General features: G+C 45.0%; 3 protein-coding genes and 1 long non-coding RNA gene across 10 annotated transcripts; 2 read left to right on the forward strand and 2 right to left on the reverse strand.

Moving 5' to 3' along the window:
• Positions 1-271: 271 nt before the first annotated feature.
• LOC137454245 (uncharacterized) lies at positions 272-3,612 on the reverse strand. Of its 2 annotated transcripts, none has more exons than XR_010990563.1 (4): positions 3,570-3,612; positions 2,467-2,963; positions 1,144-1,209; positions 272-576 (listed from the first exon to the last, which is right to left on the reverse strand). It is a non-coding gene; the product is annotated as an uncharacterized lncRNA (long non-coding RNA). The 2 variants fall into 2 exon arrangements; XR_010990564.1 differs by lacking the exon at positions 3,570-3,612 and adding an exon at positions 3,210-3,554.
• A 12,636-nt stretch (positions 3,613-16,248) lies between these two features.
• NDUFA5 (NADH:ubiquinone oxidoreductase subunit A5) lies at positions 16,249-20,425 on the reverse strand. The gene is made up of 5 exons (XM_068165437.1): positions 20,298-20,425; positions 19,754-19,798; positions 17,703-17,819; positions 16,963-17,028; positions 16,249-16,395 (listed from the first exon to the last, which is right to left on the reverse strand). Exons 1-5 carry the CDS (start codon positions 20,316-20,318, stop codon positions 16,294-16,296), a joined length of 351 nt encoding a protein of 116 aa, XP_068021538.1. The 5' UTR covers positions 20,319-20,425; the 3' UTR covers positions 16,249-16,293.
• Positions 20,426-27,176: 6,751 nt separating this feature from the next.
• ASB15 (ankyrin repeat and SOCS box containing 15) lies at positions 27,177-51,129 on the forward strand. 6 transcript variants are annotated; one of them, XR_010990730.1, is made up of 14 exons: positions 27,177-27,303; positions 30,781-30,851; positions 31,701-31,831; positions 33,606-33,658; positions 33,753-33,884; positions 34,275-34,433; positions 34,872-35,117; positions 35,696-35,867; positions 36,120-36,690; positions 37,420-37,573; positions 39,543-39,669; positions 41,567-43,057; positions 44,438-44,557; positions 51,069-51,129. XR_010990730.1 is itself a non-coding variant. In XM_068165475.1 (12 exons), the coding sequence occupies exons 3-12, from the start codon at positions 31,719-31,721 to the stop codon at positions 41,583-41,585; spliced, it is 1,746 nt and encodes a 581-aa protein (XP_068021576.1). In that variant the 5' UTR covers positions 27,177-27,303; positions 30,781-30,851; positions 31,701-31,718; the 3' UTR covers positions 41,586-43,315. The 6 variants fall into 6 exon arrangements, 4 of the variants coding, with proteins under 4 accessions (XP_068021576.1, XP_068021550.1, XP_068021584.1 ...); XR_010990729.1 differs by lacking the exon at positions 51,069-51,129 and adding an exon at positions 50,638-50,744; XM_068165475.1 differs by lacking the exons at positions 44,438-44,557; positions 51,069-51,129 and having other exon boundaries at positions 41,567-43,315.
• A 927-nt stretch (positions 51,130-52,056) lies between these two features.
• LMOD2 (leiomodin 2) lies at positions 52,057-58,551 on the forward strand. The gene is made up of 3 exons (XM_068165493.1): positions 52,057-52,626; positions 56,402-57,751; positions 58,115-58,551. Exons 1-3 carry the CDS (start codon positions 52,354-52,356, stop codon positions 58,139-58,141), a joined length of 1,650 nt encoding a protein of 549 aa, XP_068021594.1. The 5' UTR covers positions 52,057-52,353; the 3' UTR covers positions 58,142-58,551.
• Positions 58,552-70,233: the final 11,682 nt, after the last annotated feature.

Genomic DNA, 70,233 nt, shown 5'->3' on the forward strand with positions numbered 1-70,233 from the left:
CCAAGAACTTTATTAATGGTACTGAAATAAATGAGTTAAGGCAAACTTGCACAGTATCCTTAGATCTTGTTTGGTTATTTTACTTGGGACTTATGAATTCCTATATAATTAAGTAATATTCAAGCTCTGAATCAGTAACATACAGATAGATTTATAGAGTATAAAAGTTCATATGCAAAGCCTTTGTGATGGCCCAATACCAAAGTTTGTGCCATGTGTATGATGCTAAGTACAGCAACCTACCTGCTAACCAAGGAAACAAACCAAAGGCTGTACAACAGCTGAATCTTCTTAAACTCTTTCTGCAAGAAATTGGAAGCAGTCCCTAGATTGCTAAATGTAAGTGGAGATCACAACAAAACATGTTTTTATGAAGCTGCTATCTTTAATTTAAGACAACTCTCAGTGACAACAGATCAATAATGAACTTTTCTTTTTTTTTTTAACTTTCAAGAGGTTGTACCATTTTGAAAATTATATTGGCCATTTCCACTGGTCAGGAGGAGGTTCTTCAACTAGAGGTTCCCATGGTTTCCACTGCATCATCTTTCTTGCCAAGGAAAGCTCATTTTCAGCCTGTTAATACACAACATACATGAATCCTTAAATTCTATACTACTGCCAAAGTATTACGTCACCTGTATTCAAGTTCATCATCTTAATCACTACCTGTCATGGTCACAGATTACCAGAAATTTAATCTATAAATATCAAAAAGCACTTTGGGGGTTTGGGATTGTTTTTCAAAAGCATTGAATCATCCCCAAATGCTCAGTTTGCTGAAATAGGCATTCCCAATGACTGCTTCGCGATGTGTTATGGTCTACCTGGATTATCAACCACTATTATTAAATCATCTTATGTCCTTTCCACCAGTTTACCCTCTGTAAGAATCAATATGGATCTGCATGCTGTATATGTAAGCATAATGCAGTAAATAGGTGTGGTGGAAGGTTTCAGCATGATCATACCAATCACTCCATGACAATTTGTTTTCAGATTCTGGTTGTTTTCTTCTGCTTGTTCATTTTGCAGCAAAGGAAGCTCGGGAAAACCGCCAATCTTCCAAACAGAAGCTCAGCCAAAGAAACAAGGGAAAACACTATTCCCTTTTGTACCTAACTTGAAGTTTCTTCACTTTACCTGGACAATGACTTATTCTATGTGACCACTGTTCAGTTTGTCCTCTAGTTTTTGCACATCGGTCTCCTGTGTTATTGAAATACATAACAATAATTAGTTGCCCAGATGAACCACAAAATCAATCACTTAACCAGACCACACTCTAGTCGTCCTCAAAGTTACCAAATTAGCTGGCTTCTGTCACTTTACATTATCAAAGAAATCTCACACTTTTCTTACTGTAAAGCAAGCATCAAACTCTCAATAATAAATACACAAGCCAACTTCTAGTTGATGATACACAAAGAAACATTAGCAGCTGAGGGCTTTAGGATGTATCTTCAAATTACATTTTGACCTCAGCTTTTTATAAAATGATATGCAACCTTCCTGTTATTACCTTAAACACACAACAGCAATATTGCACAGTTTTAATACACCAAAAAGTTTTAAAATGTTGAAGGCCAGAAGTGTGGTGAGAGCATATGCATTTTTTGGTGAAAACTGTTGAGATTGCCACTCCTCTATGAATCTTTAAAAAAACCTCTTTTCTTCTAATTTTCACAGATAACCTCAGGAAGAAATGAATCATTCTTTTCAATTTTCCATCCAAACAGTCCAGTCAATAACAAAAACACACCTCAAGACTTTCAACAACTACTGAACTGCTATCTGAAATGTACTTATAGTCCGAAAAGCAGACCGTCATTTTGAAAAGCATTCTTCTCATCCTAAAAATCTTTCCATGTGTACCATGTATGAAGCAGCACTGTACCTACCTTTTGCACCCAACTGAATCGCTCATTACTTATTTACTCAATAAGTAAACTTTTTATTTGCAATGCATAATTTTAAATAAAAGCTACCCACTGATACAAGGAACTGTTACTGAAAAATCTTACTCAAACTTGCTCCAGTCTTGATGACTGAAAAGGCATGGGTAACAGAAGGCTGGCAGGTAAATTACAGTGGAATCTGAAACGCCTGCTGTTGAGGTGATCGATACGGGCTAGTTTAAGCTGTTAGAAGCCCATGTATGCATGTGAATCACACACTGCTGCTATTCCAATGTGAGTACAAAATACATATACATACACCTGTTTCTGGAAAGGAAGATTACTATAAAGTGCCACATTAGTCTATAAACCGATACTGTAACTTTAAAGAATGTCTTTTCAAGCATGTTTTTATAAGAGTTTTTAAAAGTCACTGCAACACCAACATCCAGTAAATATGCACAGAATGAGGGTGAGGGCTGTGCAAGAAGCCATCGTCAAGTTGCAGGGGAAAAACCAAACCATCTTTTTAAAGCTTTAATGTCCAACTCCTTTGTAACTTCTTTACCTGTTCCTCTTCCATTTGCCATATCCTCTGACAGTACTGAGTGTTGAGATGTTTGTCCCTCTCTTGCTGAATCTCTTGTTTCAAGTAAAGTAGGATCATTGTCATTGGTAACAAGAGACATGCTCTCAGACGATGCACTGAATGAGGCATCCGGTTCAAGTGCATCGTGCCCGTTATTTCTGGTCACTTCATTGCCTAGCCCTTCGCAAGGTGATTCACACTGTGCTGAACTTGGCAGCTTCTGTTCCATCCTTGAGTGCTCCAGAGAAGACTGTTCCTTCCAGTCCTCCTCTCTACACCCTGTGTACTGCACAGTACCTGTAGCTTCTGAAAGCAGAGGTTTCTCTTCTGGGTGCCCATTCTTGGCCTCTCTAACTAGTCTTTCCGAGGATGCTGGTGTCTGCTCTGTACCTGACTTTTCCGCTGTAGCAACTTCAAGACAACTATCTGATGTATCATCCATCTCCTAAAGCATCACTTGCACATTTTTAACCTGTCTGCAAGAATAATCACAATTATCTATTTAAAAATGCATACTGGCACCTTTCTGCTTACAAGAATATGGCTAGGGGTCGTTACTTCCACCAAACACAGAACACTTAACATCTCATTGGTCTTTGACAGTAGCAATGCTGCAGAGCATTGCCAGCAGGGCATCCGGAGAAGGCTGACATAATGAATACATAAATTCTTTATAGAGCTATAAACGCTTTACAGACCAGTATTACCCAGGGGCAGCTCACCTTTACGGTTTTGCGCGCTGCCACTGAGAACACATGGGCCGGGAGAATGCAAATCCCATATTCACGGGGAAAAAAATGCCACGAGTCAAAGGGTAGAACCCCCCGGCCAGAGCCAGGCCACCGCCGCGGCGCGCACAGCCAGCCCGCAGCCGTCGGGTCGCTTCTGCCGCCACGCACCCCCTGGCGCCCGCCCGGCCCCCCGCGCGTGGCAGGGGACAGCGCGCAGGCGCCACCCGCCGGGCCGCCGCGGCGAGCCACGCACAGGAGCCCCTGGCACGGGACGCGCCGGGCGCCGGAGGGCTGCGGCCGCGGTTGGGGCTACGAGTGGGGCTCCCCTTCACCCTTCTCCTGGCCCCGCACCCGTTGCTTTCTCTCCCCACGCTTCCCGATGGGCCTTCCTCGCCCGGCGACTCCCTGCAGCGTCCGCTCCTCGCAGCAGCGGCGTGTGGCAGTAGCCATAGTAACCGGGGCTGGGCGGCGTGGAGGCCGGGGCTGAGGGGCGGGAGCCGCGAGCATGTCCCGCCCCCGGCCTCCTTTAGGTTCATCACTGCCTTGCCGTTACACAACCAGTTACAATTGCCGTGGTCCTATGTTGTGATCCTCAGCTGCGTGAAGATCAGCTCTTACAGTGGCATTAACGTAAGAAAACAGCCATTCTTCTTTCAGTCTATACTTCAGATAGTAGCAGAAGTCGTGCTAATACCCAGGACTGTTTCCTGGATAATACAAAAGTTGCTCTTTGGCTGCTGACAGCCCTTGCTGGGCGATAGCCCTCCCTGGCTGTGTGAGCACTTAACCTGTGTGATGTGTTCGGCCCATTATGGATGCTCTCCCCTGGAAGGTTCTGTTGGGAGCACTGACACTTCTGAGTGGAAATTAAGACACAGCAGACTTAAAGCCACATGAATTTCCTAGTGTTTGATGGGTGGTTTCTGAGACAATTCATGAGAGTATTTCTGCACATTACAAAAAAAAAAAAAACAGATCACTTTCACTTCCCACAACCGTTTCAGAGATTACTCAGTTCTGCATCACAACTCTGGGAGATTCCCAAAAGTGTTTTTTTAGCAGACATTGAAACTCTATTTTTTGCTTTTTTTAATATAGGAATTGCATACACCCCGTAAGTTAGTTTTCACTCGTCCCCTCCCTTTGGACACAATCAAAACATAGATCCAAGATGGAGATGGTGCCCTGCTCAAAGCACAGCCACTCACAATAGGTTTAACAGTACAGGCAGCATGCTAGGAACTCAGTACTGCGATCCAAAAGTTGTTTTTCTGGTTTCCCAGGCTGTCTCTACCCCTCCTTGCAGACGGGGTGATTTTTCACTTGTATAACAGCTTCAATCAGAAGATCTCAAAGGATGTGGATTCTGGCTTATACAAATACACATATCACATACAGTGGCTTACACATTAGGCACAGTGACCTACAATACCAAAAAGCACTATATGAACAGTGTATACAAACCACACAAACCATGTAGCCATGAACAGAGTGTTAACACAACCACTGTAGCGCAGCATACGCTCTGAGCTGGCCAGCACTTTGGCGCTTTTTCAGTTAACCACCCCCTGACTGTTGATGGGTGTGTCTCCAGTGTGACACTGAATTAATCAAAGTGTCCATGGGGCTTTTCAATTTCCCACCCCCAGATGTAAACGGGTCTCTGTGGCTGAGAGACAGTGTTCCTCAATATGGAGGTGAGGGAGAATGTTCTCCCTCGCCAGGCAAAGCTGGCAAAGCTGAAGCAGCTGTCTTTGAAGGCTGGAGCAGGAAAGCAGACTTGGCTCTGGCTTCCAGGGACCTTTCTACCATAGAGCTGCTTTTCCTGGCTGCCGCTTTCATTCAAAGCTTGAAGCACTATCCTTTTCGCTCGAGATTCCTTCAAACATCTTGTGAGGGGCTCTGGCACTCCCAGGGAAATAGAATCATACAATCAATAAGGTTGGAAAGGACCTCAGAGATCATGAAGTCCAACCTGTCACCCAACACCTCCTGACTACTAAACCATGGCTTCAAGTGCCTCATCCAATCCCTTTTTGAACACCTCCAGGGATGGTGACCCCACCACATCTGTAGGCAGCCCATTCCAATGGCTGACAACACTTTCTGTGAAGAACTTTCTCCTCACCTCAAGCCTAAACTTTGCCTGATGCAGCTTGAGACTGTTCTCTTGTTCTGGTGCTGGTTGCCTGGGAGAAGAGACCAACCCCCACCTGTCTACAACAGGAGCCTCCGCTTCTGCAGACTAAACAATCCCAGCTCCCTCAGCCTCTCCTCACAGAGCTTGTGCTCGAGGCCTCTCCCCAGCCTCGTTGCCCTTCTCTGGACATGTTCACGAGTCTCAGTCTCCTTCTTAAATTGAGGGGCCCAGAACTGGACACAGTAATCAAGGTCTGGCCTGTGGATTTTTGGTTTGTTGGGTTTTATTGTTATTATTATTTTTATTATTATCATTATTATTATTGTTGTTGTTGTTGTTTTGGTTTTTGGAATCAATCCTAGCTTTATTTTCACAGACTTGGTTGCAGACTCAGGACCACAGCCACAAGGACAGTGGGAGGAGTTTTCAGACATTCAGCACAGAGTGTAGCGGTCCAAGCCACGAGCTGACAGCTTAGCCAGCAGTTTGCTGTGGGGGACGGTGTCAAAGGCCTTGCTGAAGTCCAGGTAGACCACATCCACAGGCCTCCCCACATCCACCAGACGGGTCACCTGATCATAGAAGGAGATCAGGTTGGAGAGGCAGGACCTGCCCTTCGTAAATCCATGCTGGCTAGACCTGAGCCCTTGGCCATCCTTCAGGTGCGCAGTTACTGCCGCCAGGATAATCTGCTCCATCACTTTCCCTGGCACTGAGGTCAGGCTGACTGGCCTGTAGTTTCCAGGTTCCTCCATCCGACCTTTCTTATGGATGGGGACCACATTGGCCAGTTTCCAGTCAGTATCCAGTCAGGCCGCCCTTGCCTATGATCTCCCCGATGTAGAACCAAATCAGCACCTCCGTGGCCACCAGAACATTCCTCAGCACGTCCTGGATGGTGAGCTGTGCCAGCTGGCCACTCTGGAAGCTCCTGACCAGCGCCTTCGTGCTGTCGATGGACCGCGGGATTGATGGCGATGGTTTCGGTGCCTTTTTTACTTTCAGTCTCAGGCGGCACAGTCCTGGGTGGAGGCGAGCGGCGATCGCTCTCAGGCTTCGGCGACTCCGTGCTGGGAGCGGGCGGCGAAAGCAGTTTGCAATGTATTCCTCACAGCGATTGCTGGGCAGGCGGGATCGGTGCGCTTTCAAACGATGCGGCCAGTTGCCTTTTCCGCAGGTCAGGAACAGAATTGCTTTCTGCCACTGCGACTCCTCTTAAGCCTCGAGGCAGTCGACTTGAGTTGCAGCACCCATAAATTATAAAGCCTCTGATTCTGCCTCCATCATTTCTCTTCAGAGGAGAAATCGCTGGTTGTAATTTTGACATTCCTCTAGCACAGTCCAATGCAAGTGCCCATGATCAGAGCATGTAGGCTGCTGGGCTGGCCAGCGGTCTCGGCCAGCTTTTGGGGAATACGTTCCGCAGTTTTGCAGTTTTGTAGTTTTGTTTTGCCCAGTCTAAATCCAAGGCTGTTGGTACACCCCCCAGTTCTTGCAAAATACATTTCATTGTCCGTCCTGCTGGATTCTGTGCCACTCTGGAACTGCCTCCACTTCCTCATGTGGGTGGGGCTCCCTGCAGAAGGACCTGGGGAGAAGAGGAAAGCCATCATGAGTGAGGAGAGGTGTCAGGGCCTTCCGTGGTGCGGGAGGAAAGGGGAGAGGAGTTGCCTGCACTAGGGAAAGTACTGGCTTAGGATGAGGGTTAATGTTAGGCTGAGGGTCATGGCCACGCTTATGGATCTGACTCTAGGGTTAGGGTTAAGCAAGGAAGGGTGTGGATGTCTTAAGCAGCCTCAGAGATCTTCTTTGGGTAGTGGGAAGTCTCAGAATGAATTGCTTTCTTCTTTGCCTGAAGCTGGCAGGCACAGGAATGAAGGTAGGAAGGCACCTGTGCGAGGGCCAGCTGCCCTTGCCTGTAGAGTCCAATGTACTGGGTGACACACCCACCCCGTGTGGCACAGGGGAGATGGAAGCTGACATCACAGCCTGTCTCACTGCAGGTGAGGGTGGCCTCACTCTGGCAGCAGATGCAGTACCGTTTGGCAGAGCAACTTCCATCAGCGCAGGGCCTGCATAGCCAGCCCCACGCCTCTGAGCAGAGAATAGGATGTGGCCACAGCTGAGTCACAGTGTCACAGTATCACAAAGGTTGGAAGAGACCCCAAAGATCATTGCAATAGTCCAACCTGTCACCACAGACCTCCTGACTAGACCATGGCACCAAGTGCCACGTCCAATCCCCTCTCAAACACCTTCAGGCATGGTGACTCCACCACCTCCCCGGGCAGACCATTCCAATGACGAATGACTCTCTTGGTGAAGAACTTTCTCCTCACCTTGAGCCTAAACTTCCCCTGGCGCAGCTTCAGACTGTGTCCACAGATCCACCTGGCAGACAACAGTCGTGTGCAGGACCCTCTCTGGAGCTGGTGGGAGCAAGACATTTGTCCCAGAGCTGTCTGGAAGTGCTGGGCTTCTTTTGTGGCTTCTGAGCTAAGCCCATACAATGTTCCCTCACACAAGGTCTGCATTGATGGGAGAGGCACAGCAGCAATGGCTGGGCCATGCTGGATAACTCTCAAGGTGGGAAAAAGCAGCAGGGACGCCCGATGCTGGAGAAGGCTGTGGGGCCAGCCAGGACCGAAGCGCACAGTCCATGTCCATGGTGCTGGGCAGCTGGGCAAGGGCAGCCAGCAAGGAGGAGGTGTGGGCCAGGCGCTCCCAGTCCCTGGGCCCAGCTCCTATTGCTGCTCCCGAGAAAGGGAGAGGAGAATGAGGGAGAGGCAAAGGAGTGTGGAATCTGCCAGTGTAGAACTTAAAAACCACCTCTACCTTGGAGGCGGTGCAGGGGGATCAGGGCCAAAACTTGGAGATGCTGCACGATTGTTCCTCCTGCGGTGTCTTCTGGGTCGAGTTGGGCTGTAGGAAGCAGCTTCCTCTCGACGCTGCCCGGGGGGACCTAGCAGGCGCCTGCACAAGCCCTGGGGTGCTGGACTGGCTGGCAGGATCAAGCACAGGGGAGCTGCCCCGGTCTCCTGATGGTGTCTCTCTGGTGGTCCTTGGGCTGCGGGTCTGCAAGCCCAGCGAGCTGCAGAATGGCTCCTCCAGCAGCCCCAGTCTGAAGGCATTGCTCTCGGAGTTTGCTCTTGCCCTGCAGGATCTGCCACGACGTGTTCTGGGCTGCCTGCAGGGAGGAGCTTCATCCTGATACTACAGATGGGAGGCATGTCATTTCCTCCTGCGCCGACGGGTGCTGGAACGCCTGCCAGTCTCATGCCCTGGGGAGCTGTCCCGATCTCCTGATGATGTCTCTGTGGAGCTACTGGGGCTGCTGGTCTGCGGGTCCAGCGAGCTGCAGGATGGCTCCTCCAGCAGCTCCTCCGTGGAGCTACTGCTACCGGTGTTTACTCTTGACCTGCAGAGTCTCTCAGAGCATCTTCTGGGTCGTCTGCAAGGAGGAGCCTCATCCTGACACTGCGGGCGGGAGGCACGTCGTTTCCTCCTGTGCTGAGAGGTGCTGGACCGGCTGCCAGTCTCATGCCCTGGGGAGCTGCCCCGGTCTCCTGATGATGTCTCTGTGGAGCTACTGGGGCTGCTGGTCTGCGGGTCCAGCGAGCTGCAGGATGGCTCCTCCAGCAGCTCCTCCGTGGAGCTACTGCTACCGGTGTTTACTCTTGACCTGCAAAGTCTCTCAGAGCATCTTCTGGGTCGTCTGCAAGGAGGAGCTTCATCCTGACACTGCGGGCGGGAGGCACGTCGTTTCCTCCTGCGCCGACGGGTGCTGGACCGGCTGCCAGTCTCATGCGCTGGGGAGCTGCCCCGGTCTCCTGATGATGTCTCTGTGGAGCTACTGGGGCTGTTGGTCTGCGGGTCCAGCGAGCTGCAGGATGGCTCCTCCAGCAGCTCCTCTGTGGAGCTACTGCTACCGGTGTTTACTCTTGCCCTGCAAAGTCTCTCAGAGCATCTTCTGGGTCGTCTGCAAGGAGGAGCTTCATCCTGACACTGCGGGCGGGAGGCACGTCGTTTCCTCCTGTGCTGAGAGGTGCTGGACCGGCTGCCAGTCTCATGCCCTGGGGAGCTGGCCTGGTTTCCTGATGGTGTCTCTGTGTGGCTGCTGGTCTCAGGGCCTATTACATTGTCAGATGGCACAAGCTGCGCCTGGCTGGAGGATGCCACAGCTGCCGCCTGGCTAGGGGCATCTGGGTCAGGAAGCTCCAAGCTGCCCCTGGATTCTGTGAAGGAAAGCAGAAGGGTCAAGGGCACATCCGCCAGCTCTGTGGCAGCACAGGCCTGTGCAGTGCTGCCAGCCCTCCCGCAGCAGAGAGGCTCGGCCAAGCTCAGCCTGGTCACTGCTGCCAGCACACCATCGTGGGGTGGGGAGCAGCTGAGTGCTTTGCCTCTTACCTCTGCTGGGGCCAGCACAGCTGCTGCACTCCCAGCTGTTGGTGCTGGGCCTCAGATGGGAGCATCGCCTGTGGGTGCCCTCAGCAGCACAGGAGCTGCACAACAGCAGTTGCCAGGGCCTGGGGAAGGAAATGGGTTCATGGCTGTGAGCACAGACTGAGTGTAGCACTGGACCATCTGGCAGAGCTCTTGTTCCTGGTGCTTCTGCTTTGAGGCCTTAGTCAGAGAGGGATTCTGCACAAAGTAGAGCCCCACGTTGCAGCTTTGACAACTTACCCTTCTTGCTCTGCCTGCTCCCTGCCTCCTGGGCATAGGCACTCGCTGGCATCACAGCGGCTGTGCCTCTGAAGTAGTTCTTCTAAATCCTCCTGGACTTCCCAGAATGGCTCTCTGGTAGAGAAAGGAATATTGATGAGTCCCTGCTGCCATCCTGGCATAAGGCAGATGCAGGCCATCCTTGTTTGCCCAGTGCTGCCCTGTTTCCAGCTCCTCCGTGAAGCTGAAGCAAGGACTCACGAGAGAGCAGAGAGCCAGGACTGTAGGGGCAGGCCCTGGGGTAGCACAGTGCTTGCACCTTTCTGCCTTGTGAGGTGGATGGAAGGACACCAACCTGAAAGGGATTCGGATGCCCATGTTGAGCATTTCTGGCACAAATGCACTGCAATCCCTACACGCTGGGCACTGGAAATTCATCAGGCCAACATTCAGAGCTTGTTCCTGCCGGAGAAATGTGAAGAGCATGAGTTAGGTCCTGGTGCTGCTGAGCACCTGTGGTCTCCTGGGAGCGAGGGATGGGCTCCTACCTGGATGCATTCCCGATGGAACCATGCCTGTTGACACGCCGGGCACACCATGGTCCTGTAGGACGTTTGGTTGTCTACAGGATCCGTGCAGATGAGGCAGGTGGTGTCCTCCTCTGGAACCGCCTCTACTTCCTGACGTGGGGGGTGTTCCCTGCAGAAGGACCTGGGGAGAAGAAGAAAGAGCCATAATGGGCGAGGAGACAAGTGTCAGGCCCTTTCGTAGTGCTGGATGAAAGGGGAGAGGACTTAACCACACTAGGAAAAGTACTGGGTTAGGGTGAGGGTTAGGGTTAGCATTAGGGTTAGTGTTAGAGTTAGAGTTAGGGTTATGGCTATGCATAGTACTTTTAGGGTTTGTGAAAAGCAAGGAAGGGTGAAGATGTCTGAAGCAGCCTCAGAGCTCTTCTTTGGGTAGTGGGAAGTGTCACCATGAGTTGCTTTCTTCTTTGCCTGAAGCTGGCAGGCAGAGGAATGAAGGTGGGAAGCCTCCCCTGTGAGGGCCAGCTGCCCTTACCTGTGGAGTCCAAAGTACTGGGTGGCACACCCACCCCGTCTGGCACAGGGGAGATGGAAGCTGACATCGCATCCTGTCTCGCTGCAGGTAATGGTGGCCCCACTCTGATGGCAGACACAGCACTCCTGTAAATGGCAGAGCAACTTCTGTCAGCCTCGGGGCCTTTGCAGGAGGCTCCCCGTGCCTCTGGGTCAGGGCGCTGCTGGGTCACAGCCCACATATGCCATTGGCAGGCACAGTTCCTGTGCGGGAGGGAGCCTCTCTGGAGATGCTGGGAGCAAGACTCAAAAGTCTGGAAGGTCAAAAGAGCTGTCTGGAAGGGCCAGGAATTCTAGCTCAAGCTGTGGGCTAAGCTGCCACAGCACTCTCCTAGCACAAATCTCACTCATTTTGTCATGTCCTCACCTTCTGTGCTGCCTGCTCAACTGCATGTTCAATCTCCTCCACATGAAATATCACCTGTCCTTGTTCACGGTCCAGTGTTGAAGAAATCCCGTTGGCAAAAAACTGCAGAAGAGAACAGACAGGGAGCCATTGAGGAGAGTGTGGCAGGGAGTGCCTGCAGGAAAACGGGAGGCAGCCCCCAGGGAACTCACCAGGCAAAACAAATGGGTGCAGACCCCTCGCTGATTCAGGATTTCTCCACAGATATCCCGGTCAGCCTCTGCCTGACGGCACAGCATGCATACTGGAGAGGAGAGATCAAAACACCAACAGGAATGAGCACTTTTGTAGGGCTGGGGAAAGTGTCCCCGAGGGACTGTGCCCCAGGGCCTGCTCTGTTCCTGCCGGTCTGGCTGATGGGCAGAGCTGCAGGCCTTGGAGATCAGTATGGAGGCACAGGGTGTCCCAGCAGGTGCCCACTGGTCAGGCCTGAGCCCTGCTTGCTGAGGAAAGGAGGGGCTGTGCCCTGGTGCACTCTGGGCAGCTCTTTGCCTCCCTCTGTCATTCCTCTCTCAGCCCTATGCTCTGCTGACCACCCTAACCATTATTCCCTGTGACAGGCTGCAAAGGGGATAACTTTGCTCACCATGCTCCATCTCGTCGAGCGTCTCCTCCTTCCTTGCAGACAAGGCACACGTCAACGCTGAGCTCCTGGAGAGTTCCTGTCCCAGCAGTGCTGAGCTGTCTCCTCCAAATGCTCCTCTGCTGACTCTGAGAGAGAAGCAAGACATGCCAGTGAGCTTGGAGCACAGCCCCAGAGCCCTGAGGTGCAGGGGCTCCCCTCCTGCCTTGGCAGCCCCTTCCCTCTCCCACCCTCTCCTTACCTCACCAAGTCGCAAGGATGCAGGAACTGCGCCCTGCGCTCCTTTTTGTAGGCTTTCCCCCTCACCTGCACCAGGGACTGTTGTGACGTCATCGCCATGAAATCACCACGACCATTGTGACGTCATCACTGCTGGCCCACATGTGCCACGCCCTCGGCCACCTGCCACCCCCTCTGACACAGGCAACACCTCACAGTGGCAGATGTGAAGCGCTGAGGCAGGGGCCCGTGCCCTTGGCACCTGTGTAAGAGGGTAGCAAGGGCAGAGTCAAATGCCAGATGGGACAGTTCTCAAGGGTGGGTACCGGTGGCCACACGGTGCTGTTCAGGCAGTGCCACTCCAGCGCCCCGGCTCTGGCCAAGGCAACTCTCTGCTCCCGGCCCTGGCATGTGGAGCACTGCCAGCAGCTCACAAAAGGCTCCCCTTCCTCTGCACCATGCCAGCAAGGCTGCACCCACAGCACTGGCTCTGGGTCTGGGCTGCCCTCCACAGGGGACAGAAGGGACCCCTGAGCCTGGCCGAGGCTCTGGCATCCCATCCTCTCAGATGCACTTGGTGTCTGGCTCAGAGCACAGCACCTCAGCATGGTACCTTAATGTGGCAGGTGGCCACACTTTTGTCCTGACCTCCGTAGTGCTTTGGTGATGTGCTGCCTCCACCACAAAATGCAGCAGGAGAACATGCTGAGGAGTCACAATGGAAATGGCCTTTCTGCATGGCAATGAACTGCCTTTCAGAGGCCAATGGGAGCCTCCCCTTCATGGGATAGGAAGCCGCAAGGGACTGTAGGGCAGTTTTGGAGGCAGTTGAAGAGAGAGTTGATCTGTTTGAGGGTAGAAAGGCTCCTGAGGGGGATCTGCACAGGCTGGATCGATGAGGCTGAAAACCATGAGCGTGGAATCCAAAGGCCTAATCACGTCTCCATTGGTACTCTCACACAGCCTTCCTCAATGTAATAAAAAGAGTAGAGAGCAGAAAGGAGCTACCCCGTGCCCAGGCAAAAGGGAAATAGCAAGTCCCTGCCCAGCAATTTCCATGCCTTCTCCAGCTGTCTATTGCAGTGGCACTACAAAAAGCGGAAGGCTGGAGCTCCATTAGATGGAGGTTGGCAGAGGTGAACGGTGCCAAGGGAACAAGCAGCTCAGTTCAGAGCAAGCCTGTGCATGACTGCAGCTCTTTGGGCCACTCTGTCATGCCACCACCAGGCATATGGTGGGTGGGCAGTCACAGCCTGCATTGCTGAGGGAGGGACAGCAGCACTGACAGGGCCAAGTAGGTTCAAGCAAGGCAAGGCTTGTGCAAGGCAAGGCATCTGGAAATCAGCCTGCATACAAATCTCTTGTGAGATTCGATTGGGCCAATAGGGCAACTGAAGCCAGCACACAGTTACCCAAGGAGAAGGGGTTCTGCCAGGTTGTGGCCATAAAAGACAGAAACATAGGCCTGGTCAGGCAGAGGCAGTGGCCAGTACATGTGCCTTTAGCCTAGATACAGGGTTGTTTACCAGACACGCATGGTCCTGTCCCCTTTGTTCCCTTCCCTGCGTTACCCCAACTTTCTGCAGGAGGAGGAGGAGAGGGGGACCATATCTAGACACATGAGGGTCTGTCTGAGTTTGTGCTGGGGCCGTTTGGCCCTACCATGACATTCCACCCCCTGGCCCTACGGGGCAAATTGATCTGGGGCCATAAATGCCCTTTTCCAGAGGGGTACATTGTGGATTCTGGCTTATACAAATACGTCTCAAATACAGTGGCTTACGCATTAAGCATAGTGACCTACAATACCAAAAAGCATTATATGAACAGTGTATACTGTGATTGGGAACAGTCAGCATGGCTTCACCAAGGGCAAATCCTGCCTGACAAACCTGGTGGCCTTCTATGAACAGGTGACAACATTAATAGATGAGGGGCGAGCAACTGACATTGTTTACCTGGACCTGAGCAGAATCCTTTGACACTGTCCTGCACCACATCCTGGTCTCCAAACTGATGACACATGGGTTTGATGGGTGGGCCACTAGATGGATAAAGAACTGGCTTGATGGCTGCACCCAAAGAGTGGCTGTCAATGGCTTCATGTCCCAGTGGAGGCCAGTGACAAGTGGAGTCCCTCAGGGATCAGTCCTGCGACCAGGCTTGTTCAACATCTTTGTCGGTGCTATAGACAGAGGCACTGAGTGCACCCTCAGCAAGTTTGCTGATGACACCAAGCTGTGTGGTGCAGCAGACATGCTGGAGGGAAGGGAGGCCAACCAGAGGGACCTGGACAGGCTGGAGAGGTGGGCACAAGCCAACCTCATGAGGTTCAACAAGACCAAGTGCAGGGTCCTGCATGTGGGTCGAGGCAATCCCAGGCACAAATCCAGGCTGGGCAGTGACTGGCTGGAAAGCAGCCCGGAGGACAGAGACTTGGGGGTGCTGGTGGATGAGAAGCTCAACATGAGCTCTCAGTGTGCACTTGCAGCCCGCAAAGCCAATCAAATCCCGGGCTGCATCAAGAGAAGTGTAGCCAGCAGGTCAAGGGAGGTGATTCTCCCCCTCTACTCAGCTCTGGTGAGACCCCACCTGGAGTGCTGTGTCCAGTTCTGGAGCCCCTATTACAAAAGGGATATGGAGGTGCTGGAAGGTGTCCAGAGAAGGGCCACAAGGATGATCAGAAGGATGGAGCCCCTCTCCTATGAGGCCAGACTGAAAGAGTTGGGGCTGTTCAGTCTGGAGAAGAGAAGGCTCCAAGGAGACCTAATTGTGGCCTTCCATTATCTGAAGGGGGCCTACAAGAAGGCTGGGGAGGGACTTCTCAGGATCTCAGGTAGTGATAGGACTAGGGGGAATGGAATGAAGCTGGAGGTGGGGAGATTGAGGCTAGATGTGAGGAGGAAGTTCTTCACCATGAGAGCGGTGAAGCCCTGGAATGGGTAGTTGGGGCGCCTTCCCTGGAGGTGTTTAAGACCAGGCTGGATGTGGCTCTGGCCAGCCTTATCTAGTGTGAGGTGTCCCTGCCCATGGCAGGGGAGTTGGAACTAGATGATCTTTGTGGTCTCTTCCAGCCCTGACTGATACTATGATTAATGGTACTGAAAAAAAATGAGTTAGGGCAAACTTGCACAGTATCCTTAGGTCTTGTTTGGTTATTTTAGTTGGGACTTATAATGTTAAATTCCTATATTATTAAGTAATATTCAAGCTCTGAATCAATAACATACAGATAGATTTATAGAGTATAAAAGTTCATATGCAAAGCCTTTGTGAGGGCCCAATACCAAAGTCTGTGCCATGTGTATGATGCTAAGTACAGCAACCTACCTGCTAACCAAGAAAACTGTTCCTGCTGTCACTGTCACCTTGTAGTCCTCATTCTCCCCCCTATCCCTCCAATCTTGGCTCTTCCTGGAGTGCATCCCTTGAGCCAGAATTAGTTTATGTGGCCAGCAATGTCAGCCACTTCAAGACAGTGAGTCAGTCAAAATCTAAAAAAAGCCTGCTGGATTTTTGGAAGCCCAGTTTCCCTTACATCAGATTCCTGATCTCAGTATGTCCTAAGGACACCAGTGGCTAGCAAAAAGTACACAACCAAAGCTGCGAGAGAAGGGTGGGATCATACTTTCTACAACTTTGATGTTGAATTCTAATGGCCTACCAGATGTGTATTTCTTAAGATACAGATTAGAAAACCAACTTGTAATGAGGAGCAAGTGTCCTGCTAACAATAAATTACAAAAGGAAACAAACCAAAGGTTGTACAACAGCTGAATCTTCTTAAACTCTTTCTGCAAGAAATTGGAAGCAGTCCCTAGATTGCTAAATGTAAGTGGAGATCACAACAAAACATGTTTTTATGAAGCTGCTATCTTTAATTTAAGACAACTCTCAGTGACAATAGATTAATAATGAACTTTTCTTTTTTTTTTAACTTTCAAGAGGTTGCACCATTTTGAAAATTATATTGGCCATTTCCACTGGTCAGGAGGAGGTTCTTCAACTAGAGGTTCCCATGGTTTCCACTGCATCATCTTTCTTGCCAAGGAGAGCTCATTTTCAGCCTGTTAATACACAACATACATGAATCCTTAAATTCTATACTAGTGCCAAAGTATTACATCACCTGTATTCAAGTTCATCATCTTAATCACTACCTGTCATGGTCACAGATTACCAGAAATTTAATCTATAAATATCAAAAAGCACTTTGGGGGTTTGGGATTGTTTTTCAAAAGCATTGAATCATCCCCAAAGGCTCAGTTTGCTGAAATAGGCATTCCCAATGACTCCTTCGCGATGTGTTATGGTCTACCTGGATTATCAACCACTATTATTAAATCATCTTATGTCCTTTCCACCAGTTTACCCTCTGTAAGAATCAATATGGATCTGCATGCTGTATATGTAAGCATAATGCAGTAAATAGGTGTGGTGGAAGGTTTCAGCATGATCATACCAATCACTCCATGACAATTTGTTTTCAGATTCTGGTTGTTTTCTTCTGCTTGTTCATTTTGCAGCAAAGGAAGCTCGGGAAAACCGCCAATCTTCCAAACAGAAGCTCAGCCAAAGAAACAAGGGAAAACACTATTCCCTTTTGTACCTAACTTGAAGTTTCTTCACTTTACCTGGACAATGACTTCTTCTATGTGACCACTGTTCAGTTTGTCCTCTAGTTTTTGCACATCGGTCTCCTGTGTTATTGAAATACATAACAATAATTAGTTGCCCAGATGAACCACAAAATCAATCACTTAACCAGCCCACACTCTAGTCGTCCTCAAAGTTACCAAATTAGCTGGCTTCTGTCACTTTACATTATCAAAGAAATCTCACACTTTTCTTACTGTAAAGCAAGCATCAAACTCTCAATGATAAATACACAAGCCAACTTCTAGTTGATGATACACAAAGAAACATTAGCAGCTGAGGGCTTTAGGATGTATCTTCAAATTACATTTTGACCTCAGCTTTTTATAAAATGATATGCAACCTTCCTGTTATTACCTTAAACACACAACAGCAATATTGCACAGTTTTAAAATGTTGAAGGCCAGAAGTGTGGTGAGAGCATATGCATTTTTTGGTGAAAACTGTTGAGATTGCCACTCCTCTATGAATCTTTAAAAAATCCTCTTTTCTTCTAATTTTCACAGATAACCTCAGGAAGAAATGAATCATTCTTTTCAATTTTCCATCCAAACAGTCCAGTCAATAACAAAAACACACCTCAAGACTTTCAACAACTACTGAACTGCTATCTGAAATGTACTTATAGTCCGAAAAGCAGACCGTCATTTTGAAAAGCATTCTTCTCGTCCTAAAAATCTTTCCATGTGTACCATGTATGAAGCAGCACTGTACCTACCTTTTGCACCAAACTGAATCGCTCATTTACAATCTGCTCAGTGTATTTCCTATATGCTGCATCTTTGGGAATATTCTGCAGGACCCCAAGGATTTTTGTGTATAGTATTCGCAGGCGCTGAATTGATAAAGAGACATGGTTAAAATACACAACTACAATCATTTAACTTCTCATCCTACTGAACATACCAGCTAACTTTCCATACACAAAATAGAGGGTTATGGTATTCACTGCAGAAATGTAGGATTAACAAAATAGCTATGTCTGAACCACGAACTCTGCCCCAGGTAAGTTGGCTTTATCAGCCCTGGGAAGTTAGCAGAGACAGATTCCTAAAAGAAAAGAAAAAAACCAAGCAAGCAAGCCGCAATGTGAAAATGCAAATGGAAATAACAAAAGCTGAGTTTCCAGTGCTAATTTTACTTGTTTTTAAATGAGTTAATTTCACGTATAAACCATTAGTTTCTGCAAAATTACCTGGGACAGATATAAAGCAGCACATAAGCTGAGAAGGGTATCAAAGCTGGTGAGGGGTTTGGAGAACAAGCCCTATGAGGAGAGGCTGAGGGAGCTGGGGTTGCTTAGCCTGGAGAAGAGGAGGCTCAGGGGAGACCTTATTGCTCTCTACAACTACCTGAAGGGAGGTTGTAGCCAGGTAGGGGGTTGGTCTCTTCTCCCAGGCAACCAGCACCAGAACAAGAAGACATAGTCTCATGCCGTGCCAGGGGAGGTTTAGGCTGGATGTTAGGAAGACGTTCTTCATAAAAAAAGTGATTGGCCATTGGAATGTGCTGCCCAGGGAGGTGGTGGAGTCACCATCACTGGAGGTGTTTAAGAAGAGACTGGATGGGGCACTAAGTGCCATGGTTTAGTTGATTAGATGGTGTTGGATGATAGGTTGGACTCGATGATCTCAAAGGTCTCTTCCAACCTGGTCTATTCTATTCTATTCTACCAAAGCATAAAATGATTATATTTTTGGGGCACTTATCCTCATCCGGGTGCCAAGTTCTGAGTCACAGACCAATTTAAGTTAAACCAAACCTTTAAACTTCTTAATGTTGGATTTATATATAATAAACAAGAAGTTGGGGGGAAGAAAACCAACTTTTGGGATGCATTTTCTCTGCGTGACTTTATCCAGCTGAAGGAAAAAAAACAAGAAACAAAGAGGGAACTGACACAGAATCTATACTTCAACTTAATTGTTGATTTCTTTATGTTGGGCTTTAAGCCCCTGAAAAAAAAAACAGTAATAAGATCATCCAGAAGGTGGCTGAGCTAGAATCACGTGTACAGAAGAGTAATGATTTTTTTCCAAGAGTTCTTTTTTAACAATATTCCCACGGAGCAAATCCATTTTTCAAATGAAATCGTTGCACAGTGATAAATTTCAAAGTGGAGAAACTAAAGAATTACTGAATCAATGAGGTCCTTTCAAAGCTCATTCCTCCTGAATGAGAAAGCACAATGTGGCAAATATAGTGTCATCACTGAAGCTGAGGCAGTAAAAATAAAGTAACAAAGTGTGACAAGAACTGTGGTTCTGAAGAAGCAACAACTCCAATCTCAACAGCACTTGCCATCACAGGGCCTTGCTGTGGCTTTGTACCACAGCAAGGTCTATGATGTAAGAGTAGCCTACCCCTTTAGTACAGCTATTTCAGTACTTCTTGGAAACACAATACAGCAAGGCAGCAAAAATCCATATGCCTGTGATGGGAAAATTACACTTACAAAGAACCAAATTTAAAGAATTCTTTACTTTTGCATCAGATAGGAGAGAGATCAAACACTGGCTCATAAAAGTAGCAATGCAAGAAAGATTTTTTTTTTTTTTTTTTAATCAGCAAGTGCAACAAAAAATGCACATGCAAGATAACTCCAAATTATGTGAATGAAACCTTTAAGAATTTTCTTCCTTTATCACTTCAGAATATTTTTACGCTTCTATTAATTTACGCTTGACACAGGGCACCTCTATGTGCAAATATGTAACAAAAAGCTTTGTGAACAGTGGCACTAAATACCGAGTATGACAGACGACCTACCTCATGAGGGTTTTCAGATACAGCCAATCCTACAAGTCCAGTGGTCTGCAGGAAGAGCATAAACATACTTAGCATACCTGAGCATCTATTTCCACCCAGATTATTTTGACTCAACATACACCACACGGGGACCACTTGACGACATGTGCCTCCTACCGCACATAGGCGATCCCACAGGTGTACAGGGGTTTAATCCACTGCACACGGAGGTGAAGGAGAAAACGAGGAATAGCGGCAGCTGAAAACCCTTCTCACTGGGGTGAGCTGCAGTTAACCCGCCTCATTCCTTCTCCCCAAACGATGATTCCGACCTCTACGCACACAGTTGCTGCCGTCTCCCGTAGGCTGGGGAGGGGAACCTGGCCCTGCGCTCCCTGTCACTTCTAGGCCCGGCGCTCCCCTCACTGTCATCTCTCCGCCCCGGGCACCCCTTCCTCTACCCAGAAACCCGTCAGAGCAAAGCAGTGTGGGGAGAGACACACACACACAAAGGAGGAAAACACGGCAGACTACCCAGCTCAAGGACCTCCGCGCGGCGCCTCACCTTCCTCAGTGCCCCCGCCATGGTCGCGATACACGGCACCTCCCCCGCCCGCCGCTGGACGCGGGGTAGCCGGGCGCATGCGCGAACGAGGCTCCGAGAGCGTTCCGAGCAGGTTAGAGGACCTAGCGAAGGACGACGGACTGCGCAAGCGTTACAGTTACCACCGCTACGGATCCCGACGAGCAGGGTAAAGTGCGCATGCCCCAGGGCGCGTGGCCCTACCCCTCGCAAGCACCACCTATGGGCTCCGGGGTAATGCGCATGCGCTTGGCGCAAGGTGCTGCCAGGGTAGTCTGGGCAGCTAATACTCTGCCCAGCCCGGCAGCCACCGCCGCTTCATGCATATACCGGAGCTGGGAGGCTGATATTGGCCCGGCCGCCATAGCTCAGTAGGCTCTCCTCACTGTGAAGAAGCCTATCACTGTGATGTGGCTGCTGCTCTGGGGGGCAGGCGACTAGGCCCTGGCTGCGGCGCCGCGGGGCGGGGAGGCGGGGCGGGAGCGCCGCCTGTGTGGCGGCTAGCTACACAGACTTGGCTGGGTGCGGCCTAGCCTCGTTTGCTTTCCGTGTGCTGGGAGAGGGGGCGAGGCCTGTACGCTCAGATTTCTGCCCGTGAAACCATCGTAGGCTGCCTCACAGTGTTTATTCAGAAGCTGTGTCTGATTTGCAGGTAGCCAAAGTTCGAGCCCAGTGCTTTTAGATGGGATGGTAATGTGATAACAGACGCTAAGTTCATGCCTTGCTGTACTTGCACGGCATGGATTTGAATATTCCTTTTTAAGTATAAACGTGTTTCTTACTGGGGAAGCTGTCTATATGAAGCTGCTTATGGCCGCCTGTAATCAACTAGCTGAACTTAGAAATTCCTAAAGGAGTGTTTAGAAGTTTGTTACCAGAAATGCAACATGTAGAAGGCATAAATGTTGTGTATTGCATTTAGATTTTCAGCACGTTTCTTGTAATGATGCAGTGTATATTGTGCTGTGTGCTGTATGGTTGATAACAGTACTTGAAAATAACTTTTTTTTTTTTGGCCAAGTGATAACTACCTGCCAGTAGTGAGTTCTCAGAACTGTTAGAGGTTTAGTTTCTGATTTGCTCTACTATGCAAAATGTTTTGCTTAATTCAAGCTTCAGAGTTCACTTCAAAGCTCCCTTTCATGAGTCAAATAATTCATTCAAGAAAGCTTCAGGCATATGTTTGCTGCTAGAGTAGTCTTGCGAGATGTATACTTGGAAATAAAGCAGTTTATATCCACTCAAGCAGAAGTTTTGGTGCAGTATATGTAGACCCACATGTGTAGTATAGAATCATAGAATCAATAAGGTTGGAAAAGACCTCAAAGATCATCAAGTCCAACCTGTCACCCAACACCTCATGACTACTAAACCATGGCACCAAGTGCCACGTCCAATCCCCTCTTGATACCTCCAGGGAGAGTGACTCCACCACCTCCCTGGGCAGCACATTCCAATGGCTAACAACTCTCTCGGTGAAGAACCACCTCCTTACCTCAAGCCTAAACCTCCCCTGACGCAGCTTGAGACTGTCCCCTCTTGTTCTGGTGCTGGTTGCCTGGGAGAAGAGACCAACCCCCACCTGGCTACAACCTCCTTTCAGGTAGTTGTAGACAGCAATAAGGCCTTTCATGAAACATTCTTTCATTAAACATTTGTGTTAAGAGTTTGTGGATGTTTGTAATATGTGAATTCTACATTTTCTGCAATATGTATGTAAAAATTAAATACTTTGCTCAGTAAGTGATACAGTGTGTAACAGTAAGCATTTTTTATGCCTAGGAATGGGGTGTAATTTAGAAATGATGCAGAAGCTTAGATACAATTAGAGTATTGCATTCTTTTTAAACAAAAGTATTAAAGTGATGTATATGCATACATTATATGCATATATTAATGGGAAGAAGAAGACTAGGAAAGGTGTGGGCCCCCTCAGAAAGGAAAATGGTGACATGGTCACAAGTGATGAGGAAAAGGCTGAGGTACTTAATAACTTCTTTACCTCAGTCTTCACTGCAAGGGCCTCTAGCCACACTCCTGATGTTATGGAAGTCAAAGCCAGGGACGGGGAGGAAGAACTGCCCATTGTAAGTGCAGATCAGGTTCATGATCACCTGAAGAACCTGAAAGTGTTCAAGTCCATGGGACCCGACGGGATACACCCACGGGTGCTGAGAGAACTGGTAGATGAGGTTGCTGAACCCCTCTCTATTATATTTCAAAAGTCATGGCAATCTGGGGAAGTCCCCACAGACTGGAAAAGGGGAAACATTGCCCCCATTTTCAATAAGGGTAAGAAGGAGGAACCAGGGAACTACAGGCCAGTCAGTCTCACCTCTGTGCCTGGAAAGATCATGGAGCAGATCCTCCTGGAGTCACTACTGGCTCAGAAGAATAGTGAAGAGGTGATTTGGAACAGTCAGCATGGCTTTGCCAAGGGCAAATCCTGCCTGACCAACCTGGTGGCCTTCTATGAGCAGGTGACAAAATTAATAGATGAGGGGCGAGCAACTGATGTCATTTACCTGGACCTGAGCAAAGCCTTCGACACTGTCCCGCACCACATCCTGGTCTCCAAACTGGTGACACTTGGGTTTGATGGGTGGACACTAGATGGATAAGGAACTGGCTTGATGGCTGCACCCAAAGAGTGGCTGTCAATGGGTCCATGTCCCAGTGGAGGCCAGTGACAAGTGGAGTCCCTCAGGGATCAGTCCTTCAACCAGGCTTGTTCAACATCTTTGTGGGTGACATGGACAGTGGCATTGAGTGCACCCTCAGCAAGTTTGCTGATGACACCAAGCTGTGTGGTGCAGCAGACAGCTGGAGGGAAGGGAGGCCATCCAGAGGGACCTTGACAGGCTGGAGAAGTGGGCACAAGCCAACCTCATGAAGTTCAATAAGAGCAAGTGCAGGGTCCTGCATGTGGGTCGAGGCAATCCCAGGCACAAATCCAGGCTGGGCAGTGACTGGCTGGAAAGTTGCCCTGAGGAGAGAGACTTGGGGGTGCTGGTGGACAAGAAGCTCAACATGAGCTCTCAGTGTGCACTTGCAGCCCACAAAGCCAGTCAGATCCTGGGCTGCATCAGAAGTGTGGCCAGCAGGTCAAGGGAGGTGATCCTCCCCCTCTACTCAGCCCTGGTGAGACCCCACCTGGAGTACTGCGTCCAGTTCTGGAGCCCCTATTACAAAAGGGATCTGGAGGTGCTGGAATGTGTCCAGAGAAGGGCCACAAGGATGATCAGAGGGCTGGAGCACCTCTCCTATGAGGACAGACTGAAGGAGTTGGGGCTGTTCAGTCTGCAGAAGAGAAGGCTCCGAGGTGACCTAATTGTGGCCTTCCAGTATCTGAAGGGGGCCTACAAGAAGCCTGGGGAGGGACTTCTCAGGATCTCAGATAGTGATAGGACTAGGGGGAATGGAATGAAGCTGGAGGTGGGGAGATTCAGGCTGGATGTGAGGAGGAAGTTCTTCCCCATGAGAGTGGTGAAGCCCTGGAATGGGTTGTCCAGGGAGGCCATGGTCTAGTCATGAGGTCTGTGGTGTCAAGTTGGACTTGATGATTTTTGAGGTCTCTTCCAACCTTGGTGATGCTGTGATACTGTGTGATACTGTGGTTGAGGCCCTGTCCCTGAAGGTGTTTAAGCCCAGGCTGGATGAGGCTCTGGCCAGCCTGCTCTAGTGTGGGGTGTCCCTGCCCATGGCAGGGACGTTGGAACTAGATGATCCTTGTGGTCCCTTCCAACCCTGACTGATACTATGATACCATGATTTTCTATCTCATTATTCATAAGTATTCTGGAATTTGTTGTTATGTGGAAGAATTGATATACCTGCTATGAATTTAAGATGTGAAATTGTTTGACCAAGAAATTGTGTTAAAAGAGCTAACAGTAGGGATCACTGTAATAGAATATGGCAAACAGGCAATTTCTGAGTTCATGTAATCAGTTAGTAAAGAAAAAAGAGCTTTACAATAGTGACAGTAATTAAAATCTTAATTAAGGGACTTGAGATTGAATGGGAGGAAAGAGCAATAAAAAGAAGGTTTTAATTATAGGTGGAGTTAAATATGATGCTTACTTGATAGGTGAGTTTTGCATAGTGAGTAAAATGTGATAGTAATTGTGTTGTGACTTTAAATAGTTAATATTTTAAATCATTTTTTCTATGTTACTCATCTGGCTTGCTCCTGGTCTCCTAATTTCCATAACTGCATCAGAGGGACCTGGGGCTTCTTTCCTACCAAAATTACATTTTTGTGGTCCCTTTTTATTGGGCCACTCTGAATTTTTTCCCCTTTTTTATGATGACAGAAAGCAAATAATATTATTATTATTATTATTATTATTATTATTATTATTATTATTATTATTATTATTATTATTATTATTATTATTATTATTATTATTATTATTATTATTATTATTATTATTCCTGGTTACAGTAGCAGGCCACAGCACAAATTGTTTTGTGTGTGCTGACTTCTTTAGCCTGTTAGCTCAGTATTATTCAACCAGTAATTCTGTTTAGACAACCCAAGTGTGTAGCTATCCTTGCCACATCCTAGTACAGAGCAGAAAATTGTGAATGGATGAGAGAGTTCATTAAATCAATCATGAAGTGATATGGTAGGAAGTTCCCCAACGTGATTCAATACGTAATTTATTTCAAATTATAACAGTGCCAAGACCTATCAAGTGTGATCAAAGTACATTTAATAGTTGCCTGGTTTTGAAAACAAAACCCCCAAGCCACCCACATAGCATTTCACAGTTTATTATCTGTTTAACACTGGAGACTCTGTTGGGAGCCTTATCGCATGTGTTAATATACAGAGCGTAGGCATCCTAAGGAGGCCTTATTGTAGCTGTGACTTCTCTTCCCTTTTCTGTCTCACCAATGAATTTGTCTCCCTGTGAAGTCTTGGAAATTGCCATCTGTGATTTGGTATCTGGAGAAGAGTCTCTCTTTACATGCATGACTTCTAACTTTACATGCATGGAATGTAATTGACTGATGGTTTTATACCTGGCAACTATCATAGTATCATAGTATCAGTCAGGGTTGGAAGGGACCACAAGGATCACTAGTTCCAACCCCCCTGCCATGGGCAGGGACACCTCACACTAGATCAGGCTGGACAGAGCCTCATCCAGCCTGGTCTTAAACACCTCCAGGGCCGGAGCCTCAACCACCTCCCTGGACAACCTATTCCAGGGCTTCACCACGCTCATGGTGAAGAACTTCCTCCTCACATCCAGCCTGAATCTCCCCACCTTCAGCTTCATTCCATTCCCCCTAGTCCTATCACTACCTGAGATCCTGAGAAGTCCCTCCCCAGCCTTCTTGTAGGCCCTCTTCAGATAATGGAAGGCCACAATTAGGTCTCTTTGGAGCCTTCTCTTCTCCAGACTGAACAGCCCCAACTCCTTCAGTCTGTCCTCATAGGAGAGGTGCTCCAGCCCTCTGATCATCCTCGTGGCCCTTCTCTGGACACCTTCCAGCACCTCCACATCCCTCTTGTAATAGGGGCTCCAGAACTGGACGCAGTACTCCAGGTGGGGTCTCACCAGAGCTGAGTAGAAGGGGAGAATCACCTCCCTTGACCTGCTGGCCACACTTCTCTTGATGCAGCCCAGGATCTGATTGGCTTTCTGGGCTGCACATTGAGAGCTCATGTTGAGCCTCTTGTCCACCAGCATCCCAAAATCTCTCTCCTCTGGGCTGCTTTCCAGACAGTCACTGCCCAGCCTGTATTTGTGCCTGGGATTGCCTCGACCCACATGCAGGACCCTGCACTTGGTCTTGTTGAACCTCATGAGATTGGCTTGTGCCCACCTCTCCAGCCTGTCCTTGTGTAAAGGAAGTGAAAGAACTCAAAAGTAAACAAAATGTGTTCTTCATATAATACATATTTTACTTTTTTTAATTACATGAGAAAGTTTTTCTGTTCTTAACTTCTCTTGGCTAGCAGTAGCTCAGTGTCTCGGTACTGTTTCTGTCCATGTTGTACTGGTTGTTTTGGAGGCTTGCCACACTTACTTGGGTCACACTGGCAAAAGAAGTTGCACTGAGTATTGTTTATCATCATTAAATGGTTTTCCTGATCTTGTGTCCAAAGATGAGAGGCATATAGTGCCTTAGTTAAGCTTACTGTTTTATGGTTCTATAAATGCAAGTGAATCGTGGGGCATGGAAGAGTTCACAGTGTACAATTTCATTTCATAACAATCATTCAAGTTAAGTTGTTTCAGTTTGTTATGTTCCCTTATTGTCTGTTCATTTTGGTAAAGAAACAGTAATTGGCTAAAATCAAATCAAGAGTGAGGTATTGCACCAGTGATATGTATACAGCTTCTTCCTCATCCTGTTTCTGTGATACAACTTGTTTGGTACTGCTATTATTGATCTTACTCTTGCTTTACTTTGCCTTTGCATCACTTCTGTCTGTGATGCTGTGCCTCCTGCTTCTCTGCCCAATTTCACGTTATTAAATCTACTTAAATAAGTATTGTGACTGGCTGTCCTTGAATCTATAAAGCTTTGCTTCAGAGAGAGAGATGATAGTGTTTGGTGATGTAATATGGTGGGATCTACAGCTAGTTAAAGGCTAAACCTTTTCAGATTTGTTTTAATTTATTTAAATATGTTACCAGATTTTGTTAATGTAATCCTTGAGACCATGTTGGCAAATAATTTATTTTCTTAATGAGAGCTGCTGAACCAATGAGGGCACAGGTAATATTATTATACCATCCAGACCTCAGGTTACATTTGACGAGATTTTAGAGAAGTCATGTGTAATACTTTCCTGTGGGGCAAATCTGCTCATGTTACAGTTGTACAAGGTCAGGCCTTAATTTATCTAGCAACTGTGTATTTAATTTTAGAAGCATCACAGGACACATCAGCTTGCAGGGCACCATTCCTGGCTGTTCAAAATGCAGGCCCCAGAGTAAGAGTGGCAAGATAATGGGTTGAAAAGGTGAGAATATGTGGTATGCTCGCCAATTAGACTAACAGAAATAATTAAATCTATGATATTTAATAGACTGAGTCCAAATTTAGGCTGCTCTTATGTCTTTTATTGCTATGAATAACCTCTGCATGCCTAAGGGCCTTCTATTTATAGAGAGCAAATCTAGGATTGTCTGGTTTATTTTAAGGATAAGAAATTAGAATAACATTAACACAGAACTTTAAATGTGTTTAAAAGTGGTGAACATGCTTCTCTCCAAGGATAGACACGACTTCCATGATTAGCAAGAAGTTCAGAGTTTTTTTTTCAGTGAAAAAAACATAAACTTAAGAGAGCAAAACTTTTTGTTTTCCCTTATTATAAGGAAAACCGCAGGAAGTGATACCTAGTTTTTCAGGCATAAATAGAAAACATATCAGTATACTCCAAATGGTGTTTAAGAAAAATACTGATAATACAAGCACTTGTTTAGAGTAAGCATTTGGCACTGTTTCTAGTGATTTATTGCCTGAATCTGGTAATTGTGAAACTTCTGTAGGTGAATGGAAGAAGGTTTAGCTGCTGAGCATTTAGCCTTTTTGCTGCCACATCATGTAATGCAGCAGGGACGTCTCTGCTGCTGCTCAGTGTACCAGCCATGCTCTTATATTCCACAGTGATCCTAGTGGAACATCCATGCTTCAGTCAGATCTTGTTGCCTCAGCACAGCAGTGATATAGCAAATCAGGATCTCAAAGCATGTATAGACCCCAGGCCATGTGTCCAGCACTCGTGCTGTGGTTAGCTTTTTGTGTTATACTTACTCTGCCATGTCATAATCCCTTGTTACCTTTCTAACTTTCTCATTTGGCAATATGTTATTAATTTTTGTGGCATAATTTGAAAATAGTGCATAGAGCAATTCTGAAATACTTCTCATCTGAGACCTTTCTGGTTAAGCTTGTTTTCAAGCAGAGCTCTCTGTTGCCTGTGGCATTATTAGTTCTGGGGAATATAGCAAAGCAGAAGGTATCTGACCAAATGGTTTTGGATGTTGTATGACTGCAAAAAAAGAAAACAAGTTTTTATGATTACTGGTAAACTTGATTTCTTTGATTTTGGGGAGGTAAAGTGGAGGTAGAAAAGCAATACTTTTTTTTCCAGAAAAAAAAATATCTTGGTAAATGTCTCTCTGTGCTCTTAACTCTTCTGGGCATTGGTGACATTGGAGGGTATTGATCACCTCACAGGCCTAAACTCTATATGACTGTCTTTATAAAGATACTGTAGTACACCAAACCAGTGTTTTTTCATAGAGTTTGCAAGGAGAGGACCTAAGGCTTCTGTGTCTTTAGTGTCCCTGCCCATGGCAGGGGGGTTGGAACTAGATGATCCTTGTGGTCCCTTCCAACCCTGAATGAAACTATGAAACTATGAAACTATGAGTCCTTTCAGTTTAGGCTTTAGGGCACATATAATATGATGGGCTATAATACAAGAATTTTCAGTCTCAATTTTCCTAGGGACAGCAATTTCCATAGGGCTTGCAGAGTATGAAGGTCCATCCATGTAGATCTGATAGCATAAGCATGATTCACTAAAGTGATACTTCAAAAATTTCAGCAGTGGCATGAAGTGTTCAAATGGAGGGCTTTCAGAATGCAAAGATGTGAAGAAAGGAGAGGTAGCTTCTGTTCATGCTTAAGCTGTTGCAGAGGAAATGCGATTATGAATGTTACACATTTTCCCTTAAATTATGTAAATTAACTGCTTAGCCTCATTAGTAGCCACCTCCCAACTGCCAGTGAAATGTTGATTTACTGTAAAATGCACTTTCTTTTTAGCTGATGGCAAGAAGAGGTTGTAGATATGTTTATTGACATGCATTTCTAAAATTGCTAGTCCAAAATTGTTGCCGAAAGGATTTGCCAGTCCTCCAAACGGTTTGTATTCATGGGTAAAATGTTGGAAGCTTTAAGGTGCATCAGAATTGGAAAAGTGTTTAAGAAAATGTGAAGAAAAATGCACAAAAGAACCTTGTCTGAGAATTCTCCTGCCTGTCAGTGAAGTACGTTGACAACAAGAGATGAAGAAGAGTGACTCAGCTTCAAGGCCTTATTCATGATGAGAATTTACTCGTGGCAGCATTTAGGAAAAAAAGACACAGCTACTTTGTTCTGTGTTTTGGTTCTTTATGTATCATTCACAATACATTAATACTACATTTTACACTTCAAAAACCTACAGGAAGATGGTGTAAAGAGCAACAGACCTTCCTATTATAATTTACTAGGAAGGTGTTTTGTTGTTGTGATATCACTAGCAAAAAAAAGCATAGTGAACCTAAGCCATAGTTAAAGTTGATATGAGCACACTGAGTTTAAGCTGGTGACTCTAGTTAAAAGGTTTGACATACTCTGTTACTAATCCATGGAGCTTTCCAGTTGCACTCACTTCTTGAAAATAATAGCTGTCATGGCTTGACCATCATGCAGCTGCTGTGAATGTCTGTTAAACTTCATGACTGCAGGAGTAGTGCGGAGACTCCAAAGTCCTTAGTCTGCTTTCCTAGACCATGCCTTGGCAGTGTAATAATGCAAGATTTGTGCTTGTTTTGTGGTTTAGGTTTTTTGGGTTGGTTTGGTTTGTCTTTAAATATACTGACGATCATTAAAGGTGATAATTAATGGCACGTGAGCATTGCGATGTTTTGTTGTATAGCTACCTGCCTGTGATGTCCAAAACTCTTGTTAACATCAAATAGGCTTTGCATTTGGTATGACTTCTCTCCAATTCCTTGCTTTTTATTTATGAAAACACTCCTATCCAGCTCCAGGAGAGGTGAGTACTGGTTACAGCTTGAAACATTTAATAAAGTCATAGAATGTGTTGGGTTGGAAAGGACCTTTAAAGGTCATCTAGTCCAACTTCCTTGAAGTAAGCAGGGACATCTTCAACTAGATCAGCTTGCTCAGAGTCCCTTCCAGCTTCACTTGGAATATTTCCAGGGATGGGACATCAGTCTGGGCAACCTGTTCCAGTGTTTCACCACCCTCATTGCAAAAGAATTCTTCCTCGTATCTAGTCTGAATCTGCTTGCTCTTAGCTGAGAAAACATTTCCGTTTGTCCTGTTGCTACAGGCCCTGCTAACAGTCTGCCCCTATCTCTCTTACAAGCTCCCCCTTTAAGCACTGAAAAAACAGTAAAGTTCTTCTGAATTCAGGACTGGATGATGTGTCAACATCTAAATTCTAGTGGTATGTTGGCTTTCACATGATGAAAACCTGTGTCCAAACAGCACTGGTTTGTGGATCCATCATGTATTTGCTGCCATTGCCACCCTGGGGGAAGGAAGCAAGGAGAAATGCTTTTTCCCCTTGCAAGAGAGTCAACTTAGTTCAGACCTTCTCTGAAACAATTTGATGTTTGTGTAAACCCTGAAAAAATACAGTGTGATCACCCTTGTGATCATGTGTGATCAAGCCTTTCATTTTGAATTACAGACCCTCTATAATTTTGTTTGTGTTCATAAACTCCTTGTGAATGCCTGTGTTGGATAGGAATCTTTCATGAGGTAAGAATTTTTACTGTTCATCTATTGGAAACATATGTTCTCTGACTCAATTGCAGCTTTCTAAAGCAAAGTGCCTCTTTATGGTTTACAAAATTGTGCAGTGTTTGTCTATATGACCAATGTAGTGTGTGAAAAATCAAAAAGGCTTTTCCTGATTGGCATGTCTTGTAAATGTTTCCAGGGTTGTTTCCCGTTAACATTTTTAAACAGGAAATAAACTTGCCAGAACGTTATTAAAGTGAAATAAATGTATGGCAGGGGGGCTGGAACTAGATGATCCTCATGGTCCCTTCCAACCCTGACTGATACTACTTGATCTTAAAAATGCCTTAAGTGGGATGTGATTTTTAGCAGTATATTTTTGTGTGAATTTCAAAATAGCACATCATTAGAATAGAACAGAATAGAATTAACTAGGTTGGAAGAGACCTTTGAGATCATCGAGTTCAACCTATTATCCAATCCTATCTGAACAACTAAACCATGGCACCAAGCGCCCCATCAAGTCTCTTCCTAAATACCTCCAGGGATGGTGACTCCACCACCTCCCTGGGCAGCCCATTCCAATGGCCAATCATTCTTTCTGTGAAGAACTTTTTCCTAACATCCAGCCTAATCCTCCCCTGGTGCAGCTTGAGACTGTGTCTTCTTGTTCTGGTGCTGGTTGCCTGGGAGAAGAGACCAGCCCCCACTGGCTACAACCTCCCTTCAGGTAGTTGTAGATGGCAATAAGGTCTCCCCTGAGCCTCCTCCTCTCCAGGCTAAGCAACCCCAGCTCCCTCAGCCTCTCCTCATAGGGCTTGTGCTCCAAACCCCTCACCAGCTTTGTCGCCCTTCTCTGGATTATAGCTCACTACAAAAAAAAAGATGGATGAAACAGAAGATTTAGTTGAAGATCTACTCACTGAGTATGCCATCCAGCTTAGCATTGAAGAGTCAAATGAGGCCAAACCACCAGTTTCTTCCAGCTGTAATGGCAGGTACTGTCATTCCAGTATGTCTTGGAGATGATACCATATTTTAACAGTGTTTTGAGACGTTGATATTTAGTGCTTTATGTCATGCTTAAAACAGTCCTTAGTTTGACTAGTAAGCCTCCCTCAGTGAAGCACTGTCTGAAGCAATGACTGTAAACAGTGAGTAAAATAGAAATGTTGGGATTTATTTATTTCTTTCTCAAACATTTCTGAAGCCTCAAACTTTAAAGACAATAAATTTAGATTTGTTAGTAGTCTGTTTGCTCTGTAATTGTAACAGTATCCCAGTCTTTCTATGTGCACTTAGATACATGTGTACCAAAAAAGCCAGACAAGAATAACAATAAAATCCCACAGGAGTCTTCAGCAAGGGTTCATATATGACATTAAAGTTATATTTAGGGGTGGTTCCCGTGATTAGGAAATGTAGGACTCAGCCCAGCTCTATGGGGTGATAAGATACTTCCCTTAGCTTTTCAGGCCATTTACCCTCTTAAGAAAAGTGTATGTTGAAAAAATGCCTATTAAGAGAGAGCTAAATGTCACCTCAAAAGTTCTGTGGCAGTAGTGAAATAAATATATTTTGTAGACTGCCCTGTCTAAAATGGAAAGAAACAGAAATTTAAGTTTTGGGAGACTGATAGCCTTTCCTCATATCTTGTGGGATCTAATGAGAGTTTGAGTCTAATGGGGCTTCTCTTGTAGGACCAGAATCTCCCTTATCTGTGAAGGTTCTCAGCAGAGCCACTGGGCACTCTCATTGGTTGCCTGTTGTGTTTCCTGTACAATCATAGAATGAATAAGGTTGGAAAAGACCTCAAAGATCATCAAGTCCAACCTGTCACCCAAGACCTCATGCCTACTAGACCCTGGCTTCAAGTGCCACATCCAACCCCTTTTTGAACACCTCCAGGGATGGTGACTCCACCACCTCCCTGGGCAGCACATTTCAATGGCCAATCACTCTCTCTGTGAAGAACTTTCTCCTCACCTCAAGCCTAAACTTCCCCCAGCGGCGATCCCCAGGCGGGCTGGTCCTCCCCAGTCCGCGCCAGCACTGTCACTGCCCGCACCGCACTTGGCGCAGCCGCCTCCAGGTGCCTCCTGGCATGGACCCGAGGGGTAGTAAGCGACGTCGCTCGCGGTGTGACAGACCTCATACACGCTCACTAGGGCAGCAAAGAAGCTGACAGCGGGAACTAACGGCGCCGCCACCAGCCCCAACCGGTCCGACCACCTGTGATTTGTTGTGATTTTTTGTTAGATCTGCTCTATTTTTTTAGCATGCTTTTATCACCACAATATCTCAAGGAACTAGCAGGCATCAGCGTTTAAATTCCACCTCATGGAAGTTTTATTGTTAAAAACATTACAACTATTTTTCAGGGAAAACGGTGCCTACTTAATTGGTGAATATCAGCATTCTGATGCCATCACATTCTCATTCACTGTTTAAGGTTTCTGAATCTAAAGGGCTTGTTTCTGTAATGTGGGCAAATACAGCTTTTTTTTGGTCAGTTTCAGAACACTTTACAAAATTAGGACTTTTATCAGGATAGCCTGCAGCAGGAATTGCACCTAATTTAAGAACTTGGGATACTCTGAAGGTGTAAGTTAGGAGGTCACAAGGCTAACTAAGATTGTAGTTGATGTATTTAAAGGAAAGTTGGCTCAATTGAGAACCTAATGGAAAATATTGAATAAACGATGTAGTTAATCTACTTTTTGTTTGTATTTTCCATTTTCTGCTCTCTTTTTTTTTTTTTTTTTTTGATAGTTATGTGCCACCTAGTGAGGAAAATAGGAAAATTGTAACATCCATAAAGCAAGGTAAAACCTCTAAAATAAAATAGTCCCTTTGTAAAACAGCTTTCCATATATTATTTTCCCAACTGCATCTCATTTATCTGTTGGATTTTTTAAGGTCAAGTATTTGGGCTCCAAGAACTTGTGAAACACAAATATGCTTTGGATGAAGCTGATGAGAGAGGGTGGTTTCCACTGCATGAAGCTGCAGCTCAGCCAATTCAGCAAATACTTGAAGTCATTTTAGATGGTAAGGTAAAAATATGCCGCAAGATAACACAAGATAAGGGGAGCAGCAAAGAAACAGAAAAATGAGCAATCGACAGCAACAGACTAGAACTGTTTACTCAAAAAAAAGTATGCTCAAGCCTTCCATGGCAGGTCTTGCTTATGATGTTTAAATATTTAGGCAAATTTTCCTTTGGGGAAAGTTGCCTCACCATCAAAGAATTTGGATCGTTTTTAATGTTTTGTTGAGAAACCTACAGAGGAAAAGTCACTATTCAGTGTGTTTGGCAGTACTAGTTAGGTTAATTAAAAGTAATTTTCATAAAGACTTAGCATTTCTTAGGATTTCTGGCACATGTGTATGCATTAACAGCTTTGTGCTTTAACTTTATCTTTTCTCACTTTCTTCTAGCATCTTATAAAACAATGTGGGAATACAAAACATGCGATGGAGAAACACCGCTGACGCTGGCAGCAAAGGCTGGCTTTGTGGAAAATGTACAAACCTTACTGGAAAAGGGTGTTTGGCCCAACACCAAAAATGACAAAGGAGAAACTCCACTTCTTATCGGTATTTGCCTCCTCTCCCTGTGTTTAAGCAAAGTGAATGGGTGGCACTTCCCCTCAGCTAAGTACTCCTGCTTGCTGGTGTGGTTTAGATGCTGGTCATCTTTTTAAATGAAACTAAATGCCCAGCACTTGGTGACTGTATGGCATTCAGTTCAGCACTTACTATGCATTAGGTGATCACTTAGCTGATTTTAAAGATACTCCCTATGCTTTAGGTGATCACTGAGATGCTCATAATAAAATGAGACCTATATCTTTTGTTCAAAGTACCTTCTCTGTATCTTCAGGTGCTACCAACCTAATCCTGCTTGACCATCTTAAGGAACAAGTAGGGTACAAGAATAAGCTGTTGCTTTAACTTGAGTGTGCCTTTTCATGACAGCATACCTGAAAGTGTAATTGTATTGTTTTCTTCCTTTTAAAAATGTCTTCCTTCAAGCTGTAAGAAACAGCTCTTTTGAAATGGTATCCACTCTGATTAAACACAACTGTAGTATCCACCAGCCATGCGCAAAACGTTGGTCAGCAATGCATGAAGCGGCAAAACAGGGACGCAAAGATATTGTTGCCCTTCTTCTGAAGAACGGTGGAAATGTGAACCTTAAGGATGGATATGGAGTAACACCATTAGGTGTTGCCGCTGAATATGGTCACTGTGATGTGCTGGAGCACCTTATTCATAAGGGTATGTAGTCAGGTAAAAGGGAAATACACCTCTGTACTGGCATATGCCTTCCCTAATTACTGAGTGATCATGGTAAAGGTGAATGAGAAGGTTTTGTTTCTTGGAAGGAAAGGAAGCCTGTATGATTGTCTCTGTTAGACTGGAGTGATGCTCACACATTTCCTTAAAGCATGTGAAAAAGTGGCAGAGTTGGTACCAATCCATTTCAATTGAGGGGCTTACTGCTATACGTGCTCTTCTTGCCCTTCTTTATTCCTCTTTATCCCTTTCCTCCCATTCTCCCTCCCATCCTCAAAATTACATTGTTTTTAATAATGTAATTATATAATGTAATTAATAATGCAATTATAACATATACAGTTAAAGCAGACCCCACTCAGATGAGCATTTGCACTTGTATCTTTACAACTCCTGTTTTGCTTTTGGGATGTAAATTTGCCCCTGGAAATATTTCTTGATCTAGTAAAATTTTTACTTACATACGCCTGAAGATGAAGAGGAAAGTACTTTGTGCTCATTTTTATGATGATCTGCAAGCCACTTTGGATATCATCGTGAGTTCTCTATCCTCCTTCAAGGTGGAGATGTCCAGGCCTTAGCAGACGATGGTGCATCAATACTATTTGAAGCAGCTGGAGGAGGTAATCCAGACTGCATAGCCCTTCTTTTGGAGTATGGCGGAAGTGGCAATGTGCCAAATAAGGCAGGACTGCTTCCCATACACAAAGCAGCTTATGAGGGGCATTATCTGTGAGTATGAGCTTGGACTTTACATTTTCTTTAAGATACAGTGTGGCATAAGGTCACTCCTTAGAACTTAGAACTTACTCCTTAGAACTAAGTGAAACAGTGAAATAAACACAAGGTCTTCTCTGACATTGTTCAACCCTGGTGTTTGTGTATTTGTGTAAAGTGTCTAGCTGGTAATGTAGCATATAGCATAGGGCTGTTTTCTTTATGCAGGGAAGCAATACCTAACTAGTTTTATTCACTGTTTTCTAGGGCCCTGAAGTATCTCATTGCGGTCACCTCCCAAACTGCCATTCAGAAAAGTGGGTTGAGCCCTGTTCATTCAGCAGCAGATGGTCAGAATTCACAGTGCTTAGAGCTGCTCATTGAAAATGGGTTTGATGTCAATACTCTGATGGCTGAACACATTTCAAATGGTTATGATGATGAAAGGAAAACCGCACTGTATTTTGCTGTTTCTAACAATGACATACTTTGCACTGAAATACTGCTCAAAGCAGGGGCAAATCCAAACAAGGATCCTTTAAACTGTCTTCTCGTGGCAGTGAGGGCTGGCAACCATGAAATTGTAAGGCTGCTTCTCTCATACGGAGCAAATGTCAATTGCTATTTCATGTTGGTTAATGATACACATTTTCCCAGTGCCATTCAGTATGCCTTGAATGACGAGGTGATGCTGAGGCTGTTGCTCAATCATGGATATAATGTGGACATGTGTTTTGACTGTATGCATCAAGATATCTTTGGAAATTCTTTTGTGTGGTCAACTCCAGAGGAAGATATTCTCCCCGGGTGGACTTCTTCCGTAATAAAGGATAATCCAGTAAATACCTAACTTTCCTTCCTTCTCTTCACTTTGCTCTTTCCATTACCCAGCTTTAAAGATTACAGGTTACAGAGCAGAACTAAGATTAACAGACTGGCAAAATCCTTGTTTTAAAAATCCCCTAAAAATAAACCAACCAATTTTCATCTTCTTCTAGGAGGTGGAGGAAATTCTGTACATAGAGTGGATTTAGTTTGGGGCACATATATTAGCGATTCAGAAAGGAAGTTGTAAGAAATTATGTGTCAGGATTCAGGAATTTCTGTTCCTGTCCTAACCAGTGGAGCACCTGTACTTCCAGAAGGATCACTGTTGAACAAAACAATATGGAATGGAATGGAATGGAATGGAATGGAATGGAATGGAATGGAAAATAGGTTGGAAAAGACCTTTGAGATCATCAAGTCCAACCTATCATCCAACACTATCTAATCAGCTAAACCATGGCACCAAGCGCCCCATCCAGTCTTTAAATGCCGCAAGTCAGAGCAATATTGTAATAATTATTGGCCTTCAGGCCTATCCAAATGAATTAAAGGATCACAAAAATTAATCATGGAAGAAACTGCCTTTTAAAGTAACCTACCTAGGCATTAGTTTATTAGTGTTAAAGGTCATTGCTAATATTTTGTTTAAATTATCTTATGTAATTGCTTTGAAATGTATTATTTTGGCATTCCTCTGCATGTATTTTGAAATGATGACCTGATATGTTTTTCTTTTCAGTTCTGTGACTTTATTGCTGTTCCTTGGTTGAAACATTTAGCAGGAAAAGTGGTTCGTATTTTTATAGATTACATGGATTACGTCCCTCTGTGCACAAAAATTAAGTTTGTCTTAGAAACACAAAAAGAATGGCCAGAGATACGTCAGATACTGGGTAAATATTTAACTTCCTTTTACTGATGTTAAGATTTATTAGTGGAGGCTTTATTTGCTTATGTCAGATCACATTCATCATCATACTAAGAACCAGGTTGTGTCTCTCATCCAGTCCTCAGATTGAGACATATATTTACCTGTTGCCGGTAGTCATAAATTAGTTAATTGGACTGGAATGTGTTGGACTGGAATATGGCAAACAGGCATGGGTGAGAGTTAACCTCCTACGGAGTATCACTGTTGTGTGGGAAGCCCTTTCAGTTAAGCAGGACCACTCATGTGCTGTTCAAACTCCTTGTTAACCCTTGTGACACGAGTCATTGCACTGCCAGAGGGCACAACTTTTTAAATTGAAGAATATAATTCACACTTCCATCCCTCTTTTTGCTCTCTTGATCCTTCAAATCTATTAATCATTGAAGGGTTATTAAGAAGACGTGGGTTAGATCCCATTATGTTCCAGGTGGTGATGATGAGCATACCATCACAATCTGTGTACCATTATTTCACAGTGTCACACAGTATCACAGTATTACCAAGCTTGGAAGAGACCTCAAAGATCATCAAGTCCAACTTATCACCCAAGACCTCATGACTAGACCATGGCACCAAGTGCCACGTCCAATCCCCTCTTGAACACATCTAGGGATGGTGACTCCACCACCTCCCTGGGTAGCACATTCCAATGGCAAATGACTCTCTTGGTGAAGAACTTTCTCCTCACCTTGAGCCTAAACTTCCCCTGGTGCAGCTTGAGACTGTGTCCTTTTGTTCTGGTGCTGGTTGCCTGGGAGAAGAGGCCATCCTGGCTACAACCACCCATCAGGTAGTTGTAGAGAGCAATGAGGTCTCCCCTGAGCCTCCTCTTCTCCAGACTAAACAACCCCAGCTCCCTCAGCCTCTCCTCTTAGGGCTTGTGCTCAAGGCTTCTCACCAGCCTCGTTGCCCTTCTCTGGACACGCTCAAGTGTCTCGATATCCTTCCTAAACTGAGGGGCCCAGAACTGGATTTCCTAACTCTGATTTATATGATATAAATCTAGAGTTGCCATTTCTCATACTGTAATTGGATAATAGTTCTTATGTATGCTTCACATTAGGTGGTGATAGAGTTCACTCACCTTAACTCAAATCTGTTGGGGAACATATTAGATGTTCTCTTTGCATGAACAAGTTTTATATACTTTTATATACATATATATATACTTTTATATGCTTGTATACTTTTCCTCATCATTTTCAGTGCATCCTGATTCAACATCAGCCATTAAAGAGTAAAGCATTTATGATTAAAATTGGTACCCTGTGTTTAATTTTGCTTTGATACTTTACAACAGAATGCAGAGCAACTACTTTGTTTTTAGTGTCACAGGTGCATCAAAATAATTTGGTAGTCTTAAATACTGGTATTTCAATTACCTTAAAGGCTTTTGTTACCTTCAGGAAGGATAAATTGAACTGTGTTCTTTGGTGTAAATTCTGATAAGAAGTATTTGTTTAGAAGACTCAGCAGGCCCAAGCATGGTAAAGGCTGGTCCTGCTGCCTTATTGATACAGCAGAAATGGAAGGTGCTACAGCTGGCCTCAACATGCAGCTTTTAAGATGCACACCTATGGAGAGGAGAGATCATTCATCAGTTACCACTGATTACACTAAATAAGGTCCTCCCTTAGGTGTTCAGATGGGTGCTTTGGAGACAGAAAGCAATGTGTATATTTCCAAAAGTAAGACAAAAAAAGACATGTGTCTGATGAAAAAGGTTTGATTAGTGTCAGCAGCAGGTATCAGCACAAATTTAAAGTGAAAAGAATGGTGTTTTATTTAGAAGTAGCAAAACAATAATGCCCCAAGGTTATAGATTTTGATGTTAATTCTGTCAGAGCAAATTTTGGGATTGTAAACTGGCTTACAGCCATTAATAATGGCATTGATTTTTCCCACTGTTTTTCTCCCACCACTACTTTTAGATAATCCTCGCCCATTGAAACATCTGTGTCGTCTGAAGATACGTAAACTCTTGGGGCTAAGGAGACTCCAGAAACTGTCATCCATGAAGAAGTTTCCACTTCCACCGGTTCTCAAGAACTATATCCTGTACAAAGAATATGATCTGTATGGAGAAGGGCTACGTTTAGAGTAGTTTTTTCAATAACTGCAGGCAGTCTGTAACCTGACTCTTTTCCTCACAATTTTTTACTAGCTATGGAGCTGCATGGTGTTTTATATACAGGCGGGTATATGTTTATCTGTTTCATATACATTCACAACATTCTGGCACTCAGTGTTAATAGCTCTTTTATGGGAACAATTTTTGCTTAGACTCACAGTATGCCTTGGTGTCATGGTGTGATGCTTTAGCCCACATGCACCAACAATAAAGCACAGCTAAACTCAGCTGGAGAAGCTAATTAATGCTGTGTTTTACAAGCAATGATGAAATGCAATGAATATATACAAAATATACAGTATTTACAATATTATACAAGAATTTACAGGAAAGAACATAAACACCAATGCTCCTGAGGAGGATCCCACCTTGGGTTCTCCCCAAACCTCTTTCCTCCTCCTTCCCTTTCTCCTAGTAGTTAATTAGGCAAAAAAGGAGAAAGAGAGAGAAAAGGATAATAAGGGAAATTCGTTAGCTCAAAGCAGTTGTTAAGAAAGTTAGTTTCTTTTATCAGTTTCATTCCAGGGTCAGTTACATGCTGTCTGGCCAAGAAATGAAAAGTCAGGCAGGCAGACTGAAGCTGGAGTGAGTGAGAGAAAGAATGTGAGAGCTATTTGCTATGGTACATATCACATCTGAGCAATGAAATTCATTTAGAATTAACCTTTGTTTTCCTTTTTACACCTAAACATTCAGCTAGAGAATTCTGCGGCTGTCTTTTTCTTAAAGGCATAGCCTAACCTGTCACAGTTGGGTTGGAAGGAACCTTCCAAGGTCATCTTATCCAACCCTGCTGCAGTGAACAGGGACATCTTTAAGCAGATCAGGTTGCTTAGGGCCTCATCAAGAGTGATCTTGAATTTACCCAAGAACAGGGCCTCCACCACATCTCTGGGTAACCTATTCCAGTATTTCACTTCCCTCATTGTGAAGAACTTCCTCATAATGTCTAAACTAAATCTGCCCTGCTCCATTTTAAAACTTCATGTGGTCCCATAGATATGGACAGATGGGCAGAATCCAACAGCATGAGATTGAACACATCCAAGTGCCAGGTTCTGCACATCGGCCACAACAACCCCATGCAGTGCTACAGGCTAGGGTCAGAGTGGCTGGAGAGTGGCCAGGCAGAGAGGGACCTGGGGGTGCTGGTTGAATGTAGGCTGAACATGAGCCTGCAGTGTGCCCAGGCAGCCAGGAGGGCCAATGGCATCCTGGCCTGCATCAGGAACAGTGTGGCCAGCAGGAGCAGGGAGGTCATTGTGCCCCTGTACACTGCACTGGTTAGGCCACACCTCGAGTCCTGTGTCCAGTTCTGGGCCCCTCAGTTTAGGAAGGATGTTGACTTGCTGGAGCGTGTCCAGAGAAGGGCAACAAAGTTGGTGAGGGGTTTGGAACACAAGCCCTATGAGGAGAGGCTGAGGGAGCTGGGGCTGCTTAGCCTGGAGAAGAGGAGACTCAGGGGTGACCTTATTGCTCTCTACAACTACCTGAAGGGAGGTTGTAGACAGGCAGATGTTGGTCTCTTCTCCCAGGCAACCAGCACCAGAACAAGAGGACACAGTCTCAGGCTGTGCCAGGGGAGGTTCAGGCTGGAGGTCAGGAGGAAGTTTTACACAGAGAGAGTGATTGCCCATTGGAATGGCCTGCCCGGGGAGGTGGTGGAGTCGCCGTCGCTGGAGGTGTTCAGGAGGAGACTTGACAGGGTGCTTGGTTGCATGGTTTAGTTGGTTGGGTGGTGTTGGATGATAGGTTGGACACGATGATCTTGAAGGTCTTTTCCAACCTGGTTTATTCTATTCTATTCTGTATATGTATATTTAGGCTCCTCTGGTGGCCCTGAACCTGATCTTCCATTACAGTGGGAGGGACTCTTCTGATCCTCAAGTAGTGGTCTACAACTAATACATTCAAGGTCATGTCTCAACACATTGTACTGTCTAAATACAGGTTAAAATCAAAGTAAGGATATTAGAATCTTACACTCCAAATGGGAATTCAGATTAATAAAGAATAAAAGAATTTTCCTGGTGGACGTTCCAAGAAACATGGTAAAGTTGCTGCTCTCAGTTTGTAGCATATCTGTAAAAGAAAATAAATGTCTAATTTAGTTTGGCAAAGAAAAATCAGTAAATGCACATCTCCATTGTGTAATTGGGCTGAAATGTAAAACATTTAGTGCTTTGAAAACCACAGGCCCATTATAAAATTCTCCAAACACTTCAGAGATTATTTTTAGCTATTTTTCCAAAGTGTTTACTCCCAGGTAGAACAGCTGTGTGTGCCATTACTGTATGTTCTAATGCTTGGCAAAGTTTGAGGGAATTTAAGTAGGCTGTTTTAAAGAAAGATTAGATTTTGATGGACAAACAAACCTGGAAGTGGAGCAGTATATCCCTTTGGCTGAGAAGTGTTGCCATGCCGTAACGTTAATTATGCTTCGTACAGAAATTGACAGATCACTTCTTGACTAAACAACATCCTCAGTCCTACTGTGATACACTTGGCAGAAAAAACAGATTACTTGTGAAAAATTTTTAAGTATTTGGCATCTTGGCCAGGCTTCTGACAGGAGGATGCACCAGGTGACTGGAAACTCCAGGCATGGGTTGAGCACAGGGTGCCCAGTGAACCCAGCACAGCTGTCTGCAGTCAAGGCTTCACTGACCAAAACATCCTGGACATACCAGGCTAAATGCACCTATGCTGCATAATTTATAAACTGATATTACTGTTTGGGAATTCCTAAACAAATACAGGCTTAATAAGTCTTAAATAGTGGCCATTTAAACAAATGCAGTGTCCACAACACAAGAATCTGAGTAGTCACATACCTGATACGGTATACTGCAACCAGCAAAGGAAACATGATCAAACAGGGCTTTGGACAGAAGATTTAAAAACCCTTTCTGTGGCTAGAGCCAAATTCCTTTTGTAATTTTAGTTCACGGGCCAAGGTTTATATTTAGGACTTTATGCACACTTCAAGCAATAGTTACATTGCCTGTGGCATCAAAGCATTCAACTGTAGAGTGTTGCCCCAAGTGTTTGACGTATCATGAACTAGTCCTTGGAATGTCATGAGGTAAGCTAAAAAGGCATACCGTGGTGTTTCTCTCTTAAACATCTTGGCCATTTTTGTTGTTTGATACCCTGTTATAGGCTACCTAATCCTATATTAAAGCTTTTCTGTCCTTCAGCACTAAAGTTACTTATTTATTGAAGACTTTCCCCCAAGCCTTGTGCAATGAAGAAAGTACAACTTAATGGGAAAGCATCTTTAATGCTTTCAAAGTGTCAGTGAGCTGAGTGGAGGTGAGAGGGGTAAGACTGTTTTAAATGGAGTAATAGGCAAGAAATACATGGAAAGGGAGCTGTTTACCTTGTGCCACGCTTATGGCACAGATAGGAATTGAACACGAGTCTTTTGACCCCCATTGAATAGCACTTTTATGAAGCTGAGTACTTGTTGGTGGGAGAGGAATTGTTACTGGTCCAGGACTAGTGGTTGTGTGAAAAGTGGCAAAGGCAGCAGCCCCAGCTGAATGAAGAAATTGTAAGGGAAAAAAATAATATATTTTATTAAGTTCTCCTGCTTGGACTATGATTGAACCCTTGCAATGCTGGGATTTAATTTTCTCTGCTATTTGGGTGTGACTCATGGGGTGTTCCATTGCAACCCAATACCATGGCATTCCCACCCTATGGGTGACATTGGCTAGAAGTAATTAAACTCCCTGGCATTGGTTCAGGCATACTCTGGGGTAAGGACTTCTATCAGTTTGGGGACAATGTTTGAAAGCAGAGGTATCATTTGGTCTCTGTTTCTCACAAAATCTGATACAAGCAGCTGCACCAGACTGATGAGCTCTTCAAGGAGCCAGACATTCAACAGTGGTTACATCAGACTTTGCAGCCCCAGCTGTGTTTGCATAACTTAGTGAAGGACCAAACCATAGCTCTGAGTTCTGTAGGGGCTGTAATCTTATGTGTACCATCCAGAAAACTTCCATCCACAGACTACCACCTTGCCTTGGGAGCTGCTATGCCAGAAACTTGTTCTGGATGTCAAGGAGGGGACAGGTTTGCTGTTTTCACTGCAGCAGCTGGTGTTCTGGCTCATGCTTTTTGTGCCCATGCTGGTCTTTCTCAGATTGTTGATGATACTTTGGGAGTCACGCACACTGTCACAAAGCCACAGGCTCTTTTGTGTCTACCTTGGGTAGGACAAAGGGGTTTTTTCCTGACCCTTACCTGGGACTGAAAAAAGCTTCTAAAACATCCAGCTGTATAACTGTGGTTTACATGGAGAAAAGTGACATAAATTCATGACCTCATGTAGAACAGGCCTTGTCTTTTTTTCCTTTCCTATCACTCCTTTTAATTTGCACCTAATCAACAGTCTTCTGCCCTCACCTCACTGTCTTCTATGCAACCAGCTTAGCCTGTCTGGTGTAGTCTGCCACACTTCTGGTCTACCTGCTGAATCAGTCCTTTTAAAGCCTTCTATCTAGTTTGTTTCTCTGTTTGTTTCAGGTGAGCCCTAGGACTGATAGACCTTTGCTCAGGAAAATTGAGAATAGCTTGTTCTCTTCCTGACCTTTCTACCAGAAATTGTTTAGGTTGCAGTAACTAAAACTGCCACCTTGCCATCCAAGGTGTCTATCCTTCAGAGGCCTTTTTTCCACCCTACAGATGATGACCTTGATTCAAGAACACACCACCTGTTTCCAAATGCATGGAACAGTCTTCAGAGAGATTCATCACAGTTCTTTACCAGAACAAATGCTGGATAAATCAGAAAGAAATATATGGGTACGTGCACCAAGTTACTATGTAAGGCTGTAAAGGTATATATTACAATGGGAAGCATTTTCTCTAAAGTGCTCCCTCAACTGTCACTCACACCAGCAAAGCAAGTACTTAGGTAGGAGAAATAGTCTCTGGGGAGCCTGTGTTTTGTGCTTTTCCTGAAAAGCTGTAAAAATACATTAGTAAATTGATAGTCATCATAAGACAGATACAACAGTGTCGCTTTGGTGACAGGTATTTGCATTTAATTTTCAAAATTCACATTTTCTTTAGAAATCTCTGTGTTTGATTGAGCAACACCATTGCCTTTTGTCTGCATATTCTGTGCATGGTAGATATAATGCCCAGAACTCCCATCATAATTGATACAGACTATATTAAAAACAGATATAAATAATGACAATATAGATTTTACTTACTTGGTAGTGCTGCTTATATTTAACTCCCTATGAGTTATATAAGGAACAGGGAAGTCATTGTGCCCCTGTACTCAGCACTGGTTAGGCCACACCTTGAGTACCGTGTCCAGTTCTGGGCCCCTCAGTTCAAGAAGGACATCAAGACATTTGAAGGTGTCCAGAGAAGGGCAACAAGGCTGGGGAGAGGCCTTGAGCGCAAGCCCTACAAGGAGAGGCTGAGGGAGCTGGGGTTGTTTAGTCTGGAGAAGAGGAGGCTCAGGGGAGACCTCATTGCTCTCTACAACTACCTGGAGGGTGGTTGCAGCCAGGAGGGAGCTGGTCTCTTGTCTCAAGCAACCAGCACCAGAACAAGAGGACACAGTCTCATGCTGTGCCAGGGGAAGTTTAGGCTGGAGGTGAGGAGAAAGTTCTTCCCAGAGAGAGTTATTAGCCATTGGAATGTGCTGCCTGGGGAGGTGGTGGAGTCACCATCCCTGGAGGTGTTCAAGAGGGGATTGGATGTGGCACTTGGTCTAGCCATGAGGTCTGTGGTGACAGGTTGGACTTGATGATCTTTGAGGTCTCTTCCAGCCTTGGTGATACTGTAATACTGTGATACTCAGCCAATCTGCCATGGAATCCCATTTATGGGAAACCCACAGATCACAGCACCTGTATTTCCAACTGCTGTATTGGAAAGGTTAGATCTGTGCTTCAGTCGTTTAACTGTCTTTACATGTGCAGTGTAAAACCCACAACCGAATAACTGAACCTGTGAACGTGAATACATTTTGTAAATAAGTTGTGGTGGTGGTGAAGATTCCACTGCCAGGAAATATTAATTATAAAATATATAAAACTATACAATTTTTATTACATGCTTACATTGGCTGATGTAGCTTATTTTGTTATGCTTCTTGGGGAGGGTGGGTGTGGAATAAGGTAACTGAAGATGCCTAAAGAGTATCTCATTCAAACTGCACTTCCAAACCCCTCACTTTGTGCATGCAGCAGTTCCCCTGCTACTTTTCTTTGCAGTACAGTGGCCTCTACTTCCTGTCCAAACCTGTTGAGCAATGTTGCAATGTAATTCCAAACAGCTGCTGTGGTCATCCTATGGCTGTATATCAGCAGCGAGTGAAAACGATTTCTATATATAGTTTGTAAATCTGTTGGCAATGTTTGTAAAGCACACTGAGATTCTTCCTGAGGGATAAGAGCAGCTATATGAAAGCAAGAGCATTAAGATCATCACTGTGTTAAAAGAATTTATTTAAGTCCTTTTGGTGTAGCAGAAACTGGCACCAAGGAAATGGTCGGTCTGCTGAGATGTGGAGAAGCACTTGCTTTGAGCAAAACCCTGGCAGGAATACTTTGTACAGGTTCATCTTGCACAGTTATTAACAAACATGACATTGTACTGACACAAGCAAATTAAAAGGTATTGTCTGTCTAGGAAAGAAAGAAAACTGGGAATGGAAATTATGTCTATTTAATTAAATTTATTTGTCCTACTCATCTTCCCTACTTTAGCCTGATTCAGGTAGGCAAAAGCAGCAATGAACTCTGAGTCTGCTGCACCCTTTTCACCCAGCTTCATATGTCTCTGTGTAATCAAACAGACCTCCAGGATCCATGCATGAAAGACACTGGGTGCCTGTACAATGTGGGTAATAATTTTTCCTTGTTTTATTCAGAGGTTAAGGAATTTGGTAGTCCAGAAATGTTCTTCTTTGTACCCAGATTAATTTCCCTTCCCTCCCACCCCCCCAGCCGGTGTCTCCCTGCAGTCAGGCTGACCTCTTGATTCTCATTCCAAAATTCATCCTATGCTCTTCATATTGGCAGCACTATTAGAGCCCATTATGACCCTTCTGTTTTCTTCATAATCAAGGCAACCCGTACCCCCCCACCATCACAAAACATTATGTTAGTGGTTGTCCCATGGCTTGGTGGTATACAGTGTTATATATAGAGATTTCTGCTTATGTCCCCAGCAGGTATTTGGAGTCCTGTTTTCAGAACTAAACTGAGCAATAAGGCATCCCACATGAACATGTTTCTGAGTGAAAGCTGATCACTGTTTGTGGTGAGTCTGAGCTGTTAAGCTAGACCTGGAATCTGCCCTTCTGGTAGCCTGGGGTATGCCGCAGGGGCTCGGCAGGAGAAGTCCATCTTTGAATTAGGATGCTAAGTTTGATTTCCCAACAAAGACTGGGTTTGGATCAGGGTCAACTTTAAGCTTACCCCACTTTTTGTTTCTCCAGTACAGATGGAGGGAAAGATCTTTTTCTCCTGTGTGACTCCCTGTTTATGGCATCACTAGACAACAGAATCATCTGGCATAGGGGAAAGCAGCTTCAAATACCTTGGGTGCATTCTTTATCCCTTTTGCTCTGCTCATACCACTGTTAAATGTAGGTGATGACACATCCTTTTCAGGAACAGTACAGTGTCTGCAGTTTTCACAAGTTACACCATCCTCCCTGTGGGAGAGTGCTACAGCTTGTCCCATCAGTCTGCCTCGCAGTCCTGTTTCGATGTTGCTTGCTGACCCTTTGTCTCTCCAGGCCGATATGAGTTCTGCATTCAATCTGTGGCTGTATAAACAGCATAGAGAAATTAAGACAGACACATGTATATATATAACAGTTGATAGAGGGGAGAGGGGGAAGGCAGGCAGCAAGGAGTGTGGAGGCAGGACACGGGATGATCAGGGAGGGGGGGACAGGAGAGCAAATAGGTGCAGAGGTTGGTGCAGACAGTGAGGGGCTGTGGAGGGAGAGAAGGCAAGGGGAGCCAGCAAGGCCAGGGATGGAAAAGGCAGCGCAGCAGCAAGGAGGCAGGAGAGGAGAAAGGAAAGAGCTAATGGGCTGGCAGCTGGGGGTCTGTGTGAGGTGGTAGCAGGAAAAAAAACCTGGTTGAGGAATGAGGAGTGCAAAAGTGGTAGGGAGAAGTGGGAGCAAGCACCACAGGCAGAAGGGTATCAGGAGAGAGAGGGAAAGCCCAGACGTGCTGTGCTGCATTGTTTTTAATGTGCTCTATGGCAATTGGACTCGTTCCTGCAGTGTGGGACTGCAGCTCAGTATAAGCCAACGCATCTGTCTGACAGGCTGTCCTCAGGAGTCGTGACTGAAATAGCTGCAGCCCTGGAGCCGGCTGTCTCCCGTGCCTCAGGACAAGGTTGTGCAGCCCTCTCTTTGCTTGCCTGTAGTTTTCCCTGAACTCACCCAAGTGCAAGTAAAACTTAAACTGTGGGCTTTGCCCTGTTGGGGGGGTGAGTACCACCCCTCAGATGTTGCTCAAGTAATTTCAGTCACCAGGCAAACATGCATGAATTGTGGAAACACATGGGAAGCAAAACAGTTTCCTAGGCTGCTGCTTGAAATAGTTAATTGCTTGGAGAGAAAAATACAAACCCAACAAAATCAATAACAAGCATTTAGAAGTGTTTCTTCTTTTAAAACCAAGAAAAGATTGAATGTCTTTTCTGCAATCTATATGCTGAGTGGTCTCTGATACCACCTGAAGCTAGGAACCTGGATACCAGGCATCTGCAATGGCAGAGTGAATCGTGCTCCTATAAAATGGGTGCTCTCCATTCTCATTTTGTCTTTGGCCAGGTCCTGAAGGGAGCAAAATCTTTTAATATTGAGTAATGAGTTTTCAAGGCCAGTACATGAAACACTTTATTCTCTGCACACAGTACTTCAGCAAGGCATTAGAGAGGTGAGTTTGGTTTTTCTGTGAGGAGATGGTGAAACACTTTGGAGAACTCTTCTCAAACTGCTGTCAACACAGCCAGTATTAACTCGGCCTCACCTAATAGAATCATAGATTTTTTTTGTTTGAAAAAGAACTCTAAGATCATCTAGTCCAACTGTCACCCTAAGACCACTGTGGCCATGAAACCATGTCCCGAAGAGCCATGTCCACAGGTTTATTGAACACCTCCAGGGGCAGTGACTCCACCACCTCTCTGGGCAGCCTATTCCAATGTCTGAATGCTCTTTCAGTAAAGAAACTTTTCCTAATATCCAATGTAAACCTCCTCACACTACTCTTTCCTGCTTCTGCAATGGAAAGCAGTTCATGGTGCTAGCACAAGGTCTCCTAAATTGTTTACAATGCAGTCCTTGAGCACACAGCCTACCATGTCTAACACAATACTCAGACTGCTGATTTTTTCCCTATTGTTTTTTTAGAAATCCAAACACATATAATGCCTGAGAAATGAGACTATGAAACAGTAACAAATAGTTTCAGGCAGGAATGCTACTAATAGGAAAACACAATTGCTTCCTCCTTTTTTAGCAGAGTTCCTGTCAGAAGTGGCACAAGTCATTTTAATCATCATTAAATAATTTGAGTGCTAACCTGTGATGTGGACTGTTGTGGTGAGCATCTTCAGCAGTGGTTGGTGCCCACAGGAGCTGAGTCCATACCAGCTGAAGTGCTGCATAGTGACCAATACCCACAAACAAGGAATTCTAAACTCAAATCTAGTGGGTACTTTCAGTCTTAAAGTCTCTGTACCACTATTCTTCCCCCTCACAAAGGAGGAGGTCTTGAAAGTACTACTGGACAGGTAAAGCTATTGGTAGTCAAGGGGCAAACCAAAATGCTGAAAGGCCGTTTCTTGAATGTGCATGATCTCTCCTGTACATTGAACAAGAGTAAAGGTCCTTGAGATTCATCACTCTAGGGTCAAAGCAAATGATTTCAGAATTATGGAATTAAAGACCATACTGTGCTCATCAACAAGCAAGGAGAAATAACATCCACACATTTTCTGACCTGGGAGTACTTAGCTTTACGTTTTGAATATCCTTTTTGTTGTGCTGCTTTTCTGGCTAACTCAGAATCACAGTATCACCAAGGCTGGAAGAGACCTCAAAGATCATCAAGCCCAGCCTCTCACCACAGACCTCATGACTAAACCATGGCACCAAGTATCACAGTATCACTAAGGTTGGAAGAGACCTCAAAGATCATTGAGTCCAACCTGTCACCACAGATCTCACGACTAGACCATGGCACCAAGTGTCACGTCCAGTCCCCTCTTGAACACCTCCAGGGACGGTGACTCCACCACCTCCCTGGGCAGCACATTCCAATGACTAATGGCTCTCTCGGTGAAGAACTTTCTCCTCACCTTGAGTCTAAACTTCCCCTGGTGCAGCTTGAGACTTGTGTCCCCTTATTCTGGTGCTGGTTGCCTGGGAGAGTGCCACATCCAATCTCTTCTTGAACACCTCCAGGGATGGTGACTCCACCCAATGATGACAAAGTGAATCATTGTCCTAGACATACTGAAGAAATAGAATTGCTTGGAGTTCTATTATACACATTTATTTAATGACAGTTGCAGCACTCACAATGCATAGTTGAAAAAAAAAAGCGCTTGCTATCTTTTCCTGCCATTTTACAGGATTTGGCCTAAGCATCATTTCTGCAAGTGCAGCTGAAAGAGTGGGCACAACCCACTGGCTTGTCTAGACACAGAAGGTTCATCACAGTATCTTACACTGTGAAGGTAGCACTCTTAGATGCATAAGCCAAACTATTTTGTATATTCCCCTTTTTATTTTATGCAAAGGTTTGATCAATTTAAATGATTTGCAGATATTTTTTATTTTAAGAGGAATTACATTCTTAGTCTGTTTAATGTATTTTGTGTTTTAGGGAAGACAAAGCTTGTAAGATTTATTCCCACTTCTTGAGCCAGCTAAACTGCATGGAATTCATATTTAAAAATTTTTGAAAGGAAAAAGACTATTTCTTTATGAAAATCATGCTCCATCTCTCCTCTCCTTTGCCAGTAAGTGGGTATGAATAATAATAAAACTAAATGATCAGTTTGGCTAAACATCATGCATCAGTTCAGCTGTTCAATACATACTAACCAAAAAGAGAAGAGCAATACTTCAAACTATTCTCACTTGCATGTCCATTAAAACCTCACTTCACTTGCTACAAACAAACCCATTGAGTATTACCACTTAATAGTAAGGTTAATATATGTTGTTACAGATGTGCTCCTATTTCCCTCTCCCATACCCATCTTTTTCTCTGTCTTTCTCTTTTCCTCTCCTTCCCTTTCTCTCACAACACAGGTTTGCAGATATTGCTGACCAGCTTATTTCAGAAAATGTTGCTAGTTTACCACAATTCATTGCTAATAAAGAAAGACAAAACAAAGAACAACAAAACAAAACCCCAAACCAACCAACCAAACAAAAAAACTAGTATTAAATGTGACTTTTCATTCAATAATTTCTCAGAATCATAGAACACATTGGGTTGAAAGTGATCTTTTAAAAGTCAGCTAGTATAATCCCCCTACAGAAAGCAAAGACTTGTTTAACTAGATCTTACACTGGAAGATATCTATCTACAAAAATAATATCAAAATAACCTATCATGTATTAGCAGACATAATATTCACGTAGATATACATTTAAAATTAAGAATTGAAGGGCACTCTCCATCTGCACATCAGTCAGCAAGCAGCAGCTAGTAACTGAAACAGCCACTAGAGGCCTTCATTTGCTAGGGACTGTCAGAAGTAAAGAAGACAGATCACTGCTGCCCACCCAGGGCTGGTTCCCTCTAAAGCTCTGTGACCCCTTCTCACTCACCCAGCCAAGTACAATTGTCTTCATGAAAAAACAGTCTCACAGGAGCTCCAAATGGACATGTCAAGCTGATTGTCCCTCCAGTCATCCTCAAAAAAAAGAAGGGGAATTAAAAAATAATCCATTTGTGTGGTTCATTACAAGCAAGACAAAACATTGTGGGAGCAAGGCTCCCCGTGGGCATTGTCACTGTGACCTCCTCTCTTTATGGGCTGCCTTCTCACCGCTATCCCCCTAAACATCTTTGCAGGATGACTGTGTGGTTCCACTTGAAAACCATGAAAATGAGAGGAAGTCTGCTGAACGTTGGTAAGAGTGTTTTATTTGCAGCCCCTGTGGCAGCTCAGGATTCAATGGATTTTCTTTGTTCTTTATAGCATTTTGGAGATAAAGTCAGTGTAAACGCACCCGAGTTTATTTGCTGCTGCCCCCCCGGTCTGTGAGGCTGGTATTCTCCCACTAGCTGTCTGCTCTAAATATGGCCATGGCCAGTGTGTCAATAATCCCCCTCTTTAAGGGACCTACAAACACTAGTGTTGGGACATTCTTGCTGTTCAGATGTCTAGCTGACGTCTGATGCTTAAAACGGAGCATGCTTTCATCCCTTCCTGCATTGTCGTAAGCCCCTGATGATTACTCTTAAAAGGGTGCCTCAGCTACACAGGCAAACAGTTGCTGACCAAATGAGACATAGCTTGCTTGCTCCAGCCTTCTTGAATGCCTAGTCAATTCAGGTTTGTACCAGTCTGACCAAGCTGGGACCATGTCTACCTTTGGCTACAGAAGAGAGCTCAGTAAATATGAAGATATTGATGAAGATGAGCTCCTTGCTTCTCTCACTGAAGAGGAGCTGAAGGAGCTGGAGCGAGAGCTGGAGGACATAGAGCCTGACCGTAACCTCCCAGTGGGTCAACGGCAGAAGAGTCTGACTGAGAAAACACCGACAGGGACATTCAGCCGGGAAGCACTAATGGCCTATTGGGAGAATGAGACCAGAAAACTCTTAGAAAAAGAGAGGTTGGGTACATGTGACAAGGTAAGATACAGAGGCATTTACTGTTTCCTGTAAATACTTGGGTTTGTTCTTCCCTGGCATGAACTTGCTGACTCTTTTCCTTTCCCTTTAGTCTTTTCATAGCATTTTAAAGAGCATCGTTAGCTGTATTTTTGTGCCAGCTAATGCACTCTCTGTTAGCTCAGAGTTTTTATTCTCTCTTGAGGTACTTAAATGCTCAGTTGAGAACAGAAGACACTTTCATGAAAAGACTATCAGTAGTGATTAAAATAGAGAAGAAACAAAAAAAAGGCCTATCAGAAAGTATTTGCCAGGTAACGATGTGGACTTATGGATAACATTTGCTTTTGTCTAAAAGTATAAAACATGCCCTTTTCCTCTACTTCAAAATAATCTGTATTGACTGCTGAGAAGTATGTCAGAAAGATAATTTTACATACATGCTATGTCAGAAGTTGAGTAAGCATAGCTGCCAGGCTTTATGCTTGCTGGAAGGAAGATGCACTGCACTCAGTAGCTTATGTTGCTTTGTTCCTGCTGAGGATCCCTGGTGCAGCTCAGTAATCTTCTGGCAACCATTTTCAGAGGGTAGCTGTAAGTTATTTTAAAAGTGGCCTGGGGTAGAAGGATCAGCCAAAACAGTTATCTATAGTCAATGCAGGTTAGGTAATTCATCCCCCCAAATAAAAAAAGAGCTGGTTCCTGAACTGCAAATGAACAGCACAGCTGGGCAGCACTGAAAGGCTCAGGCCTAGCAGGTGATGAGAGCTCTCAGCCTAAGCTAATGTCTATGTTACCATCCTCCAACCCTTACTAAACGATTTGTGAGACTGAGCTCTATCAAAAACCAGCTTCTGCTCTCACATTGGCTCCGTGTAATTTCAAAGCAAGGTGAGGACTTGGGGATGTGGGTAGCTTTTTGATTTCTAAGCGCTGCTTAGCACTGCTTCATACCAAGCTCTCTCCTTAAAAGGACAAGTTTTCCCAAAGCAAAGACAGAAAAACTAGACTTGGACCTTCTAACAGCCTTGATTCAAAAGCTTCGTTTATTTGCAAGACAATAATTGCAAATTATTTAACAATTAGATAAAATACACTCTTTAAGAAAAAATCACCTGGATTAAATTAGCCTGCAGCAATAACAGCCAGAATTTCTTTACACTGAAGCATTCTTTCCTGCTCATGAATGGTGGTGTGGGCAAACGCACAGACCATTATCTGTCATCAGACCATTAGTATCAGTTTGCAGACACTGACTTCACTCCCTGTTTGTCAAGTGCTAGGGAGGCAATGGCAAGATTAATGTTTATTTCCAGCTAAGTCTGGAACTTGAAACCTGGACAGTTCCAAACCCCTCTCTAAACAGGTCTAAGTTTTGATGTCTTATGTAATGGCAGGATATATTTTTCTTTTTCCATTTCTCTGCAGCATTAACAATGTGTATTGATCTGACAAGAAACTTCCTAAATGCATCTGTAAATACAAAAATGTTGACATGTTAATGTAGAGGGCACGAAGGCTCCTTTCACTGAAGGCAGTAAGAAATTTTCTTCTTTCTTGAAAGCAATTTTCTTCTTGCCCTCAGCTGTCTGAAAGTTAGACAGCTTATCTACAATAGTTATTTGTGTTCCTTCTATAGTTAGTGGTGAGAGATCAGCCCCTCCAGAAGGCAGATATCCTGCAGATAGCCTTTTAGGGTGAACGACCTGGCCTCCAAAGATATTTACCTCTGTGCACTGACTATTTTAGTCCTAACTTTTCACTGAGTTACTACTATAAAGTAAGATGAAATCATGCAGGCTATATGAAAATGCTGCCCCTGTAACAGAGCATGCTCCTATGGATATGCAAAAGGCAGAGTACTTGATTTTAGAACTACCATGCACAAATGACAGGTTAGGAAACTAAATCTCTTCTTTGATCCCAGAAAATGATTCTACTGAAAGAAAAAAATAACTATTTTTTTATTAATCTACTATCATGAAGCATATTAGCAGCCCACTTAGAGGCACCAGCTTCTGCTCATCTGCAGCTGTGTTGAAGGCTCTAATATGCATTCCTGGATAGAAGACAGGCTCCTCAATGCCTGGTGTTTTCAGCTTTTGAAAGCCTGCACATATGTGTAGAAACAACAGATACAAATCTTAGTCCCATAATAAACCTAGCTTAAATGCAGTCCTGTTTCTCTGTGTAGCACAGCCTTCCTGCACATGATCCACAGGAGAAACAACATGGCTCTGCAAGCCTTCCATGTGTAGGGCCATGGGGCTGGCTCCTGAGAGCCCTGCAGGTACTGAACACCCAGGAATGACAGGCTGGAACAGCTCTGTGTCCTGTTTCATTAGAGTCATGCTTCTGCAGACATTAAAGCTGCCGCCTGTTTTGCAGGTGTCCCAACACAGACATCTGCTTAAGACTGTGAGCCAGTACTGTGCAATCTGTCCTTACTATTATTTTGGCTTTCCCCTGCATTTTTATACCTGGATAAGCAATCAAACTTAAAACTGCACAGGTTTTCTAAAAATAGACTGTCATGTTAGTAACACTTTGGTTTTCCCGAAGCACAGAACACAATCACTGTGTCTCCATAGGCTGTGCTCACTTTGTAAAATACCCTCTAGTATGTTGCAAAGACTAAAATATGAATCATGTCACTAAAGCAGTGCATACAGAACAATTATACATCATCCAAAATTTTGTAAACATTTACATATTTGTCCAGTACACAAAACAGGACACGGGAGATCTTTCTGGGCAAAGAGGTTCAAGGTTGGTCACAGCTCATGGGTTCAGTCAGGGCCTGTACAGCACTGCTGTGCTTCAGGAGTCCTCAGAGTGGAGAGTGAGACTTTCTGGGGGTGCAGACATTTTGCTGTTCCTCTACAGAGAATTGTCCTCAACCACCCTGGTGGCTGCTGAGGCCATCAAGCAGAGTTTTGAGCAGTAGACACAAATTCTGAATTTTGGTGCCCACCAAACATGCTAAAATAACCTTGGGGTTTAGAAAAACAGTCAGTTTACTCTGTAGGCAAGGAGTTATAGTGAGTTACAATATGGCAGCTGAGCTGTGACAGCTGTCAGTGAGCTCAGTCTTAGATCTTGTCAAACATGTGGGCATTATTGATATGTGATTGCTTCTTACCTGTGGGAACAGATCTGAGACTTTTCTTCACAAATAGCTCTTAAGTGTGTATAGCCCAGCGGTTCATCCAGAGTCTTTTCGACATGACTCCTGTAGGTTGGTATTATTTGCTTGTTGTTATGCACATTTATGTGTGCAAACACTATTTGTACTCTAAAGCCTATCAGTCTTTAGCCTTTTTAGATATACTAACACATGCAAGGGAGTCTGAGCATAGACACAGGTGTCTAATCCTTGTGAAATCAAGAAACTTGTTGCTCATCGATCATGCCCATTCTGAAATTGCAGTCTTACATTTCTGTGGGCAAAGATCCAAATAACATACCTTTCTGGACATGCCAACACATAGAAAGCATGAAGCATGTTCATGTTGCAATATCTTGTATCAAATTTTCTCTTGGCAGAAATCAGTGATGTTAGAAAAGGTGTTCCAATTTATAATAAGCATTTGTCTTCTAAAGAATGTTTAATAAATACTATTTAAAAGGTGTTAGGTGCTGAAACATTTTCTGTTCCTCTAACTCTGTTTCTGGGGATTTATCTCTAGCTTTCAATATTAACTTACACAGTTTCAAGATAATTGGTTATGCGCAAAAAGGCAGTAGCTGCCTTACTGCAGTCATGTTTAACACCCACACCTGCCTTCTTGTTCAGGACTCTGAGCAAGAAGACAACAACTCAGAAGACATTCAAGAAGAATATTTCACAGAAAGCAATAGCGAAGTGTCTGAGGAGGCATATACTGAAGAGGAGGATGATGATGAAGAAGAAGAGGAGGAGGAAAATGAAGATGACAGTGATGATGAGGATGATGAAAAGCAAAATGCTGCAGCTGGTGAAAGACCTGAGCACGGCAAAAGTTCTGACCACATCAGACACAGAAAGTGTAACGGTGCAAAGGGTGGTGAAAACTTACTCAATGGCCACGACGGAAGAGACACCGATAATATGAGTTCAAAAGGCAGTGCCATTCACCCTTGTGGAAATCCAACGGTTATTGAGGAAGCTTTGGAAAAAGTTAGGAGCAATGACCCTGACACCACAGATGTCAATCTAAACAACATTGAAAACATCACTTCACAGATGCTTATACAATTTTCTCAAGCCCTGAGGGACAACACGGTGGTAAAGTCATTCAGCTTGGCTAACACCCATGCTGATGATAGCGTTGCGATAGCTATTGCCGGTATGTTAAAGGTAAATCAGTATATCACTAGTCTGAATATTGAGTCAAATTTTATCACAGGCAAAGGAGTGCTGGCCATCATGAGAGCTTTGCAGAGCAACAATGTTCTAACGGAACTGCGGTTCCACAATCAAAGACACATCATGGGCAGCCAGGTGGAAATGGACATAGTAAAACTGTTGAAAGAGAACACCACTCTGGTCAAGCTTGGATATCACTTTGACCTTGCTGGGCCAAGAATGAGCATGACAAGTATCCTGACAAGAAACATGGATAAACAAAGGCAAAAGCGTATGCAGGAGCAGCGGCAACAAGAGTCTGGTTGTGATGGAGCCATCAATCCAAAGACCAAAGTCTTGCAGAAAGGGACACCTCGATCTTCACCTTATGTGTCCCCCAAGAGCTCACCTTGGTCCTCTCCAAAGCTCCCTAAGAAAGTACCACCAGTGAAAAATCAGCCTTCGGCTCCTGCACCCCCACCTCCCCCTCCACCCCCACCTCCTCCTCCTCCTCCTCCTCCTCCCCCCCCAGTTATTCCAGAGAAGAAGGCACCAACCAGGAATATAGCTGAAGTCATCAAACAGCAAGAAAGCGCAAAAAGAGCCTTACAGAATGGACAGAAAAAGAAAAAAGGCAAAAAGAGCAAAAAACATGAGAACAGCATATTGAAGGAAATTAAAAATTCTCTAAGATCAGTCTCAGACAGAAAATCAGAGGAAGGTTCACAACCCTCCACCCGTCCCTCCACCCCACAAAGGTCTCTCCATGACAACCTTATGGAAGCAATTCGGGCAAGCAGCATAAAGCAATTAAGGCGGGTAAGTAAGAGATTGTATTTCACTAACAGATTGCGCCTCAGACATAACACAAGCTCAATGAATTTTTGTACTTATAGGTTTCATTAGAAAAAAAAACACCAAAAACTAATTCTTAGAAATGTGAGGACAAGAAAACATTTGAGATGAGCCATTTCTCTGGTCAGTCTTTTCTCAGCACACTGATTTCTATTCAGCTGTGATTTGGGACAGAAGTGGGGTACTTTGGCAGGTTCAAGCTTGTTACAGGAGATGCTGCATAGCACAGGTCTCTTCTTGGGAGTGTGTCTGGTAGGAATTTTGCCATCTAGACTGTGCAGCAAGAGTAATGAACACCTTCTCCAACCCACGCCCCCCCTCTTGTAGGTGGAAGTGCCAGAAGCCCTTCGGTGAAAGCCTGAACAACAGAAGCACAGCACTGCAGTTGTCAAGGGGAGGCTACTCATCTATTCACTGATGGTAATATAGACTGTGTAGCAAGCTGCTTCCAAAGTGCACCCTTAGATTCAAACCATTTCTCTTTTATTTCAAAGATAAAAAAGCCAGCAAAGTGCTAAATATCAAACAATGCTTTAAGGATACATTTGCCTTTTAATCTGTAAATATGGAAGTAATTTTCTTTTTTTATTTAATGAGATTTCTATGGAGGAAATGCTGCTTATTTAGATATTCTTTTCAATATCTGGTTGCACATCACTGGACAAGTTCTTCACACTGAGATGTAACAGGTTACCAATCTGTGATTTCTTCTTTTTTTTTCCCCATGAATTTACAATAAATGCAGTTTGAAGCTTTAAAACAGACACGTAGTCCTGGGTTTCTGTGAGCAAAAACCTACCAGATGTTTGTGTCACGTTTATTACCACTGGGGAAGTCTCCTGGGAAAGAACCTGAGATCCTTCTCAGCTGCAGCCATCAAGCCTGCTTGGAGGATAGTACTCAAGCCCTTACGTTAGTGCAGTTTCACACATAACATGGGGGGAAAAAAGTGGTTCATAATGCTATATACGACTGAAAGGGAAAGTGGGTGATCAATAGAGCTGCAGTTCATGTTAAAGGTTAAAAATTAATGTAGCTGTTTTAAAGATGCAGCAGAATTACTCGACTGAGATCCATTCAGCACAAGCACACACTGTTGTACCTAGGCAGAACTAGATCCATTATTCAGTCCAGCATTCAGGTGGAAAAAGACTTTCATATGATACCAGCTGAACAACAAGCAGGGTGTGAACTATCAATATGATATGATGGAAGCAGAGCCAACATCATTTGGAGATGCAGGAGGTATCACATCACAGGCGACAGCATGAATAACCTTTCTTCATGTAGTACTAGACATCTTCCCCTGACAGATTAGTTATGGTTCTGAGTGCTTTAGCTAGTGAGAAGCTAGCAATAATACAAAGGAAACTGAGCAGTGGCCAAAATGTTGAAAGGCAAAAGGGGGTACATATTCAGAAACACTGCTAAATATTATTTAGGTTGCTCATTTCAACAATAAATAGCAGAATCAGTGTTTTTTTTCCACAAAACCACGCCCAAATAATTACCTAAAGTTGCCCAACATTGTAGTGGTAAGGAAAAGATGCAGATGAAATATTAATGAGTCAGATTTCCCCTAGAAGGAACAGATAACTGGATGGAAAGACAACAGACAGGCTAATTCCATTAGTGAATTGTCAGGAATGTTACTGTTGTGGCAAGAAAGTGATGAAAATACTTCTTGCTTTTGTATTTATTGACTAGAACATACCAAAAGTGATTTATAGTTAACTGAAACATTTCCCAGCATTTTTTCTTTTGCCTCAGGATAACAACAATTTGTGAGTTATTTCTAGATGCAGTATCGCTGTGTCCAGTTCTGGGCCACTCAGTTTAAGAAGGACATTGAGACACTTGAATGTGTCCAGAGAAGGGCAATGAGGCTGGGGAGAGACCTCGAGCACAAGCCCTATGAGGAGAGGTTGAGGGAGCTGGGATTGTTTAGCCTGGAGAAGAGGAGGCTCAGGGGAGACCTCATTGTTGTTTACAACTACCTGAAGAGTGGTTGTAGCCAGGAGGGGGTTGGTCTCTTCTCTCAAGCAACCAGCACCAGAACAAGAGGACACAGTCTCATGCTGCGCCAGGGGAAGTTTAGGCTTGAGGTGAGGAGAAAGTTCTTCACTGAGAGAGTTGTTCACCATTGGAATGTGCTGCCCGGGGAGGTGGTGGAGTCACCATCCCTGGAGGTGTTCAAGAGGGCATTGGACGTGGCACTTGGTGCCATGGTCTAGCCATGAGGTCTGTGGTAACAGGTTGGACTTGATGATCTTTGAAGTCTCTTCCAACCTTGGTGATTCTGTGATTCTGTGATCATAGACCTATATCTCTATTTATAGTTCGTATGCTTTTTTAGCATAAAAAGCAACTTGTGGTTAGTGTCCCATGAGCAAATGGAAACTTTGTCCCTAGCAGCTTTGTGAAAGATAAGAAGCAGCAAAATATTTAATCAAGTGCTAGAAGCAGCTAAGCAGTTGCGAGGAAGAATGAAAGATAGGGAAGGAACTAATGGAAAGTGTAATGGAGAGGATTTTGAGGAAGACAAGAAAATGCTTTAGAAAACCAAATGGAGAGGGAGAGGGAGAGGGAGAGGGAGAGGGAGAGGGAGAAGGAGAGGGAGAGGGAGAGGGAGAGGGAGAGGGAGAGGGAGAGGGAGAGGGAGAGGGAGAGGGAGAGGGAGAGGGAGAGGGAGAGGAGAGGAGAGGAGAGGAGAGGAGAGGAGAGGAGAGGAGAGGAGAGGAGAGGAGAGGAGAGGAGAGGAGAGGAGAGGAGAGGAGAGGAGAGGAGAGGAGAGGAGAGGAGAGGAGAGGAGAGGAGAGGAGAGGAGAGGAGAGGAGAGGAGAGGAGAGGAGAGGAGAGGAGAGGAGAGGAGAGGAGAGGAGAGAGTTCAGCTTTCAGGCTGGTAAGAGCTGTTGGAGTTGCTCTTTTGCAGAAGGGGAAGCTGGTAGGCATAACCCTCATGAAGCTCAGCTATAGCTGCTGACTGCAGTTGCTGACAAGTAGTTCGTCAGTCCTCTCTGGTGCGAGGCCTTCGCTGGTGATGGAGATTAGTATTTCAGCTGAAATGCAAAGCCACGGAAGCGGCAGCTGCGTGCGATTATTTAAGCATCTGCAGTACCCTCCCTCACGAGGTGCCAGTCCTGTGCCTTAGCCAAAATCTAATCTGGGCAGTTACGTTCTGCCTACATAAATTTCACAGTAGTTTCACTTGGAGGCATTTCAAGGCCTGCCTTCTATTTGCAGAGTTGAAAGGCAGAGCCCTTGAAAACACCTTGTTAAGATTTTGATGTCCCGCTGAAGGCACAGGCAGCCCCCTTCCTTCCTCAGGTGGGTGTCAGCCCTGCTGCTGCTAGCACTGAGCTTCCTCACAGAAGATTCCTTTCAAACAGGCAAATAAGCACCATATGACAAGCATACATAACCCCTCTACAAGGTACTGTGCCACCTTCCTGGACTGCAAGATGGTTTAGCAGGAGCCAGGAGCTGTTATTCCAGCCTGGGGAACAAACATCCCACAAATGCACCTTTCCACTGGGGCTCAGGTCCTGCTTATAACCTCAGTTCCCTTTCTATGCCCTTTCATTGAGTCACAAGGAGGCAAATCACCCTGTTTAAAAGATTGTCCCCTGGGCCAACTCCTGCACATCCCCTGTGGGGCTGTCCCACTCCTTTCAAAGACCAGTCAGAGAAATAAGCACACCAAAATTAATTGGTCTGCATTAAGGGGGATGCTAAGGATAACCAAATACTTGCTGTCACTGAAGAAGTAAAGGGACAGGACAGGACAATGGAGCCTACTGTCAACCAGTACCCCCAGGTCCCTCTCTGCCAGGCCACTCTCCAGCTACTCTGACCCCAGCCTGTAGCACTGCATGGGGTTGTTGTGGCCAACATGTAGAACTCAGCACTTAGATGTGTTCAATCTCATGCTGCTGGACTCTGCCCATCTGTCCAGCCTGTCAAGGTCCCTCTGCAGAGCTCTCCTACCCTCTAACAGATCAACACCTGCCCCCCAGCCTGAATGGATTTGCCGTTGGAATGAGCTGCCCAGGGAGGTGGTGGAGTCACCGTTACTGAAGGTGTTTAAGAAGGGACTGGATGGGGTGCTTGGTGCCATGGTTTAGTTGATTAGATGATGTTGGATGATGGGTTGGACACAATGATCTTGAAGGTCTCTTCCAACCTGGTCCTATTCTATTCTATTCTATTCTATTCTATTCTATTCTATTCTATTCTATTCTATTCTAATGTCTTTAGGAACAGAGTATATAGCCTTAGAACATTATTCATTCACATACAAGCTGCTGAAGAGTAGAAATACTGTAGCTTCCCAAGGGAAAAATAAAAGCAAAACCTATCTCCCCTATTTATACTAAATCAAATCTCTCCTCTGAGTGTTCCCACAAATTTGGGCTGGTTGTGGGAGGGAAGGACTGGTCTGTGCAGACCACACAAGCTTCACACTGTAGCTGAGACTGAGAGGGGGTCCTTCCACCAGCTCATAGCTGTCCTAAGTACCCATCACTACTCCATGTGCTGCTGTGGTGCCATTGCAGTGCTGATCTGCACCAGGCAGGGACTGCAGCCTTGCATGGCTGTTGAAGGCTGTGCCTCCACTGCAACTTCATGCTCTGGCCCTTCCCCATAATGTGTCCATGTGAGCATCTGTGCTGTGATAGAGATGACCTACTGAAGCTCCAGAAGTAGAGAAATTGACTGTTACTTGTAATTCCATACTTGGCCCTTTACTCTGTGCTTTGTCAACCAGGGGAGTGTCTGAACTTACAGAAAGAAAGGAGCTCATGGAAGTCCAAGAAATTTTATTTCCATGTTTCCTGCCTCCTTGTTTCCTGAGTGCCCTATCAGACATTCTGCCCTGCAACAGAGGAGGTTTGACTGGGTGCAGAGGTGCTGGCTTGACATCCCTGCAGAGGTGCTTTCTTCCTACCCAACAGCGAAGGTGGCCAACAAGGCTTGCTCCAGGTAAAGCTGCATTCATTTCTGGTCACTGAGTTTGCACTGCATGCCTCCGTAGAGGTCAGAGAAGCTGGCACAATGCAGCCCCAGCGTGGCATGCTGGGAGGATGGATATCCTGGGGCATGGGAAGCTGTGAGGCAGAAGGAGCGGGAGGTTATGGCTAAGGCCTCTATCTTGCCCCCACACTAACACAACACAGGAACAAAACTCCCAGAAGAGAGGAGAATCTGTGAATATTCCAGAACTTCATGGCACCACTCACAGGTTTTCCTCAGAAGGTCACCAGATGTATGGAAGTAAGGCAGAGCAGCCCCACAGCCTAAATTGAGAGGATTTGTCTGTTGCTTGTTTACAGAGTGACGCGTAACTACCACAAGGTAGCCATGAAGGGGCTGCAATGCTTGGATGTAAGGGGAGAGGTAGCTCAAATAACTATCCCAGGGTGCAGGTCCAAGTCAAACAGCATCTGGAAGTGTGTGTACAATTCGAGCAATGAACAGCCAGGAAAAATTGTTTTGAATTGGAAGAGAGGCAGAAAATGGCTAGGATAATTGTGGAATTGGAGAGGCTGCCCTGTGAGAGGAGAACAGGTGGTGGCATCAGTCTAGCCAAACAAAGGCTCGAAAGGATTTCAGCTCACATCTATAAATACTGCAAAGGGGAAAGAGCTACAGGACACTGTCAGCAGTAGAGGGAAAAAAAAAAACCAAACAAGAAACAGGCCAGAAACTGTGCATGACTGCATTTGGATCAGAAATTAGAAGACATTTCCTGACTCTTATTACAAGAAGGTTATTAGAAAAGATGGAAAGAATAGGCTAACTCATCAACTTGCTGTTAAAAGAATGCAAGACATTTAGGAAAGGCTAGTATGGCGTGGTGCTTTCCACAGCAGAAGCCTGAAACATGGAAGCTCCTCCTATTGTTGTCTTAATGCTTTTAGATGTGATCACTGCACAGAATCTGCAAGACAGGACAGTATTGAAAGTTGTAAAAATCTACAATTTGCAGCAAGATGCCTATTTTCAAATATATGCTAGTCAGGTGTAGCTTTAGAAACAGACTATCACTTGCAGACAGAGTTTTCTACTGGGTGCTGGACTAATGGGGTCAGAGTGGCTGGAGAGCAGCCAGGTAGAGAGGGACCTGGGAGTGCTGATTGATGGTAGGCTGAACATGAGCCTGCAGTGTGCCCAGGCAACCAAGAGGGCCAATGGCATCCTGGCCTGCATAAGGAACAGTGTGGCCAGCAGGAGCAGGGAGGTCATTCTGCCCCTGTACACTGCACTGGTTAGGCCACACCTTGAGTCCTGTGTCCAGTTCTGGGCTCCTCAGCTTAGGAAGGATGTTGACTTGCTGGAATGTGTCCAGAGAAGGGCAACAAAGTTGGTGAGGGTTTTGGAACGCAAGCCCTATGAGAAGAGAATGAGGGACCTGGGGTTGCTTAGCCTGGAGAAGAGGAGACTCAGGGGTGACCTTATTGCTCTTTACAACTACTTGAAGGGGGGTTGTAGACAGGCAGAGGTTGGTCTCTTCTCCCAGACAACCAGTACCAGTAAAAGAGGACACAGTTTGAGGATGCACCAGGGGAGGTTTAGGCTGGAGGTTAGGAGGAAGTTTTACACAGAGAGAGTGATTGCCCATTGGAATGGGCTGCCTGGGGAAGTGGTGGAGTCACCATCACTGGAGGTTTTCAGACTTGATAGGGTGCTTGGTTGCATGGTTTAGTTGATAAGGTGGTGTTGGATGATAGGTTGGACATGATGATCTTGAAGGTCTTTTCCAACCTGGTCTATTCTATTCTATTCTATTCTATTCTATTCTATTCTATTCTATTCTATTCTATTCTATTCTATTCTATTCTATTCTATTCTATTCTATTCTATTCCCATCTATGCTTGATACCAACAGGAACCAAATACTTAGGGAGCAGAATTTAGTTCAGGTATTGATAAGTCCAGCACTGTACATACTATTTCGGTCTGGCAAATCTCCATTTCCAAAACTTTGAGCTTAAGAAAGAATCAATGTTTAGATTACTTCCTGAAAAGTTACACCTGGAGTTTCTTTTGACTTGCCAGGTCAATGGCTTTGTTTTGAACATTATGCTCTTAAATGGGGTGATGATAATGGTGCCTTACATGCTCGGTGAATAAAATACTGCTGCAAATATGTCTGCCTGAGTATGTGTCTGCCCAAATTCATAGTTCTCACTGTGACATGTGAAATGGCTAATTAGAACTTCACATATATATAACTTCATATATATAAATCAGTCTAACTCTCATCCTCTGGCTAACTGTAGAATATTGAAGCATTTTATAATTCTCTCTGTACTGCTTCCTCTGCTTCCCTGCTGCTTGTAGGATCTGTGGACAACCATTGCCAAGGGATGAATCAGCACCTGTGTTCACCCAGAGTCCCAGGATGGTTCATGCTGCCTATCACCTTCAGATGGTCTTGAATTCCACAGTGACCCCAGCCAACCCTGTAGCTGCCAGTGAAAAGAGCTACCTCCTCACTTTGGAGCCATGCAACCAAGAGCCAAAGCCCCGCTCATAAATTAAGTTGTGTGTCTGCATCACTGAGAAGGAGCTCTTCAGAAGCACCTGCTGGTTTTGAGTGTCTGCTTTTACAATAAGCAATGCTAGATATTTTTCTTTTCAGGCATGTAAAATGTCAGCCCAGTAACAGGGTTTAAAGTTAGACACTTGTAAATTAGGTTTATTTTGCAGTATTTTGGTAATTTTATGTTATCAGATAATTCTCCTGCTTTCAGAAACACAGAGAACTCACATTCTGCTATCCAGAAAAGGCCTTCATCATCTGAGGGTAGACATCTCACCATCCCACATCTCATCTGGGACTTTGGCTTTTCCAATCCTTAGCCTCACCCTGAGCTGCCGTGATCTAGAAACCATGAAAGAGAAGGATTACAAGCTAGGGGTAGCGTCACAGCTTGGGTAGGCAAAGTGGAAGTATGAATCTGGACAAAGTAAGGAGGTTACTGGCAAGGATTTTAACCACAGCAAACTAGCTCCCAGCATGCACTGACCATTTGCCTTGTATCTGCGATGCTCCCTCACTTGCCAGGGCTGTCTTGTGAGGGGAGTGCAGGCTGAAGATCCATTGCAGCTTTGGGTCTGCCAGGCGGACAAAGCTTTCTGCTGAAACTGGAAGATGAAAGAGCAAACTGCAGCTATTGTGCAGCAGTTGAGGGGCTTACTTTCTTTCATAATATCATAGTATCAGTCAGGGTTGGGAGGGACCACAAGGATCACCTAGTTCCAACCCCCCTGCCATGGGCAGGGACACCCCACACTAGATCAGCCTGGTCAGAGCCTCATCCAGCCTGGGCTTAAACACCTCCAGGGACAGGGCCTCAACCACCTCCCTGGACAACCCATTCCAGGGCTTCACCACTCTCATGGGGAAGAACTTCCTCCTCACCTCCAGCCTGAATCTCCCCACCTCCAGCTTCATTCCATTCCCCCTAGTCCTATCACTACCTGAGATCCTGAGAAGTCCCTCTCCAGCCTTCTTGTAGGCCCCCTTCAGATACTGGAAGGCCACAATTAGGTCTCCTTGGAGCCTTCTCTTCTCTGTCTTCTCTGGACACCTTCCAGCACCTCCATATCCGTCTTGTAGTAGGGGCTGCAACACTGGACTCAGTACTCCAGGTGGGGTCTCACCAGAGATGAGTAGAGGGGGAGAAACACCTCCCTTGACCTGCTGGCCACACTTCTCTTGATGCAGCCCAGGATCTGATTGGCTTTGCGGGCTGCAAGTGCACATTGAGAGCTCATGTTGAGCTTCTCGCCCACCAGCATCCCCAAGTCTCTCTCCTCAGGGCTGCTTTCCAGCCAGTCACTGCCCAGCCTGGATTTGTGCCTGGGATTGCCTCGACCCATATGCAGGACCCTGCACTTGGTCTTGTTGAACCTCATGAGGTTGGCTTGTGCCCACCTCTCCAGCCTGTCCAGGTCCCTCTGGATGGCCTCCCTTCCCTCCCTTTCTGTGAAGACAGTGTAAAAATAGGGCAACCATCACCACCTGGCTGGATGTAACTCTTCTGCGTGAAAGCAGGGCCACAGTCTGCCCACCAGGTGTATTTATTTGTCTGTAACCTCTGACTCTTTTTCAGCTTCAAATTAATACAAATGTTACAAATCCTTTTTAATTGCACAAATTGAATGACTGTCTGCAGAACTCTAAGACAGGGAAAGTTGCTTCTCTTTCCTTAAAATATGTTAAAGGGGAAAATCCTCAGTGAGTTTCTGGTAAGAGCCAGAACATGTATTCTGGAGACAAAACTGAGAGTTATGTCCTGGGCCATGCTTTTGCTACATTGCTTAATTTCTTGTGCCTTTGCTTTGCCTTTGAGGTATCAGTACTGATCTGCTTCACAGTATTGCAAAGCAGTGTCCACATAGACTCAAGATCCTCAGACATCAAGAACTACTAGATGTGTCCTTTCTTTGTGTGTTTTATTATTATTTCCTTTTTTAATTTTTCTTAGCTATAAGGAATGTTTTGGCTGGCTGAATGCAAGTGTCAGTGTATTTCTAAGTGGCAAGAGAAGTGCAGCATATGAATATGACCAAGTGCAGGAAATACTGGAAATCAGATGAAACAAGACAGGAGGACAGGAATCCGAGGCCAACTCAGCTGTGCAAGAATGCTCTGGAAAGCAAGACATATCAAATAGAATAGAATAGAATAGAATAGAATAGAATAGAATAGAATAGAATAGAATAGAATAGAATAGACCAGACCAGACCAGACCAGACCAGACCAGACCAGGTTGGAAGAGACCTTCCAGATCATTGCATCCAACCTGTTATCCAACACCACCTAATCAACTAAACCATGCAACCAAGCACCCTATCAAGACTCCACCACCTCCCCGGGCAGCCCATTCCAATAGACAATCACTCTCTCTGTGTAGAACTTCTTCCTAACCTACAGCCTAAACCTCCCCTGGAGCAGCCTGAGACTGTGTCCTCTTGTTCTGGTGCTGCTTGCCTGGGAGAAGAGACCAACCTCCACCTGTCCACAACCTCCCTTGAGGTAGTTGTAGAGAGCATTTAGGCATCTAAGAAACTGAAAGGACAATCATAAATGTTTATGCACAATAGAAAAATAAATCTGGGCTGTTTCCCAGGGCAGACCTAGGAGACCCAGACTAACCAAGTATAACCTCTATCCATCAGACAATTTTCTTGCGTGGGAGATGCTTGAAGTTTCAATTCCACAGGTAGGAAATTTGTCCCTTCTGCACATCACTATGCCTTTCTGCCAAGAGAATTGTGTCAATCCATCCATAAAGGGCTAAATGTTCACAGGACTTTTCTTCCCAAGCCTTTTTCTCAAGAACATTTGGAGCCATACCTTTATTCTTTTATGAACATACCCATGACTGTTCTTGAAGGCTGTCAATGAGCTGCAGCTAAAGCAGTGAATGTCACAGGCACCTGAAGGAAGCATTTATGTATACACAGAGTGGGGTCACCCCTTTCAGTCAGTCTCAGCTTACTGCTCTTTAAATTAGCAACACATGCTGGTGTTGCTGTGTTTCACAAACAAGTCGCAAGGCAACGGTGCTCACATTTCATGTGCTCTCAGACACTTCCGCCCAGCTCCAGCTCCTCATTTTCCACTTCACAAGTCTGCCCCTGACTGCTGCAGGTTAGGCCTGATTCTGCAGGGCAGGCAGGCAACATGCATGCTCTGCCTGTACTGGAAGCTGGTGAGACAGACACCTGCACCAGTCCAGCTGGGCTGTGACTGCTCAGGCAGCATTCAGAGGGGGCAAGCATTTTTGCTTTTCATGCAGGTTTACTGCACAAATTTGGGTGCCTCACTAGCCCGTTACACAACATCCCATTCATCTGCAGTGGGCTCAGTAGGCTTCCCTACCACATCTCATTACACGCTTATCTTTTGCTTAACCAGTCATGATTCAAACTTTTCTGTTTAGAGTGACCCAAAACAGTCTAAGGGAGACCAAATAACTCCAAACACCCCAATTGCAACACTAATCAGAGGAGCTCCAGGAGATCAGCCCTGGTGAGACCCCACCTGGAGTACTGTGTCCAGTTCTGGAGCCCCTATTACAAGAGGGATGTGGAGGTGCTGGAACGTGTCCAGAGAAGGGCCACGAGGATGATCAGAGGGCTGGAGCACCTCTCCTATGAGGACAGACTGAAGGAGTTGGGGCTGTTCAGTCTGCAGAAGAGAAGGCTCCCAGGTGACCTAATTGTGGCCTTCCAGTATCTGAAGGGGGCCTACAGGAAGGCTGGGGAAGGACTTCTCAGGATCTCAGGAAGTGATAGGACTATGGGGAATGGAATGAAGCTGGAGGTGAGGAGATTCAGGCTAGATGTGAGGAGGAGGCTCTTCACCATGAGAGTGGTGAAACCCTGGAATGTGTTGTCCAGGGAGGTGGCCGAGGCCCCGTCCCTGAGGGTGTTTAAGACCAGGCTGGATGAGGCTCTGTCCAGCCTGATCTAGTGTGGGGTGTCCCTGCCCATGGCAGGGGGGTTGGAACTAGATGATCCTTGTGGTCCCTTCCAACCCTGAATGAAACTATGAAACTATGAAACTATGAAACTATTTTGCAAGTCTGGATCAGCACTACTCCAGCCCCTGCTGCCCCTTATCTTTGTATTACTGCTCACTCTCTCAAACCAACCAAACAAAAGGGAAGACTGTTCTGGTTTGGTTCCCAGAACTCTCAGTGCAGGTTCATTGTTGTGTTGCTGGTGCAGGGAGCTAATGGGAACCTCTGACCAGGAACAGAGGTCAGAGCAACATGGGTTTAGCTTGGCTTAAGTTGTTCCAGATCTGTACCCTAAACTCTTTGTGACAACAGAACAGCAGATGTTGATAGCCCAACACAGCTGAACAGCCTGCATCACCTCACCAGTGTTGCTGGTTCCTGCTCTCAAATTCCCATTAAGATGAAACCCAGAGGTCACATGGAGAATTGAGCTCACAGCTGGGTGCCAGACAATCTCAAGCTCTAATCCTGCTCTGCCAGCTCTGTGCTATGAGACACAACGTGCCTGAGCAGGTTGTGTCAGCTTCCTGTCTCTGTAGAGCATAAAAAATACAGAAAGAGTTTCCAGAGCAGCCTTTGCCCCAGAACAGATCAAATACAATTAAACCAGTCCTTAAAAACATGTAGTAGGTGTCACTCCTAGTCTCCCTAAACAATCATCCTTTAGAAAGTCTTAGTGCTTCATTTTCTCAGGTGGAAAGGAAGCCCATTACTTTTTGTACCACCCACACTGGACGTGGAAGATTGTTAGGTCCATTAGGAGGACTATGGAGGCCACTGCAGATGTTGTTTGACTACCTCAGAATGGCAGTGCATGGTCTCATCTGTGAGTGATACTCCTGTCAGTATATTAATGCTACAAATGCTGTGTCTCATTCTACCACTTAATTAAATTAATTGCTAAAG

Source organism: Melanerpes formicivorus, unplaced genomic scaffold (genome assembly GCF_026170545.1).
Source record: "Melanerpes formicivorus ecotype bairdi unplaced genomic scaffold, bMelFor1.0.p_v2 SCAF_3, whole genome shotgun sequence".
Lineage (NCBI taxonomy): Eukaryota > Metazoa > Chordata > Aves > Piciformes > Picidae > Melanerpes > Melanerpes formicivorus.

Bases quoted from the DNA above. Each gene is read 5' to 3' on its own strand.
- NDUFA5 (XM_068165437.1), bottom strand. From the start codon at position 20,318: ATGGCGGGGGCACTGAGGAAG. The intron at 17,029-17,702 runs GTAGGTACAGTG...TCAATAACACAG, and splicing joins GATTCAGTTTGGTGCAAAAG to GAGACCGATGTGCAAAAACT. The intron at 16,396-16,962 runs GTAAAGTGAAGA...GTGTATTAACAG, and splicing joins TAGAAGAAGTCATTGTCCAG to GCTGAAAATGAGCTCTCCTT.
- ASB15 (XM_068165449.1), top strand. From the start codon at position 31,719: ATGGATGAAACAGAAGATTTAGTTGAAGATCTACTCACTGAGTATGCC. The intron at 35,868-36,119 runs GTGAGTATGAGC...ACTGTTTTCTAG, and splicing joins GCTTATGAGGGGCATTATCT to GGCCCTGAAGTATCTCATTG. The intron at 36,691-37,419 runs GTAAATACCTAA...TTTTCTTTTCAG, and splicing joins CCGTAATAAAGGATAATCCA to TTCTGTGACTTTATTGCTGT.
- LMOD2 (XM_068165493.1), top strand. From the start codon at position 52,354: ATGTCTACCTTTGGCTACAGAAGAGAGCTCAGTAAATATGAAGATATT. The intron at 52,627-56,401 runs GTAAGATACAGA...CTTCTTGTTCAG, and splicing joins GGTTGGGTACATGTGACAAG to GACTCTGAGCAAGAAGACAA. The intron at 57,752-58,114 runs GTAAGTAAGAGA...CCCCTCTTGTAG, and splicing joins GCATAAAGCAATTAAGGCGG to GTGGAAGTGCCAGAAGCCCT.